Source organism: Physeter macrocephalus, chromosome 21 (genome assembly GCF_002837175.3).
Source record: "Physeter macrocephalus isolate SW-GA chromosome 21, ASM283717v5, whole genome shotgun sequence".
Classification (NCBI taxonomy): Eukaryota; Metazoa; Chordata; class Mammalia; order Artiodactyla; family Physeteridae; genus Physeter; species Physeter macrocephalus.
The window spans coordinates 76,545,616-76,598,797 of NC_041234.1; the positions used below are offsets into that span (position 1 = coordinate 76,545,616).

Here is a 53,182-nt window from a genome sequence, read left to right on the forward strand (position 1 = left end):
TTGCAGATGACATGATACTATACATAGAGAATCCTAAGGAGGCTACCAGAAAACTACTAGAGCTAATCAATGAATTTGGTAAAGTAGCAGGGCACAAAATTAATGCACAGAAATCTCTTTCATTCCTAGACACTAATGATGAAAAATCTGAAAGTGAAATTAAGAAAACGTTCCCATTTACCATTGCAACAAAAAGAATAAAATATCTAAGAGTAAACCTACCTAAGGAGACAAAAGACCTGTATGCAGAAAATTATAAGACACTGATGAAAGAAATTAAAGATGATACAAATAGATGGAGAGATATACCATGTTCTTGGATTGGAAGAATCAACATTGTGAAAATGACTCTACTACCCAACGAATTGTACAGTTTTAAATGGTGCATTTTTATGGTACATGAATTGTATCTCAATAAAATCCAATTTTTTAAAAAACAATAGAATTGGACAAGAGATATTAACAAGCTATCTACAGAAGAAATACTAACAGGACTACAATTAAAATGAGAGGTAATATTTTCAGCCTAAATCCAATGACTGCCATCCTTATTAGGAAAAGGAGATTTGGAGATATGCGGATCCACACACAGAAGGAAGAAGGTCATGTGAGGACAGAGGTAGAGATTGTAGTGATGTAGCCGCAAGCCAAGGAATGCCAAGGATTGCCCAGAGCCATGAGAAGCCAGGAAAAGACTTGTGACAGAATAAATTTTTGTTGTTTTAAGCCACCAAGTTTGTGGTTATTTACAGCAGCCCTAGGAAACTAAAACACCCTACTAAGAATCTATCCCACAGAAGTGCTTGTAGAAGTGGGCAAAGATATTTATAATGTACTAGTGGGCTTACTGCAGCATTCTTAATAATCTCAAAAAGCTAGAAGTAACCTAAATGTCCCTCAATAGGTAACCATTAAATAAATTACAGTACATTTCATTGTATATGGAATATTATTCAGCTATTAATAGAGTTCTTGTATTGACAAGAAGGATATCTGTGATATATTTCTAAGTGGCAAAATCAAGTAGCAGACAAACATGAATGTTTTTGTAAGATGATATATTTTTACAATTATTAATACTGTATACATACACACATACATGTATATGTGAGTGTGAATTTTCACTTGAAGAGTAAGGGATACAAAATAATGCTCATTAAAGTGTTCGTGGTTAATTCTGAGGACTTGCAGAGGTGGAGAAAAACTTTGATTTTTTTACTTCCTACTTTTGATAGATTATTTGCCAGTGAGGATGTACTTCTATGTAATGGGAAAAAAATTTAAACACTCCTTCCACACGAAAATTCTTTCAGTTGCTCAAACATTCCATTCTCTTTCACATTTTCAAGGTTTTGTCCATGATTTCCCTCTGCCTGGAACACTGTCTCTGTCAACATCTTCGCCTGGCCATTCATCTGGCAAGTCTTGATTTCTTTGTCACTTTATCCTGGAAGCCTGCCCTGAGTACCCTTCCCCTTCCTGTAACCTTGCAAAGCTGGGTTATACACCTATATGACTTTGCTCATGTTATTCTTGCAGCCCAAGATGCTCTTCCCCACTCTGCCCACTCACCCAAACCCTATTTTTAACAGCTTTTTGACCTTGCAGAGGCTTTTGCCAGAGTTCACCACTGCCATCTTTGTTAAACCTACAGTTCACTTGGCTTTTCTGATACCTCAGTGTCCTCCTCCATCATTTAACTTCTAATACTGGAATTTCTACAATGAAATCCATCCAGATAAAGGATGAATGGAAGAGACCATGGTGAAAAGACCAGTGTAACCCACAATGCCAATAGACAATGGAGCAATATCGACAAACTCCTGAGGGAACAAAAGTGTGCAAGAATTTTCTGTCCTATCTGTTTGCCCTTCAACAGACAGATATTCTCAAACATGCCAAAATTCAAGAAATGCAACACTCATGAGGGCTGCTTTAACAAAAAAAGAACTAGTAGCTGATAAAATCTAGACAACCAAGAGATATCAAAACAAAGAACTCAGGAATAAAGTAGCTGTGATAAAAGGAGTAGTGGTAAGCACTGAATCCATTTAAACACAGAAGCAAGACAAAACAACTTAGAGAATTCTAGGTGGAGAACAGAATGCAAATGTTATAAACTATGAGAAGGTAAAAATAATAATATAGCTAACAAAAATCATGAGTTGGGAGGGGAAGTGCATTTCATCATATTTCATAATGATAACTCATTTCCTCATATTTATAATAATAGTTTATTATGTATCAGGCACTGTGCCAAGTATTTTATATGTATTAACTCTTTTATTCCTCACAACCCAATGAAGTAGGCACTTTTTAATCCCCATTCTAAAAATGAGAAATATGAGGCACATAGAGATTAAATAATTTGCCCATCTTATAGCTAGTAAGTGGCAGAACTGATCTTAATCCAAGCAGGCTGTCTTCAGAACCCATGTTCTTAACCAACTACCCATGGAATCAGTCGAACACTATCAAAAATTGAAACATGGATATAAAAATATAATAATTATAACCTCTTTATATTTTCCGAATCTTTGATTTTAACTTTAAAATAACCTTTCAGAGACTACTATTTCTTGAGGGGGGGAGAAGCATTTATCTGAAGTTTACCAATTTCTTTACTTTCACTTTGATTTATTTTTCTTTTGTTCAATTTCATACTTCTTAAAAGAGCATGTATATTATTTCTATTAAAATTTCATATCTATCCATTTCTCAGTCCTTTATAATAAAAGTGATGTCCAGAATAATGTTCATTAATCTTAGTAATTAATGTTTATGAACTGTTAATATCTGCAAGATTGCAAAGTAAGCACTTTAAATGGATTATCTCAGTAAGTTATCACAGCAATCTTATAGTTACTATTTTTATCCTCCTTTATTCAGATAAGGAAATTAAGGCAAAATAATGGTTATTTCTGGTTAGTGCAGGTTTGGAGGTATTTTCTCCCTCTTTTTTGCACTTCTCTATATTGCTTGCTTATTTTATAATGAGTATGTATTTTTTTAATAAAAATGTGAAAAGCATTCTAAAAGTATATTTTTAAATAAATAACTCTTGAAGATTCCCCAGTGGTCAGTCTTGAGATTTTTTTTCCTCCTTCTATTCTGCACTCATTCTCTAGACCATGTCATCAACTCCCATAGCTTTGAATACCATCCACAGGCAAATGGCTCCCAAATCTCTATATCCACTCCAGGGCCTGTCTTCTGAGTTCCAGACACATATGTTCAACTGCCAACAAGATCTCCTCTTGCATGCTTCATAAACAGCTCAAATTCAACATGCCCATACTCATCACCCCAAACTGGTCTTCCATGTTTCCTAATCCCAGTGAACAGCACCACTCTCCACCCAAATGCACAAACCAGAAATACATGAATCATTTTTTTATTCCTCCCTTTCTCTCACCCTGTGTATCCAATTTATCACCAAGTACATGCTACCTCTAAAGTATACCTCCCAAATCTGTCTACTTCACTCCATCTCCACTACCACTTCCTTAATCCAAGCCACCATATCTCTTGCAATTACCTTCTAACTGGTCAGCCTTTAAAAATTCTTGCCCCCTTACAATTCACCCTTCTCACAACAGCCAGAGAGATGCTAATAAACATAAAAGGAACTGTGTATCTCCCCTGCTTAAAAACCCTTAAATGAATTCCCTCTGTTCTTAGAATAAACTAAGAAACCCCTCACCCTTTGTGGCAGAAACTGCAAACTGCCTACCCAATATGTTTCCCCTTCTATAATAAAACCAGGGTTCTTTTAGGAGTAGTAATAGGCTGAGTTGAAAATAAAACCTCCTCATACTACATTATAGCTAGGGGCAGCCATCCAACCCAGTTCTAACTAATAGATAAGTGGAAATCTGCAGGATAGGGCTTCCAGGAAAACTGTTACTTTCCTGATGGAAAGAGACAGACTTAGCTGTCACATGTCTTTTGCCCTTTTCATTCTCTCCTTTTGCTGCCTGGAGGTAAAACAGCCATCTTGGAAGCATGAAGATGGAAGCCATGCTCAAAGGATCATAGAACAAAACGATGGATGTTTGGGTCCTGAAACTTGTATGAGTCCTGAACTGCTGACACTGAGGCTCCTTTATGTCAGAAAAATAAACCTCTTATTTTGTTAAACCACCGTAACTTGTTTTCTGTTACATGCAGCCCAAAACAGTCCTAATAGATACAATCTTGTATGATATGGTCCCCGCCTACCTCTTCAGCCTTATCTCAAGCAACTCTCCTCCTCATTCACTATATTATCACCACACTGACTTCCCTTTTACTCTCCAAACATAACCTCTTTTCTGCTTCAGGGTATTTGCACATGCTGGTCCCTCTGCCTGGAATAATCTTTTCCCACTCTACACCGGCTAACTTCTACTCATTATTTAGGTCTGAGCTTAAGGGACATCTTAGCATGGACTGCCCTGACCACTCAACCCCCAATCCAATTTAGGTGCTTTCATAACACCTTAAATATTTCCTTCTTACCATGTTTCATAATTTATATATTTTTATTTATTTACAGGATTTTTTCCTTTTAGTTTAACTTCTGTCTCCCCAACTAGCCTCTGAGCTCTATAATATCAGGGACTGTGTTGGTCTTGTCCACTACTAAATATATATCTAGCCCCTATAAAAGTGCTTGCCACATAGATTGCTAATAAACGAACAATCTACTGAAATTTTGAGTTCTTGCTGCCATTTCTATGCTCTCCTGAAACAGATTTAATCACTCCTCCTTCTATGCTTCCATGGCATATTGATTTGACCTCTATTTTAATTCAATCTTTTAAACAAATGAGGCATGTTTTAAAGGATCTCAAAGTCTTCTCAGAAGAAAAACACGGCAGAGATGAGATCAGGGAAGTCTTTCAGGAGTTGGTAACATCTAGGCAGCATGTTGAAGGCTAAATGAGAATTTTCAGGTAGACAAGGGGAGGAAGGGAAACCCAAGCAAAGAATATAGCATGTGAAAATGCCCTGTAGAGTAAAATAGCAGAGGGTGCTCAGAATCACTAAAGCATAAGGTGTAAGGAAGGCATTGGAAGCATAGTGTGAGTAACATTGTTGAGGAAGTACCATCTAACACAATAAACATGGGTTTCTTCATAAGACTGCTCTCACAGCTTTCTTTTTCTTTTTTTAAGGTTGGCCAAAGAATTGTAGAACAAATAGAGCAATGACTTATATTTCATAACTTCTATAATCAATTTCATGCATGAACATGTCAGCAACAGTTAGAAAATTATTTTTCTTCAAGATATTAGGATGCGGATGAAGTCCCACATACATGCTCCATGGCTCTGCCCAGCTAAAACACCCAGTTGGCTCCATCTCTATGGAGGAAATTGTCCAAAATCAAGGCTTGGAGGGATTAGGCAGAGTCAAGACCATGAAGTACCTATGAGGTCACCATAAGTAGCTTTGATTTAATAGACAATGAATAGACACAGAAGGATTTTAATCAGGGGAGAGATTATCCTCAGATTTGAGTCCTAGAAAAGATCATCTTGAAGGAAGTGGATTGGAGGCAAGAAAACCTGTTAGGACTCTGTTGCAACACTAAAAGTAACTATGAGAACCTCAACTAAGACAGTGGAACTTGAGGATAGAGAGAATAAGATTGGGAAGATAATTCAGAGGCAAAATTGACTGGATTTAATAATTGATTAGGCATGGAGGCCTAAATAGGCAAGAGAGGAAGAAATCAAGGATCATTTGGAGGTTTCTATTCTAGAAACTGATCATCATGCCATTTAGTGAGAGAGATAATGTAGAAAGAAGAGTGTATATATATATATATATATATATATTTTTTTTTTTTTTTTTTTTTTTTGCGGTACGCGGGCCTCTCACTGCTGTGGCCTCTCCCGTTGCATTGCACAGGCTCCGGACGCGCAGGCTCAGCGGCCATGGCTCACGGGCCCAGCCGCTTTGCGGCATGTGGGATCCTCCCAGACCGGGGCACGAACCCGTATCCCCTGCATCGGCAGGCGGACTCTCAAGCACCGCGCCACCAGGGAAGCCCAGAAGAGTATATTTGGAAGGAGAAATAATTAATTCTATTTGGAACATGTGGTGTTTGAGGTATCTCTAGGATATCCAAATGGGGATGTCTAGCAGGTTAGATAGACCCATGGGTCTGGAGCCCTAAGAGCAGCCTGGGTTAGAGATATGGACTTGAGACTCATCAGAGAAGATGACAACCTAAACTAAGGCTTTAAAAGTCAATATAGGGAGAAAAGAATGGCTTTGATAGGTGTAAGAATTTAGAATAAAAAATACCTGGTCACTGATTGGATAAGGGAATGTGACAAAGAGAGGAGAGTCTAGGACAAACCACAGGTTTCTGGTTTTGGAGGCTGGGTAAGTAATGGTTCCTCTGTTACGGACTGAATTGTGCCCCACCCACCCACCCAAATTCATATGTTGAAGTCCTAATGCCCATTATTTTTTAATGTGACTGTATTTGGAGATAGGGCCATTAGAGGGGTAATTAAGGAAAAATAAAGTCGTACAGATAGGCCCTAATCCAATATGACTGGTGCCCTTATAAGAAGAAGAGATTAGGGCATATACATGCATAGAAGGGGAATACCATGTGAACATGAGGAAAGCCATCTACAAGGCAAGGAGAGAGGCGTCAGAAGAAACCAACCCTGATCTTGGACTTCTAGCCTCCAGGGCTGTGAGAATATAAATTTCTGTTGTGTTATGGCAGCCCTAGCAAACTAATTCAGCCACCAAGCAAGATTAAGAATATGGGAAAGAAAGTAGGTTGGGGGAAGGGGTTGTGAAAAGAAGAAGAGTTTGATGTGGGACATTTTGAGTTTTGAGATTCCTGAGGTCCATCGAGGTAGAGATATTCAAATGGCTTTGAAATTCAAAAGACAGGGGAGTTATAGATACAGATTGGGAAATCATTGATATATAGGTGATATTTTAAACTGTGGGAGTAGATGAGATCATCCAAGAAGTGTATATATAGAATGAGAAGATCATCAAAGATAGAACCATAAGGAATATCAACATTAAGGAACAGATTGAGAACGAGAGCCTAGGAAAGGAAAATAATCAGAGAGAGAGAATGAAGAGAGAAAGAAAACATATGATTAACATTTTAAATCTTGTTTCTGATTGTAATTAGTTGACTACCTATTGATTTCAGTTCTCAAAGAGCTTTAACATAGTGAGGAGGGCACTACCTTGTTCATTCCTGAATCTCCTACACCAAGCACAGTGCCTGCAATAAATATTTGTTAGAGCAAATGGAATTGAAATTAGAACTTCATTCCTTTGTTTTGTTTGCTTATTTCTGGAGTGTGCAGTGTGTGTTGCCACTGATATTTTAAGTTCATAGTGAAAAATCATTTCAATGTGTCCTAGGCTTGGTCCCCTTCCAAACCAATCCCCAGGACAACAGTTTTCATTATAACCTTCTGTCTTTGCCATTCTGGATGGAATTCTGTGCACAGAAGTTATATACATATATGGGTATATCTATGTAACAAATTGCAGTACAGGAGCCCCCTGGGCTCCCTCAGGCTCTGGTATGACATATTTGAGCCATATAAATTCAGCTTCTCCTCTGGCATCTGTTAGCCGACTCACTTGCAACTCCACCTCAGCAGTGGTCTCTTAGTCCTCTCAAAGCAGGGAAAGAGTGCTGTGTGCTGAGAGACCATGGCAAAGAATCCTCCAGAGAACTGTGAGGACTGTCACATTCTAAATGTAAGTTGATTCATATTTTTTATTCCCTTTTGAGCAGAAGCGTGGCTTCACAGATTTATCATATTGCAATATGAACATTAAAAAGTGAAATCAAGTGACTTTGAATTATGGCTTGCAATTTTAAGGGCTATTGTGTATTGTTTTATTCTCTCTGTTCTTTGCTTAGGCAGAAGCTTCTAAATCCAAGAAGATATGTAAATCACTTAAGGTTTGTGGACTGGTGTTTGGTATCCTCACCCTAACTCTAATTGTCCTGTTTTGCGGGGGCAAGCACTTCTGGCCTGAGACACCCAAAAAAGTGAGTAAATGCACATTATTATCCAGTGTTTCTGTTTTGAGTTTGATTGAATTTAATTAGTGATTGACATGTATATTACTCTGAAAATGAAAGTCATTAAGTTATTTTTGCGTATATTTTTTGGTGGTATGAAAAACTCAGTCAAGGTTTGCTCTCTCTTTTTTGCCTAATTATTTTGGTAAAGGAAAAATATGTTTTCTGCATTTTTGTTAATAACGATAAGATGTAGAATTACCCATTCTTTTATAATGTTTTATAAGGAGTTAAGATTCCTCGCAGAAGCAAAATTTTTACTGTAAGAAAAAATACTTTCAATCTTTCTTTCAATTATCTGGGCAGAAGCTGATGGAAAAGTAATTATACTACCACATAAGAAGAAACCACAAGAAATGGCAGCAAAGGATTTTCAGGGATTATGTTTCTGACTTAATGCATCTGCTGTGAGGACAGGCAGCAAACTCCTTTTCAGAAGGAGCAATTCTCATACCTGAATTCATGTTTATTTGTGCCTCAAAAAAGAAAACCGAAAAACCTAGAGCTTTTCAGCTTCTCACGAGCCACAGTCATTGGTGTCCCACCGAAATAGTAATGCTACAAGGTAGCAAAGTGACACCAAGTCATTAATCACAGATATCTCACAATGCTTCTGATACTACGGTTATTTGGTGAAGCTTGGCTGGCCATTGTAGTTGATATTAGTGTACCTTAGTGTTATTGTTACTCCTGGGCTCACACACAGTGGCTAAGTTTAGATGTGACCCAAAGAAAATCATAATCCCTTCATGCCAACAATTTCCATTTGAAAGAGAATTAATAAATGTACAAGCTATAAACTGTGAAGATGGTTTTCTGGCTTTGCCACATTTTTCTCTCTGCATGTGGGATGTTGTTGTTGCTACCATTATTATTAATTTGTTGTCATGGGATGCTCATTTCTATTTGATAACCGACATAGGAAGGGAAAGGAAAAATCCAGGAGGGAGGATAAAATATAAGAAGATAATGGATTGGTATGAACCATTAGGAGCCAAAGGAGTGATAGGAGCAGAGAGGAAAAAATATGGATCAATGAGGAAGGAGAGGCAGGGGGTGAGGAAGTATAGAAAATAGAAAACCAAGTGGACAAGTGTCCAAAAGAAAACAGAGAAGTGAGGCATAGTCACCTTTGGATTCTTCCCCTCTGCTACCATACTCACTTTCATTTAGTACTAGAGGCTACCTTATCAAGTTTAAGTCAGCGGGAGAATGAATAGCAAGCTTTGTTTACTTGCTTTTTTATTTATACCTTGTTCCAGAAAGGATTTCACGCATCATCCATTGCCTATAGTTAGTCCTTTCTCTTATCTCTCTCACTGCTCTCTGCTTCTGAACTGCTCACTGTTCACATGTCTTTCTAGAGAAGCCACCTATATTCAGACTAGCAAGGTGGGCAAAGCAATTGAAATCAGGAAAGAAACAGCAAATGAATAAGAGTGCCAAGATGCATACCAATCCAATTCTGCTATTACTTAGCTAATTCCCAAGGTAACATGCTATCCCACGAATTGAATCTTGGATCCTCTTGACAATTACAGATGGGTTAGAAGAGAATAAACCCTTTCATCCTCCATGGCCATAATGTTCTTAGCTGGGTGTAGTAGGTAGCTAGTCCTTCTGACCACCCAAACATGTCTGCCTAAACATGGGGCCAGATGGTTTTTCTAGTTTTATTTTAGCCATTGGAATTGTAAATTCTATTTTGAAAAATTTTATGTGTTTTTCTAAACTTACAATGCTATTTGTCTCGGTGCAACTATAAATGACTAGATGGGGACCTTGCTTTTATCTAGCAAGGTGCCAAGCTCACTAACAGAGCCCACGGTCACCTCTGCTTCTGTATTATATCGTCTTTGATTCTCACTCCAGTTCACTTTTTTTTTAAATATTTGACATGCATTAATTTTTATTAATTAATTTATTTATTTTTGCTGTGTTGGGTCTTTGTTTCTGTGTGAGGGCTTTCGCTAGTTGTGGCAAGCGGGGGCCACTCTTCATCGCGGTGCGCGGGCCTCTCACTGTCTCGGCCTCTCTTGTTGCGGAGCACAGGCTCCAGACTTGCAGGCTCAGTAGTTGTGGCTCACGGGCCCAGTTGCTCCGCGGCATGTGGGATCCTCCCAGACCAGGGCTCGAACCCATGTCCCCTGCATTAGCAGGCAGATTCTCAACCACTGCGCCACCAGGGAAGCCCTCCAGTTCACTTTTTAATGCATTATAAGGAGCAATCCTGTGATTCCTCAAAGCAAATGTAAAACCTAGTCACTGCATGCACAGAAGAGGTGAGGTATGCTACCAAGTAAAGTTTATCAAGAATCAAATCTCTCAAGAAGTAATCTGTTTCAGGATGTGATGTTTAGCAAAGGGAGTCTCAGAAATGAACAAAATCATTACAAAGTAATCTGGTAAAAGATGATAAACAGGTGTCTCCTGGGGCAAGTTTTTCCACCATGAACAAAGGTTGTTCGTTCTCTGTTCCAATGGGGAGTTACAATTTATTGCCTTTGATAGTTAAGCCCTGACCTTCCCCACAAGACCAGGCTGGGTCCATTGCAAACTGAGGAACCAGCTGGAGATGTGGATGCTCCACTAAGCCCACTACCTTCAGTTCCCAGACAAAAAGCCCCAGGGAACATCTGTTGTTTCCAATGGCTAGGGCTGCCAATAAGCCTGCCTCGGAGCTGACTTATGATTGTTGGGAAGTGAAGAGTAGTCAGACTGGTCTTGGAAGAAAATTTGCAGAGGAAAAGGATCCAGGCATCTTGCACAAATTAAAGAGGGTCCCCTAAAGAGTATGGCCTGGCAAGAAACAGCAGTTAGCAGATTAAAACCCAGGCTCTTCTGGACTTTCCTTTACAAGCCTGTGGGATCTGTGGGGACTCTTGGGGCCCTTGGTGCAGAGAACCGGTGATACTGCTGTGCTTATGGATGACAGTGATGTGTTTGGCATCCCGGGACTTTCTCCAAGTTCTTAGCATTTGCTCCTCTAGCCTCCGCCACACATCCTTTTTATTTTGCTTTTTGACATCTGTTTATAATTAAGTGTTTATTTAACATTCCACATCTGATGTTGACATTTCCATGCCAGTAATTTTCCCCCTCCTCCTTCTATTACCTCCCACCTTGGTGTGGACAAAATATCCAGATTCTTGATCTAAAACGGGGAGTAAGCCGTGATGGACTCCCTCTCCTCACACATCTCAGGCATGAGCACATACACACACGAGAGAGAGAGAGAGAGAGAGAGAGAGAGAGAGAGAGAGAGAGAGAGAGAGAGAGAGAAAGGGGTGAAAATAAAATGAAACAAGGAAAACTAGCTTTGGGAGAGCTGTTGCACTCCCTTACAGGCTACAGATCCCCAATCCACAGCCACATATAGAAGCCACTTGAGCTGAATGAAAGCCAGTCCATCGAGTTCTGTATTCAGCTTTCTCAACCAAGCAGAGGACCTATTCAGTCCCAGAGATTTTGAGAGAGCATCACAAGGCTTCACTTTCAGGCAGTGACTGCCCAGACATCTTTGAAGCAGATTCCCAAGAGAAACATTCTTGCTTAAAGCTCCCTGTATTACACATTGAACCTGAAACAATCCGGAAATCAACTCCCCAGCTAACTCATCCAACATAGAGAAAACAAGTCAGAAAAATTCCAGCCTTTAAACCAACAGTTGATAGATATAACACAGACCTTGTAGCTGATCCCTTCCAATCCTTTGTAGAATGAGGCAGAAGAATAATAAATTAAATTAATGAAATGCTGCCCTTCCTGCCATATATAGGAACCGCCTGGTGACTTTAGGGTATTTGGAAAGGCTAAGTCCTAAAGCCCACACAGCAATCCACAGATTCCTGGGGATGTCTCCTCAATTTCTGCATACTACCAGGATGAGATGAGAAGGGGTAGGATAGGTGGGCATCCATCTGGCCTCCCCCTCACCTCAACTGCAGATGACCATTAAAAGAGTTTTACTCAAGACTGCAAGCCCAACAGCACTCTAGGCTGAAAATCTTCTGCTCAGAAAAAGCACTTTCCTGCTAAGTCTGGATCGGGCTTTCCTGTGCCTATTTCTTTAAGTTGGCCAGAGACCAACTTTCTTCACTCCCCCTCTAGGCACATGGGGGATACAACTTTCTTCCCCGAGTTCCCTGGGCTTTCCTACACAGCAGTTTGATGAGTGAAATGTGGGTCTGGAGAAGCATTTCATCCCCTCAAGGGAAGACATGGAGATGGAGCTGAAATCTCTTAGCAGGGGGACTGAGCTTCACCAGATGGTGCCACGTCAGCGTTTTAAAAAAGACTTCATTTTCTTTTCCTCTCAAACCATTTAAAGAGCAAAGTCCACCCTTGTCCAGCCACTGTCACGGGCTAGCTCTTGGTCTCGGAGGCCAAGGGGCAGCATCGATTATGTAGAGTAGGACTCTGGCTACTAGGGGCACATTCTTATTCAGTCTCTTCATTCTCCTAAGGCATTTGCTGGGCAACTTACTTGGTACCAGCCGGAAAAAACCTAGGTCTTCAAAGGGAGCTGTCCTTCAGTGGCTGAGAGAGGGATTGGGGTTACTGTAGGGAAAGCAGCCCAGGAAATCAACAGGTAGTAGCAGTCCAACGGTTCAACCTGACAGGTGTTAGCCAAATCTGAACAGAATTGATTTTGTCAAACTACGATATATAAAATAAATAAACAACAAGGACCTACTGTATAGCACAGGGAACTATATTCAATATCTTATAATAACTTATAAGGGAAAAGAATCTGAAAAAGAATATATATATTATTATATATTTTTATATATATGGATAACTGAATCACTTTGCTGTACACCAGAAACTAACACAGCATTGTAAATCAACTACAATTCAATTTTTTAAAAAATTGATTTTGTCAACTATTCAACATTGCATTCGGCAATGGGTGAGAAATAAAGATGGGAACTGAGCCTCCAGAGACACTTGGTGACTTGTCCAAAGTCACACAGCTTGTAAGTGGCAGAGTTGAGGCTAAGACTAGAACCTGGTCTAGAGCGTCTTTTCACTATTCTTCAGCTGCATTTAAGAATAAGGAGTGGTGAGGGTAGTAGGTAGGGAGAAACTTCCAAGCCAGCTTGAGGATCTAGATCAGGGCTCCCCAACCCCCAGCAGGTACTGGTCTTCGGCCTGTTAGGAGCCCGGCGGCACAGGGCAGGCGCGCCAGCGAAGCTTCCTCTGTGGCTCCCCATCGCCCGAATTACCGCCTGGACCATCCTCCCCCCACCCCCGGTCCGTGGAAAAATTGTCTTCCACGAAACCGGTCCCTGGTGCCAAAAAGGTTGGGGACCGCTGTTCGACATGAAATAAATGGGGTTTTTTTCTATTTGAAAAAGAGGAATGTCTGTGCTGCCTATGCCAGTTTTTTTCAGGACTGAGAACTGGTGATTGAAGATGCAGGAGTCCAACTTTGCATAAGAAACAATGTGTCTGCTTTGTGTTGGTTAAAGAAATACCCAGAGGCCCTTTAATTCCCACAGGCTAGGTTGGTAATAATATAGTACAATGCATTCCCTTCCTTTCCTTCCAGCCTAACACCTGCTAGCCAGCTATTCTGAGCATGTATTTCACCTTTGGAGAGTGTACCTCATAAACAGTAAGAAATGAAGGTAGAGAGAAGAACAGCTAGATTAATCATAGGCTTCAAAAAACAAACCTAAGCCAAATGTCCTCAAATCCCTTTCAGGACAAGCTAAAGCTACCTGCCCCGAAACAGATCCATCACGCTGAGGTCTGAGGCAGCTTTACTTTTTATAAAAATCTTTCTTTTCTGATCTCAGAGATTGTCACAAATTGAGGCCACAAAACACAGCAAACTGTGAAAGGAGGATGTTAGGGCTCATTTGCTGCCTGAGTGGAGAATTTAACTGGACTGAGGAAAGAATTCCTGAGCAGGGAAGAGACATGAGTTTGTGTTCTCTCCACGTTTTGTCAGTGTGGTCTTCTTACATCCCTCACTCCTTGGGGTTCACCACGTATCTATCTCGTTTCACTTCTGAGTCATATTCCACCCATTGGTTTACCTGTCCAACGCCAGTGTTCTGGTCCTTCATAGTTGAGACCAGCCTTCTGTGTGGATGGAGTGGGAACCCATTTGAGTGCTGCTGGAAAGATGCCCTTGCCCTTAATATACCTCTTATTCCTGGTGCCACTGTGCTTAAAAACCACCATTAGTAATTCATTCCTTTGAGTTAAGTATTGCACTCATTTTTTTAAACAAACACCCATCACTAATACCTTAGTGTGAGATCAGTTGTCAGATTGATTTCTTCTTTGATATAAGGTACCTGAAGCACCATGAGATTCCTAGATATCTAGACAGGAGTCAGAGGAATAGAGGGAGATGGGAAGAGGAGGAAGGGCTAGGAAGGTACAAAGAGGGCAGGATATTAAAAGAACAGAAAAGGGAAGCTAGAAGCACCAAAGAGTAACTTGCCCTAATGTGCCGGTTTGGTGGAAGTGTACTTCTCATCATACTCTGTCCCTGCTCTGTCCTTCCTGGAATAAAGCTGAGTTGGAGGCAGTCTGATATGAACTACTGGGAGCCCACTCACACTTCCCTCAGACCAGTCATCCTTCTCTGCTTTAGTTTGCATCTGGAGTGGACAAAACCATTTATTCCCTCATCTCCAGAAAGACCCTCAGCCCCTGAGCCAGTGAGCTTAGTAGACAGAAAAGTACTTCTGAAGCCAAAGGCATGAGCTCAGTCTTCATATGGGCCAGTGAAGCTTGCATAGCCATTACCCAGGCAATGTGCTCCACAGGGACCCGGACGAGACAGTATGTCTGGATTTGCTCAAACCTATCCCTAAGCAGTCCAAAGTGGGCCACCGGCATAATCTTCCTAGACAAAGGACAGTCTGTTCCAAAAGGGCACCTTTGATAGTGGAATTCCATCTGAGTGAATATATAGCTCCCTACCCCCCACCCAGATTTTACATATAAATGAAGTCATTCTGATCCCACTACCATTACTAACAAAAAGGCAACATGCTAGTGAATAAATACAATCAGAATGAACCCCTCCTCCCCTACCAAAAAAAAAAAAACCTCTTTGAAAGAATGCTGAAAATAATCAAGATCTGCTGAGCTTGGCAGTTTCCAATAGTTTTCATCTAGCAAGGTGTCCAAGTGAAGTGCATTGCCAACAGTGCAGGAAAACTCATTCCACAGAAGTACACTGAAATCCTAAATGTCACCAGTATGGTTCCATAGTCTTCTACCAATGATTGAAAATACAGCCTGTATTTTCTCTTTTGCCCAGGTAGGCAGTGTTCCAACATCCCCTAGTCTCTAACCTCATTTTTCCGTGCAATAATCCATCAGTTGTGCTACTGATGAAACAAACACCCCACCCCACCCCCAATGACTAGTGGTGTCGACATTTGTCTCAACAATGGATAGTATTTCTAAAGAAACTCCCCCCCTGTCGGGAGATCTGACAAGACTGGATCTGAGGTGGATGCCTCTCTCCTCTACTTAGGTCAGGCCCACTGAGAGCTCAATTTGTTGCCATAGGTAGAAGTTTCTCAAGCTGGCTGCAGAGCTGGAACTGAGGACAAATTTATAACTAGAAGCAAATAGCAAGTCTAAAGGAATTTTCTACCTGTCACAAAGCAGGCCAGACTTGCTGTGTTAACTCTGCAGTTGCTGGAAAGTTCTAAATACTGTTTTCCTTCCCCTTTTAAAATATGGTCTCTTAAAAGACCTTTCCAATGCTCAAAATCTCTCTTTAGGAAGATGAGAATTTGCCATTGGTGGGGAAAAGGTATTCAACATATACTTCAGCTCTAACCATGTCCAAGGCACTATAGGGCAGCAAAGAGGTAAATGACATTGTCTCTTGTTTTCCTACTCAGCGACTACATCAACTTTGCACACTTGAAGTAATATTGCTTCTACAAACCCTTCCAATTTGTTTTTCTGCTTGAGGTGGGGAAGTTTTGACCAGGTTATACTAACATTCAGTCACAGATACCGGCAGACATTAAAAAACAACCCAACCCAGCACAAGCAATACAAGACTACCACTGGGAACAGTATCATTAGAAAGCAACAATGGCCCTGTAGATGACTTGCTTTTTCAGGCTTTTAGTTTACCAAATGTTTTTCATAAGGAAAAATGAGAATGAAGAAACTCGATAGCCAAAGGCCTCCTAACAACAGGGATAAGATAGACTTCCACATGGCACCATCAGGTCTGGCCTGGTCTGTGACAGGTAACAAATTCCTTTAGGTTACTTATTTGCTTCTAGCTATAAACATGTCCTCGGCTATAAGTATGGGACTGGTCCTTTTGGTCCTTAGAAAAATTATCTCTTTTAGAGGGTATGAGAGAGTCTGGGGTTTTGTTTCAACCACTCAAGAGCAACCTGACATGCAGCTTTGCCAAGGCGATCTTCTTGGGAGACTCCCTATTACATAGTGCATATTACAATTCACAGCTGTTGAATTCTATATGCAGGAGAATCTGGAGAACTTGAAGTCAGCTGAATCGGGTTTGGAAAAGAAAAATCAGGAATCAACTGAATGAATTTGGTTAGGCCATAACAGAAAAGGTTAGGGGAAGGCAGTAAATGTTTCCTGGAGCTTAGAGGACAAAAGGAAGCAGTTGAGGTCAGGGTAAGACGATTACCTAATGTTCACCAAAGAGAATGGTCTTCAGAGTTTTCAGAGTCTAAAAAGTACAGATCCAAGACTGTTGAGACAATATTAAATCCCTGGATGGATAAGATAAAGAGCAATGCCTAAGCATTCTAAATCTGTTCAAATCTCTTTCTCAGCCCTAGTGAATTTCCCAGGGAGTAAGTGGGTGACTACTTAGAAAGGGAAGTGGTAGCTTAAAGAAGCAGTATAGGTTTTTGGTGATTCCTCTGCTTACCACAAGTGGAAAACACCTTACAGGCTGCTTTGCAAAATATCATTTGCTATTTAGTCAAGGCTGCCAAGAAAACTGTTGGAATTCTTAGTAATTAGTTCAGCAACTTGGCTTGAATACAAAACACTGGCTCTGAAGGGATCCCCATATCAGCTCCAGTGCCAAAAAACAGCTTACTCGAGTCTCAGAGAATTCCCAACAGCAAGCTGCTGAGATGGCACCTCTCTACAAAGGCTCTGGAAAAAGAAGGTGCCCCAGATATTACCCAATTAAAGTGTCTTATGAAGGGACATACTGAGTATCTTAGCGTTTGTGTTCCTTTGTTCTCCCAGACATATGACATGGAGCACACTTTCTACAGCAACGGAGAGAAGAAGAAGATTTACATGGAAATTGATCCCGTGACCAGAACTGAAATATTCAGAAGTGGAAATGGCACTGATGAAACATTGGAAGTACATGACTTTAAAAATGTAAGTTGGATATTTTCCCCCTAAAGCTTCCCACTTAAAACATTAGAACATTTGAGTCAAGTTAAAAATAGCCTGTAGCCTCCATTTAATTTATAAGACAGAGTTTTCCCTTTCAATTCAAATTTTGCCAGCCTGGGGCCCTGACAAACCATGAAACTCATTAATTGTGGCTATTTCAGGAAGTTTTGTTATTTTTTGTCTGTTTTATAGGGATACACTGGCATTTACTTTGTAGGTCTTCAAAAATGCTTCATCAAAACTCAGATTAAAGTGATTCCTGAATTTTCAGAACCAGAGGAAGAAATAGATGAGGTATGTAAGAAAAATAATAGTAATAGTAAAAGCCATAATTTATTGGGGGCTAACTCTGTGTCAGACATTGTACTAAATGCTTTACCCTCATTTGATTCTCACAACAACCCTATAGATAGGTACTATTATCATCCCCATTTTCAGATGCAGACCAAAAAGTGACTTGTCCAAGGTTACACAGCTAGCGCAGAGCAGATTGGGATCTTGAACTCAGGCCTTTCAACAAACCTAAAGTTCATGCTTTTAAGTCCAACGCTGTACTTTTATACCCGGGTAACCATTATGTACATTTGCTTCCAAACCAAAGATTTCTGGTAAGAGGGGTGAGCGGGAGGAACAAAACCAATCCTGCCAAAGATAAAGTCCTGAAAAAAAGCCCCAAGGCCACCTGGATCCTTGCCACTTTTGTCACACTGTGACATTCACCTATTCTGAAGATTTTAGTTCAACACTACGATATATAAAATAGATGACCAACAAGGACCTACTGTATAGCACAGGGAACTCTACTCAATATCTTGTAATAACCTATAGGGAAAAAGAACCTGAAAAAGAATATATATATATATATATATAAAATATAACTGAATCACTTTGCTGTATACCTGAAACGAACACAACATTGTAAATCAACTATACATCAATAAAAAATTAAAAATTAAACAAAAAAAGATTTCAGTTCATTCACCTTACCATTTTATGCTGGGCTGCTAATGGAATCATCCACCTTTAACATATCACTAGGAAAGACAAAAGTAAAGAAGGTGAGAACTACAGTATAATACAAATTCTCTGAAAGCACACTCCCAGGCCATGGTGAGGTAACCTAGGGCAGCGGTCCCCAACCTTTTTGGCACCAGGGACCGGTTTCGTGGAAGACAATTTTTCCACGGACCGGGGACAGGGCATGGTTCAGGTGGTAATGCGAGCCATGGGGAGACATGGGGAGCGGCAGGTGAAGCTTCACTCGCTTGCCCACCGCTCACCTCCTGCTGTGCAGCCGGGTTCCTAACAGGCCCGGGAGTTTGGGACCCCTGACCTAGGGCACCAGTGCAATTGCTTAATGGCCACTATAGGCCTAGTGGGAGATGGAGGATTATTGCCTAAAATACAGCCATCGGTAAAGCCCAGGAGACTTAATTTTTCCCTGATATCCTGACTGTAATTATGGTATGCTGCTATCTATGACAGCATACCTCCACTGTAGCCAGAAGAAACAAATATTGGGTTGGGTTGGTTTGTTTTAGTGTTTAACTGGCAAATCTAAACTGAGATTATGCCAATGGCACAGTGGCCACTCTATATACTGTAAATACCTCTTTCATTTTCTTCTGTCTCTCCCAGGTTCTTTTTCACTTTTCTCCTGCCCAACTCTCTCCATGTTAATTCTCATCTACCCATTTATCTTTTTCTTTTACTTTTCTTATTTTGGGGGGTGAGGTGGTGTGGGGATCACTTTTTTCTTTCCATTACCCAAGTCTCAGGGTTGTCACTGGCTCCCACAGACATGATATTAGTCTCCTCATGTCCAGAGAAGTTACAGACCCTGGATCCTAGAATTTCTAAGAAAAAGAAGATTTCCTCCAAAGACAGTGCTCTGCTCCCAAGGTCTATGGCAAGTGAAAAGTTTTGGAGATTTTTTTAAAAAATAAGCCTAATTTGGATGCATCTGAGGAAGAGAACAACTTCCAGGATATTAGGGATTACTATAGGGGGCAAAAGTAAGATGAAAGGAGAATCAAGAAGATAAAAATCTATTATATCCAATATCATATGCTGCTTTTTACAGAAAATAATGTAAGCATTTGAGCAGGGCCAGCCAGCAATGACTTCCCAAACTGACACAACAAGATTTATTTTTCTGAAAAAGTTAAAGGCTGGGACTTCCATGGCAGCCCAGTGGTTAAGACTCCATGCTTCCACTGCAGGGGAACTAAGATCCCACATGTGGCATGGCAAAAAAAAAAAAAAAAAAAAAGTTAAAGGCAAAGGCCCATAATGTCTCATTTTGGCCCTAATTTATTCTTCAGTTAATATTGTCAGATTGTCTAAATAACACAAGTATTCATCTCATGATAGTGAAATTGCTTTATCTTCAAGAAAATTCTATTTTTTTTATTCAGGCTACAGATTTTTTTTATGAGACAAATTTGTGGTCCTGAATGACAAAAACCCTCTTATTCTGCACTTCCCTCACCACTGTATCCATACTTTGTACATGTTAAACATGCAGAGCAGGTATATAAATAGCCCTGATTTTGCTAACAAAGCTAGTCAACGTACCAACTTCATTTTATACAGTCCCTTTCAATGCATCCCAAGTCTTTACTGACTCAAGGGCAAAGGAGCTAAGATGAGAGTTTTAAGTGACTAGGAGAAAAATTATACAAAGCCATATTTCAAAGAATAAAAACACTGAAATCATAAAGCTAGAAAGAAATAAAAGAGAAAAGGAAAAGCCTTATTAAGAGTAGGGGAAAAAATGTCAAAGCCCAGGAGACAAATGATTAAGAGCTAGGTATACAAGACAACTACTTCCAACACTAGAAACAGAAGAGAAGGGGGCATTCTTGACAATATAAGGGAGGCTACCTAAACAAAAAACATTCTGTGAGACAAATTCTAAGCATCTAGAATGAAAGGAGTAAAATAGTAGTAAGGCCAGTGAAGTCACAAGTTAGACCTGACTTTGAAACAAAGTATCTTTGGTACTACAACTATACCATTAACACACAATCTTGTAAAACCAAAATATTAGGTTCTGGTGCTACTTAAGTGATTTCACCAATTTGGATTATAGGACTGTTTTTCAGCTTGAGATCAAATTCAGCTTGCAATCCTAGTCGTAAACCTAAAACAAGGCAGGCACTCACAACATCCATTTAAAAGAAAGAAAACAAATGTAAATCATTCAGGGTTCCAGAAGCCCAAATTAAAACATACATGGCCCAGTGGGAGGCCCAGAAAATGATGGAAAGCCTTCCTGACTTTAAGGGAAATGGTAGCAGAGAAGGCTCCTGTTTCAGTGAGCAGCCCTACTGTTAGACGGGAGAGGGAGGGACCAGTTGTTAACTCTCCCAAGGGCATCTACTTCACTGGGAGCTCTGGGACTGGAATTATTATTCAGACTCAAAATATGGTATTTTCCAGGATCCCATAATGTCTCACTCATTTTATGAATTTCTCTGCCTATCCCCACCCTGAACTACTTTCTTCTCTCAGAATGAAGAAATTACCACAACTTTCTTTGAACAGTCAGTGATTTGGGTCCCAGCAGAAAAGCCTATTGAAAACCGAGACTTTCTTAAAAATTCCAAAATTCTGGAGATTTGTGATAATGTGACCATGTATTGGATCAATCCCACTCTAATAGCAGGTATGGCCTCCTCCTCCTCCTCCTCCTCCTCTGTTTTCCAAAGTCAGTAACAGGTTAAAGTTCCCAGCATTCAGAGACTACACTTCTAGGAAAACAAATGATCAGCTTATATCTTCTTACATGAAACTGTATATGCTGACTGCCAGTGAGGAGGGAATTTTTCACAGCCAAGTTATAAATCAGATAAATTAATGCTGACAGGCTTTTAAATATCCCAGCAAAGGTAACGCCACCCTAATGTGAGTAGTGATAACGAAAAGCTAATCTGTCTCTCTTTGCACATCTATATTCATTGCAGTCGGGCTACCAGACTATGGCTCAAACCACTGTGTGCCCAACCCAAGAACAGAGGAGAGAAGAGCCAAAACAATGCTCTGTTGTCTCAAGAAGGATTTTCTGTGTCAAATGGTGGCATCCTCCCCGGATGATAGGACAGTCACTGCAATACAAATTTCTTTGTGGCTATTTTAGGAATCAGTATAAAAGTAATTGGGTGCTAAAGGTCCAGAGTAAAAGACTCCAGCTCTCAACTTCCAGTCAGCCCATAGAGATGGCAAAGTCCCTGGACATCTTATTCTGCCCACCTAGTATAGAATTTGGCCTCCCCCATTCTGGACAGCATAGATTACTACATTTCCCAAGAGAGAATGCTCTAACCAATGTGGGCATCTATTGGTACTCTTTGGCCTTAAAAAAAGGCAACTAGGGACTTCACTGGTGGTGCAGTGGTTAAGAATCCACCTGACAATGCAGGGGACATGGGTTCGATCCCTGGTCCGGGAAGATCCCACCTGCCACGGAGCAAGTAAACCTGCGAGCCTCAACTACTGAGCCCGAGCGCTGCAACTACTGAAGCCCATGTGCCTAGAGCCCGTGCTCCTCAACAAGAGAAGCCACAGCAATGAGAAGCCCCCGCACCGCAATGAAGAATAGCCCCCGCTCCCCACAACTAGAGAAAGCCCACTCGCAGCAACAAAGACCCAACCAGCAAAAAAAAAGCAACTAAGTGCAATTACTACAACTTCTGCTTCAGCATTCTTCTCCTAAAGGACGTTAGTGGAAATCATGATGAAATCTGAATAAAGTCTGTAGTTTAGTTAATGGTATTGTACCAATGCTAATTTCTTAGTTTTGATCATTGTGCCGTGGTTATGTAAGATGCTAACATTAGGGGAAATTGGGTGAAAGGTATACAGAAACTCTGTACTATCTTTGCAACTCTTCTGTAAATCTAAGATAATTTCTAAATACCAAGTTAAAAATTTTTTAAGACAGGAAAGAGAAGGGATGAGGAAGGAGGACAGAGGGCACTGAATCAAACCAGGCAACCAAAAAAATATTTACTGAGCACCTGCCGCGAGTAAACTCATTGTGGGAGACACCAAAGTCCCCTGCCCTCAGTTTTTAATTTAATATGCTAATAAGGCAAAGCAGTAAGTGATGCCAAACGAGCAAAGAAGTCTATGTACATGGGAATGTTCAAATTTCTTTTGTTAGATCTCCATAAGATATCACCTGCCAGAGCTTGGAAAAGTGCTTCATTCATGCCTAAATGATGGCAGTGAGAAGACACAATGAAAATCTCTATCCCCAAATGCTAGTTCCCCAAGCAAAGCAGTTGTATCACAACTTTGTGTTTATTACCTTAGTTTCAGAGTTACAAGACTTTGAGGAGGATGGTGAAGACCTTCATTTTCTTACCAATGAAAAAAAAGGCATTGAACAAAATGAGCAGTGGGTGGTCCCTCAAGTGAAGGTGAAGACCCGCCACGCCAGACAAGCAGCAAGTGAGGAAGAACTCCCAATCAGTGACTATGTGAGTTCTGTTCACGTTTTTCTTGTTAGAGGAAAAACAAAGAGCCTTCACAAAACTCACTACCCCTCAGATCAAAGTCACTGAAAGGATAATGATCATTGCTTTAAGAAAAAAGTATTTAAGAAGCTTGGAATCCCTAGAAGACTCGTTCAAAATCAATCTTGTTAATATCCTGTAATATACAATAATGGAAAGGAATATGAAAAAGAATATATGTATAACTGAATCACTTTGCTGTACAGCAAAAATTAACACAACATTGTAAATCAACTATACCTCAATAAAGTTGTTCTAAACTTTTTTTAATTAAAAAAAATAAAATCAATCGTGATCTAATCCATTGATGTATCTCCAAGATCAGGCTCAGGAACTTAATTGCTCACCAGTCCCTAACTCCTATAGTCTTATACTCCTCCCCTGCTTGGTAGACCTCTTCCTAGTGAACCTGCCCCCTCCAACACTGGCTTCTTCTTCTTTCAGACTGAAAATGGAATAGAATTCGACCCCATGCTGGATGAGAGAGGTTATTGTTGTATTTACTGCCGTCGAGGCAACCGCTACTGCCGCCGCGTCTGTGAACCTTTACTAGGTTACTACCCGTATCCATACTGCTACCAAGGAGGGCGGGTTATCTGTCGTGTCATCATGCCTTGCAACTGGTGGGTGGCCCGCATGCTGGGGAGGGTTTAATAGCAAGTCTGAGCTCGAGTGCTGAAACTTCTGGCAGCCAACATATAATAAATGCATGCTATTCAATGAATTTCTGCCTATGAGGCTTTTGGCTCCTGGTAGCCAGTACTCCAGAATTACTTGTAGGTAATTCTTCTCTTCATGTTCTAATAAACTTCTACATCATCATCAATGGCCTGATTGCTGCTGAACACACTGTGTAAGTGTTTGTTAAGAATATTCCCTGCAACTGAAATGGAGCAGATCCGTCTCACGTGGAAGACAACAATGAAAACTTGCATTTCATCAGGTTTGGGAAGTAGGAAAGGGCAAAGCATAAGGATTCTCAAATACTGTATTTTACTAGGCGGTACTGAGAAAGTGGAAATAAGGGCTGATGATAAAATGACCCCATAACTGATGCCTAAAAAAAATGTATCCTTTTGTGCATACCCCAGTGTTTAGTTATGTGAGAGACATATAGTGGACTTGCTTAAGCATCTCTTAAGCCACTGGACAGGCAGTGAGTCACAGCAGGCCAACACTAAAATATTCTAAGTGCTCAGACTCAGCAAAGGAGAAAGCTAACCTAGCAAAAAGGGTCCCAGGCTCTCCTCCTGTGAACAAGAACTCAACTTTGGACAAATTCAATACTTCATAAACTTCAGGTATGACTTCTCTTTTAGATCAGTGTCTGGTTACATAACTTTCCAAGGCAATAACCTGGAAAATGGGGACCCATAAATATCATTCACAGAAACAGGCATTATAGGACATTACTGAAGTGAGGAGTCAAACGGGATTTTGTTTTTCCTCCAAAACCACAAGAAACTAGCAGTATGGCACTTTCTTAAAAGAAGGGTAAGGCCTAGTTTTTGATCACCTGATACTTTGCTTGGGGATAGGAAAAGGGGCAAAGCAGAGAGGAGAAGAAGCAGTTAGAGGGTAATGTTAAACTTGGAGTCCCAGCCAGTTCTAGTTTCAAAATTCTTGCTATACCCATCTGTCACCCCTTCTAGTTTCATTGGAAGGTAGCCCCTTCATTGCTCAACTTCAAAGTTATTGTGTCATGAAAATATCTGTCTGGCACTCTCCATTTTCGAAGAGCAAAATCTTCAAGATGCCTGTGGGCCAGGAGTCATTTTCCCCCACTGAACAGTTGAGGAAGCAAATAGAAGCAGATTTGCCCAAGGCTGAGTTAAGATTAGCCAGTCATTAATTCATAATTAACATACATGCCATACTTAGATTACCAATTTTCACAGGACGAGAGCACAATAAAATATATCTAACAATGCAACGTCACTGAAAATATTTTCTTTCTTTATTCATGATTTAAAAGACATCTGAAAATTTTGGAATACTTCATTTATCATAATGGGCATTAATTTGTAGTTGAAATAGAAAAATGTAAAAGATAGGAGATTAATTTGAGGTTGTATGACTTTACAATGTTCTCTATCATTTTTAAATAAATTTTTCATTTTTAACATTGGTTTTTAAGATTGACCAATAATTTTAAGTTCCTGAGACACTCAATTTGATGCAGTCTACACTGTACTATATATACTACCCTCTGTAGGGGATACAAATGAAGTAGAAGGCATTGTCCTTATTGCCCAAGAAAAATAAGATGCCCAAGTATACAAGCCCATATACAGAAACTTATACACAACTAACTACAGTTGTATATGGCATGCTATATACATGTGTGTGCACGCACACACACACACACACACACACACAAGAATTATAGAAGTTTTCATATCACATGTGAAGGCTAAAGGTTCCTACTCACATTAATTCAGGAAGCATTTCTTGTTCAAATGCGATACCTTGACCTCCACATAATCTCACACTGGGAAAATGTGGATCCCCTTAGACCATGAATTTCAAAAGAAAACACAAGGACATGCTAAAAACAAAATTCAAATCATCTCACACTTAGGGAAAAAGAAACCAAAACAGCAAACAAACAAACCCAAACACATGAGTCTGTCACTTCATATAGGCCTAGGCCAGGTTGGACAAGAAGAAAGTATGGTATCGCTCTCCCATCATAGACTTTTGCCCCTTATTCAAGGCATGCGCAGATAGACTCCTTATATCATGCCTTATACTTCTCTCAGACCAACCCCACTGATGCTAGAGTTTCCTCTGCTCCTTCCACCACCCTTCCCTAAGGCCAGACTCTCATCACAAGGAATGATGCCAAAGGAGCTCCGACCTCCCAGGCCAGAGACCTTGCAGTAGTTTTTTTTTTTTTTTTTCTCTGATCTTTTTTTTTAAACATCTTTATTGGAGTATAATTGCTTTACAATGGTGTGTTAGTTTCTGCTTTACAACAAAGTGAATCAGTTATACATATACATATGTTCCCATATCTCTTCCCTCTTGCGTCTCCCTCCCGCCCAGTTTTAATGTATCCCTGTCCTCCACTCCAGTCGCTCACCAAATAGTTCCAGCTTGTCCTCTTAAACCACCCCTCAATTTATGCTCTGGTCCAGGCCACAGGTTATTTCTTCGCACAGCTGTTACAACCTCCTCCCTGCTGAAGTTCCCAGGCTACAGACTGAAGCGAAAATAAATGCTTTTACACAAGTTGATTTTTCACTTATAGATTTTATGAATGCCATTTCCTTCCCTGAAAGTCCATAATAGGTACTTACTACATTAAAGATCGGGCCTCACCTGCAATCAAATAGTCCTTCCTCAAACCACCCTTAACCACCATCCCACATCCCTTTTATCTTCCCACTACCCTACCCTCCCCCTTTGCTTATCTCAGGTACATTAGCTTCATGCTCTATTTGTGCAGTCATCCCACCTCCTTTACAGACTTTTCTCTCACCAATTGGAAGAGATTGAAAAAATCCCATTTTTCTTTTACCTAGACGTGAAAACTCAGTCTTCGCTACTTTATTCTATGCCTGTATAAGTTAATATATCACTCAACGCACATACCATTTACATATGAGTTTAACCTGCAAGTTCTTTTCTAAAAAGGGCTCATACTCTCCCCCATTTTGCTCTGTCCAGAACCCAGCACAGTATCAAAAGCATGTAAGTGGTCTTTAATTTTTTAGTTGAAAGCAAGAAATGATAAAGAAGAGAGGGAAGAAGGTAGAAGAAAAAGAGAGCACAGCTACAAGACTCTTCAGAATGTCATTACAAAAACTTGGCCTTGAGTTCTGTTGAAATTTAGGATGAAAGTTCTTATCTTACTTAAATCCATTTTTGTACTTCTTATCTTTTGACAGTCTGTTTCTACAAGTTTGAAGAATTCCTCTAATCCCAGAATGATCAAAAGCATCAATGATGGCCCACAGCTCAATTATCTATTTCCTTTATACAAATGCAGGCTTTTTGCATTTTCTTCTCAATTTTCAATGACTCCATGTATAAAAAAGAAAAAAAAGGCAAAAAAACACATCTGCTGTGAAATCACAGGAACTATCATATCACCTTTTAGATTCTTTGGGAATCTAAATTCCAATCAAGATAAGTCAGGTGAGGTGAAGTTATCCATTGTTCCCACTCAGCAGAAGGGCACTATGCATTAGTGTGCTCAGTGCCATCCTGCACACCTAAAATGGCTCTTTGGCAGGACTAGGGGCAAAGGAAATCTATTTTGAGTCTTTATATATAAGGCTCACTGTCTGGCTGAGCCCAAAACTGTCACTTTGGCTCCTAAAGTCTAACGCTGAAAGCTTACTGAGATAAATATGGACCTTCTCATTCAGGCTGTCAGGAAATGCGTGGATCTATTTTATTTATACACTTAAAAAACGATTTCATTTTGGCTTTCCTTTTTTGAAGAAGTTTCATTCCATGGCTTAATTTTGCTGACACCATGCTGTTCCCTAACAAGAAAGAAAAGTGGTTCCATATTAAAAACCATGTAGGAATGTACACACAAAAATTATCTGTGGCTCATTCAAAAATCCTGCTTCTAAGTCTCCTCTGGTATCTTTAATTAATTTGCCTGAAAGCTACTTACCCAAGTACTGCAATTCAGATCAATAATCAACTCTGGCATTTGTAGCCTAATGAGTGAATAGTCACTTGAATACTTACTGCTTTGATATTTGGGTCCCATTTGCCTATTTTTTCTTCCATGCACTTATTTGACACTTGAACCTATTGTCCTTGCTAAAGAGGCTCAGAAAGATAGAGGCACATTGCACCACGGGAAACCAACCAAGCCACAATAAATCCCTCAACCAAAACAAACAAATAAACACCAGTGAGTCCATAGTGCTGAGATGAACTCTAACAGTTACATGAATATATTGTTTATATTTATCCTTCCCTGCTGGTGCTATCATTTGCCATTCTGAACTTTCCACTGACAGCAGTGTTTCTGCTGGTCTTACAGAGATGTTGGCTACTAAAACACAATTCAAGCTCATACCCATATCAATCATCAGTGAGCCAAGAATAAGACATTTGCCAAAGGTAGGGGATTTAGAGTCCAGGCCCTAGTTATGGTTGAGTTGCTGAAACAGAGAGTAAAAAGCAGCAATGTGACTAGCTACAAATAGAACACAGGGACTTGAGCCTGTTTATTTTGCAAAGGGGCCCAAGTGGCATGTTGACCCACAAATTCACTGTGTCCACTGAAATCCATCCCTTGGGGTAGGGGTTGCCTCTTCACAGCAATGTTGTTCTAGCCCTGTGTATCTGTCTGGTGTACCACCGTGATGTAAATCCCCCATGTTCCCAATAATAGCTTTTGATGTTTTGGTTATACTAAATCATATCCTGTTCAAATCAGAATGGTTTGTGGTTGACCTTTTACATTTTCTGTTCCTCCAGACTACTTCTCTCTGTGAGAGTGTCTTTCTATCAGGGCCATGTCAATCTAGGGTAACTGTTACACTAATATGATCAACAAGATAGGCAGAACCCAGCATTTCACTCTGCTAGATACGGTGCCATGGCAGATAGGTTATCCTCTTTCTTGTCTATTCATTCACAATATATTTGGAATGAAAAAAATCTGTGCCCTCTAAACAATTAAGAAAGTATAAGACAGATTTTTTTTTCAGAAGGATTCAGGAGAGCAAGAATTCTCCATATGCTCTCAGAGACCGAGAACTTATCTCTTTCAAAAGCCAACAGTGACGGTTTTCTCAGAATTAACCTACCGATTTTGCTAAGAGACACCACAAAGCCCTGATTTCCAAAAGATGTTTGTCCCTTAAAATCAAGTTCAGCTGCATATAACAGAAAATCCCCAAATGACATAACTGAAACAAGGTAGAAGTAGGTAGTCCATGTACCATCCTCAGTATATGGTTTCCATCCTCAAGGACAACTCATGATCTGAGCTAACTCCAGTTCTAGTCATCATGTTTACATTCCAGATTGTCATCACAAAGAAGCTGGTCAGGACAAAAAGCCACCCTCTATCTTTTTAGGGAGATTTCAGCTTACCTGTTGTCAGCCTGAACTTAGCCACATGGCCAAATGTAGCTTCAAAGGAGACTGGTAATAGTCTTTGTTCTAGGCGCATTATCACACCAAATGAAATCATGTTTCTGTTACTGAGAAAGAAGTGAGAAGTCATGCTGGGGGAGGCAGTTGCCAATATTGGCCACACAAAGTAATTTGTTACAGGATCTAGAATCCCTATTATTAAAGTCTTCCTTTTTGCATTAAGTTGCTGTCTCTCAAAATCTCTGTTAAATGCAAATATTACTTAGAAAGTGGTAAAACATTAACAAATGAAGACCCATTCCCATATGATCACAAACAAGTCTATGAGACTTGTTTCTCTGAAGAATGTGGCCATAAGTAAAGGGAAAAAAATATATTACTGGGGAAACCAAAGAACATGTTAAGAAAAAGCATCCACAGGACACTACAGGTCAAAAGGCTGAGGGTAGGGAGAGAGCCAAAACCAGTTTTGCTTACTTCACAATTTTGCCGAGGACTAACCCCACACATCTAAGTTGATACAATGGAATGCACTTGCTGTAGCCTGTAGATTATAAACAAAGATAGTAGTATGTCACAAAGCCAATAATTCTATTTACCATTATCTCTTGCAAGATTTTTATTTGTTTTTCATTTTTACCAGAAAAAGGGTGGAGGAGACATACAAGGAGATTAAGAACTGGTTGGAAAGAGGACAGAAGAAAAATACTTTCAAACCACTATAGCTCTTATTTTGGAATCAAAATAGAGCACCGTTTTGAAGAAAAGCACGGGAACAGGCTTTTCTTTTCAAAACTCCTCATCAGTTTTTGGAGGAAGAACTTTATAAAATGAATATTTTTCATCAAAGAAGTTTTGTTTTGACAGACAAACTGACTAGAGAAAGTTCATTTCTGCATTCTGGGGAATTAAAACGTATCTAGTAGAGCAGAGTAAATTTCATGCCACATCATATACAGAGCAGATGTGAGAGTCTAAAGCCAGAAAAAAACAAGTTATATTTTACTGTCACCCAGGGAAATTTCCCTTTGCTTTCAAGTAGCCGATAATCCACACTTATTTTTCTGAATCTTCATTTTTTACCCCATCAATGGATCCTATCCATCATCCCAATGAATATGGCTTTGGAGATATAAAAGGCTGTAACCAATTTATAGACCAATCCCAGGAGCATAAGCCTTTATATTCAGAGAAACTACGATGACTATTTAGGCCACCAGAGAAAAAATAAAGAAAAAAATTTATTAGTTTGAAACTTATTCACAGTGTTCAGGCCAACCAACACAAACTGATTCCTTACAGCACATTCATTGTGGGCATTCAATAAATATTAACCAACATTCCCCAGTGTTTTGACACACTGTCATGTTTAGCCACCTCAAGAATGAAGCCCACTTCAAGTCTTGAGAGATTTTTTTCACAGAAATTCTACTTGTCTTGATTTTCAGTCCAATTTTTTTCTAAAACTTGTTTTCCTAATGTCTACATTTTATTAATGAATAAATCCTTCCCTTTGAGTTTATGAGAAGTTGTACAGAAAACAATGAGAAAGGTTTTCATTTGAGGGTTTTGCTCTCATGGTCGCAGATATTTTGACTTTGGGGGATTGGGAGGAGGGGAGGGAAAACTGATCTGTGTTTTAGCTTTTTCCCAAAGCCCCAAACCCTTGTCATTACAGTTTCTTTTTAGTGATAATTAAATGGTCTGTAGGAGCTGAGAAAAAAACACCTCGAACCACAGAAAATTGAAATTTATCTTTCATCAAGCTTTCAAATATTTCCCTCCAGGTGTCTAATTCTACATGCCAAAGCACGTTGTTTTCAAAAATAGAAGACTTCAACATCTCATAATTTTTCTTACACATTTCTCTACATTTCACACCCTATTCCAAAGTGCTCAATTGGAAGGCAAGTTTCTCATGAAAGAAGGGCTCTATTTCATTTTATAGAGTGGCATGTCTAGGAGACCACATTTTTCAGATATAAAACTTTTCATTTTAAAAGTTTCATTCTGTGTCATCTTTGAAAAATGAACAATTGCACCCAGAGGGTCACATTCCTACCCCACACAGAAATGGCCCTTTTCTCTTATTATCCAACCCCCAGGAAAAGATTTCCATACTAAAATAGAGAAGAGGCCATCTCAGACTTCCTTTTTATACCAAGCCTAAGATCAATAGACTGACTGTGCTCCCTACTGGTAAAATGGAGAGCCACAGCCAGCAGTCAAACTTTTATTTGACAGAAGCCTTATAGAACTAGGAATTAAAAATTTGTTTATCATGTCCAGAAACAGGATATCTTGCCACCTGAGTTCCAAAATTACATAAAAGATTAGCCTGAGAGCAGAAGCAAATGAAGTCAGAGCAGCTCCTGGGTCAAGCTCAATATGAATTCAAATATTACTACCATTTGACATTATTGTCAGTGTTACTAGCTGCTTACTGTGTTCTGACCAAACCATATCTAAACATAGCCTGATCCAGTGGTCCTCAAACTTTACCCTGCATCAGAAGTTTCTGGGGTATCTGTTTAAAATGTATAGTCTTGGTTCCAAGGACCAGAAATTCTGATTCTGTAGGTTTGGGATTAAGCTCCGGAATCTGCATTTTATCAGTTCTTCCCTCCCTTAGTGATTCTGATGCAAGTGGTTCAAGGAACACATTTTGAATAACATTGACATATCCCTGATAGTATGAATAATTCCTGACTTGTATGTCAGCAACACCATCATCAGAACCGTGACCTCCCTAGTGGGATTGTAGGAATGCCTCTGGTTTTGTTGCTCCCATACATACCAGCTCTCTGCCTCTACTTGCCTTCCTGGCTCTTGTTAGATGCCTGGGCAAAGGAGAGAATTTTATTGTTATAATAACAATAATAGCTAATATTTACTGAGTGTTTCCTATCTGCCCAGGACTAAGTGCTTTTCTTATATTAAGTAATTTAATCCTCACATTAAGCCTGTGTATGAAGTAGGAACTATTATTATTTTTCTTTTACAAATGAAGAAACTGAGACACTGCCCAAGGTCACAGACTCTGTAAGTGACAGAGCCAGGATATGAAGGCAGGCAGTCTGGCTCCAAAGCCCATGCACCAAACCACTATGTTATATTAACTATCTACATTTAAAAGGGAAAGTACTAGCTTTTTGTTTCTTTGTGATTATATGATTTTTATTTTACTCACTAAGGCACAAAATTACAGAATTATTGTGAGAAGAAAAAAATATTTAAAGTATAGCCCTTTATCAGAGGCTTAATTGATCAAGTTCAATTTCCCTGAAGAGTATGTGATCATAGTAAAACCCACCATAATGCTTTTATAATGCTTCCATATTCCATGCTACTTCCTTGCCTCACTCAAGAGATTTGAAAACTGAGACAGTAAGCAAATTTTTCAAGTTCACCACAGAGTTAATGGTGGTAGCATAGTGAGGGCTGCTCATCTTCCCCTCCACCCCTAATTCCTGCATGCTCCCAACTCAGTTCCTCTACGTACTGGCCTGATTTTGTAGCACAATATCCATAGTCTGGGAATGGCCATATATGGAAGATGTAAAAGAATAAGCTATGTATTAACCAAACTTGGCATGGCTTTTGGAAACCATGCTAATGCCCAAAAGACAATAAATGTAATTGAAGACATCAGCCTAGACAAGGGAGATGTTTTCTTTACAGTTGTCATAATAAATCTCTCTGAACTTTACCTGGCATTTAGGTATATCAGGCCCTCCATTGTAGACCTTTGATTTTTTTTTCCCTGTCTTTGTAACCTCACTTTAAACATCACTCTTTCCTTCTCTATACTTTTCTCATACAATACTTTTGAATAATAGTATTCTTTTCATATCCTCTACAAAACATTTGTGAGCCCAAAGCATGTGCAGTTCTTTCTAGTTGCAGCTGTGGAAGAAAAAGGTCACCAGTAGCTAGCTTAAATGTACACAAGCAGCTATAAGTTCTAGTCAGAGCTTACCAGTGCCTCATAGCAATTTACAAGAGGGAGCTGCGTTCACCATCCTGAGTCATTCTGCCAAATTCCAGGGTGTAGAACTTCAGTTTTTCCAACAATCACAATGCGTTTTAATGGTGTAAAGTTATCCAAATCCATGAAACAATGGCAAAAGCAGGTTTTGATTCATGGCTTTATCCCCAGACAGCTTCTGCAAACCACTGGAAAAGCCACCTTGGTAATAAGGCATATTCTATGATGCTCCCACATCTACAACATTTTTTTCCTCTCCTCTTGCTCATTATAACAAAGCTTCAATCCAAAGGACCTTTCAAACCATGTGTATGAGGTAAGCAGAGAGTCAGCCTTATACTAAGCTGCTTAATCATATATATAGCATTAAAACCAATTTAAAAATAAATAAGTGGGGCTTCCGTGGTGGCGCAGCGGTTGAGAATCCGCCTGCCGATGCAGGGGACACAGGTTCGTGCCCCGGTCCGGGAAGATCCCACATGCCGCGGAGCGGCTGGGCCCGTGAGCCATGGCCGCTGAGCCTGCGCGTCCGGAGCCTGTGCTCCGCAACGGGAGAGGCCACAACAGTGAAAGGCCCGCGTACCACAAAATAAATAAATAAATAGTGAATTAATGAAATGAGGCACCATTTTCTGAACTATTGAATTAGCAAAAATTAGGAATCTCAGTGTTGGCACATATATGTGAAAAAGGCACTTTGATATAGTAGTAGAGATAGTGTAATTAGTGTAGCTATTTTGAGGGCAATTTGGCAATATCAATCAAAATTAGAACTGCACATCCTCTTTGACTAGCTATTCCTCAGTTGGGAATTTAACCTAAAGACATATACTTGCAATATATATAAAAGATAATTCAAAAGAGTATTTGTGGCATTGATTGTACTGGGGAAAAAAAGTAAATGGTCCAGTGATAGGGCCTCGTTAAATAAATATGTCTCATCCCTACTCTTGAACAATACAGAAGGTCTGTATGACCTGATATAGAAAAATCAAGAGGCATCATTAAATGGGAAAAAAAGTAAGCTAAGGAGAAGCTTGAATAATAAAGTAATAGCTAACCATGTGGGACTTCTAGAATGTCCAAGTGAGGGCTTCTATAAATCCACTCTAGCATAAAAGCAACACAAATACTGGCAAAATTATAAAATCAACTTTTTCAGAAATCTGGAAATTACCCAAAGGGATGAAGTAATCTGAGGGTCATTTAATCAAGAAAAACTGTTTAACCTCTATAAGAACACTTTATGGCATTTTTACCTTGACCTACTCCCATGTCCCTCTCCCCAGTTCCACAGTAGCCTTGAAAAACAGCAAACTCACAGCATAGTAGCTGTAAAGAAAACAGCGACAGCATTACAGCCACCAGAGAGAGCAAACTGAGTCGGACGCTCTTCAGAAGTTCCCATCCCCAGAACATTGTCATTATTTAACCTGTCTCACAGCTCCCTGGAAAGTCCCATTCATAGAGTGTTTTCATTATATGACCTGACTCAGAGCTTGCTCCACAGGACAAGCCCCATCTGCAGAGCATTTGTTGAATGCAGTCAGCAGCAATTGGTTAATCACAGCTGCCTGAGATAACTATAATAGTTTGGGCAACCAAGAGCCTAGCCAAAAACATAAAAATAAAAATAAAAATGATCTAGGTGAAAGTCAGTCCTTGTCACAACGGTTTGTAAAAAAAAAATATTCTTTTAATTAAAAAAAATGATCTAGAGAAGGATATGACCAACAGTGGCCTTTAAAGAGCTCTGACATAATCCTGGGGATCTGGAAGTCTATGTGTATGTGCAGCACGGTGTATATGCCTTGGAAAGACCTGAGAGGACACCAAACTCCCATCTCTGGTTGACCTTAAGGCTCTATGCAAGCCAGAAGTACAGACTAAGGCAGAGTTGTAAACTGCCTGCCTGAGTGTTGAAGGCATGCCCCAGTCAGTACAGATCCCCACCCCCAACATGCCCTGCTAGGAAAAGGATGGACAAATTATTGATTCAAGACACTTAAGGAAATATTTGATGAATCATCATCTAATTGCTAAACGGAGTAGAGAATTGCATGGCCATGCACTAGAAGCAATACAATAGAAGTAGTCCAGAAAAGTCACTAAACAAAAGAACAGCAAAAACAAACTAACGAAACAGCGACAACCAAAAAAATCCTGGGATGGGAGAGAATGTGATCTAGAGTTGCCAAATTATATTATCTAAAATGTCCAGTTTTTAACAAAAATTATGACTCACAAAGAAACAGGAAAATATGGCCCATATACAGGGGGAAAAAGCAGTCAATAGAAACTCTCCTTAAGGAATCTCAGACATTGGACTTACTAGACAAAGTCTTCAAATAAGCTGTTATAAATATGTTCAAAGAACTAAGGGAAACCATGTCTAAAGAATTAAAGACAAGTAAGACCATGATGCCTCATCAAATATAGAATATCAATGAAAAGAGAGATATTTTTAAACCCAAATAGAAATTCTGGAGTTGAAAAGTAAAATAACTGAAAGAAAAATTCACTAGAAGTGTTCATCAGTAGATTTGAGCTGACAGGAGAAAGAATCAGAGAACCCAAGATAGGTCAATTAAGATTATCCAGTCTGAGTAAGAGAAAATAAAAGGAATGAAGAAAAATGAACAGAGCCTCACCGACCTGTGAGACACTATCAAGCACACCAACATACACATAATGGGAGTTCCAGGAGAAGAGGGGTCAGAGAAGAAGGTAGAAAGAATATTTAAAGAAATAATGGTCACAAACTCCCCAAATTTCATGAAAATCTTTAATCTACACATCCAGTAATCTCAACAAAGTCTAAGTAAGATAAACCCAAGAAGATATACACCCAGACACATCATAGTCAAACTGTTGAAAGACAAAGAGAAAGATTTTTGAAAGCAGCAAGAGGGAAGTGACTCATCATGTACAAGGGATCCTCAGTAAGATTAACAATGGACTTCTCATCAGAAACCATGGAAGCCAGAATGCAGAGGGATGACATAGCCAAAGAACTGAAAGGAAAATACTGTCAACCAAAAACTCTATATTTGACAAAGCTATTCTTCAAAAATGAAGGAAAAATTAAGACATTTCCAGATGAACAAAAACTGAAAGAATTTTTACCAGCAGACATGACATGCAGTAAATAATAAAGGGAATCCTTCAGTCTGAAATGAAAGGACTAGGCAGTGACTCAAATCCACACAAATAAATAAAGACCACGAAAAAAGGTAACTATGTAGGTAAATATAAAAGATAGTATAAATGTACTTTTTGGTAAATTTTGTCCTCTCCTACCCTATTTAAAATACAATTGCATAAAGAAGTAATTATAAAACTGTGTTGGTGGACTAAAAATGTGTAAAGAGGTAATTTCTATGACAATAATAGCTCAAAAGGAATGGAATTATATTGGACAAAGTTCCTGAATAATTTTGAAATTAGGTTAGTATTAATCTAAACTACATTGTTTTAAGATATTAATTGTAATCCTTAGAGCTACCACTAAGAAAATAACTTGAAAGATGTATAGTAAAAGAAACAACAAAGTAATTTAAATGGTACCCTAGAAAATATCCTTTTATTACAAAAGAAGGAAGTCACAGAAGAGCAGAGGTACAAAAAGATATGACATACAGAAAACAAATAGCAAAATGGCAGAAGTTAGCCCCTCCTTATCGGCAATTAAATTAAACATAAATGAAGTAAACGTTCCAGTTAAAAGACAGAGATTGACAGGATGGATAAAAACAAACATAATTCAACTATATACTGTCTACAAGTATATTTAAAGACCCAAATAGTTTAAATGTAAAAAGATGGAAAAAATATATACAAATAGTAATGCAAAAAGATATGCAAACCGTAAACAAAAGAAGACTGGAATAGCTATATTAATAGCAGACAAAAGAGCTTTTAAGACAAAAATTGTAATTAGAATCAAAGAGAAATATTTTATAATGATAAAAGGGTCTATTCAGCAGGAAGAGATAACATGCACTTAACAAAAGAGCCTCAAAATACATGACACTAAAACTAATATAACTGAAGGGAGAAATAGATAATGCAACAATAATAGTTGGACACTTTAATATCCCACATTCGATAATGGGTAGAAAAACTAGTCAGAAGATCAACGGGGATATAGAAGACATTAACAACACTATCAACCAAATCAGCCTAACAGAAATCTATAGAACACTGTACTTAACAGCAGTGGAATACATATTTTTTCAAGTGCGCATGGAACATTGTTCAAGATAGACTTATGCTAGGCCACAAAACAAGTATTAACAAACTTAAAAAGAGTTAAATCATACAAAGGCTGTTCTGTGACCAAAATAGAGTTAAATTAGAAATCAACAAAAGAAGGAAATTAGGGAAATCAACACTATTTGGTAATTAAACAACACATTTCGAAAAACCTCATGGGTCAAAGAAGAAATTCCAAGGGAACTAGAAAGTACTTTGATCTAAATTAAAATAAAAACACAAGCATCAAAATTTAGGGGATGCAGCTAAAGTAGTGCTTACAGGGAAATTTATATCTTTAAATGCCTATAATTTAAAAAGAAGAAAGATCTTGCATCAATAACCTAAACTTTCACCTTAACAAGCTAGAAAATGAAGAGCAGACTAAACCCAAAGCAAGCCAAAGAATGATATAACACTGCAAAGATAAAAATGACTATACTACCCAAAGCAATCTACAGATTCAATGCAATCCCTATCAAATTACCAATGGCATTTTTCACAGAATTAGAACAAAAAATTTTACAATTTGTATGCAAACACAAAAGATCCAAAACAGCCAAAGCAATCTTGAGAAAGAAAAATGGAGCTGGAGGCATCAGATTCCCTGTCTTCAGACTATACTACAAAGCTACAATCATCAAAACAGTATGGTACTGGCACAAAAAGAGACACATAGATCAATGAAACAAGATAGAAAGTCGAGAGATAAACCCATGCACCTATAGTCAACTAATCTATGACAAAGGAGGCAGGACTATACAATGGAGAAAAGACAGCCTGTTCAATAAGTGGTGCTGGGAAAACTGGACAGCTACATGTAAAAGAATGAAATTAGAACACTCCCTAGCACCATACACAAAAATAAACTCAAAATGGATTAAAGACCTAAATGTAAGGCCAGATACCATCAAACTCTTAGAGGAAAACATAGGCAGAACACTCTGACATAAATCAGCAAGATCTTTTTAGACCCACCTCCTAGAGTAATGAAAATTATAAACAAAAATAAACAAATGGGACTGAATTAAACTTAAAAGCTTTGGTGCAGCAAAGGAAACCATAAACAGAATGGGAGAAAATATTTGCAAATGAAGTGACCGACAAGGAATTAATCTGCAAAATATACAAACAGCTCACGCAGCTCAATTTAAAAAAAAATCAGAAAATGGGCAGAAGGACTTCCCTGGTGGTGCAGTGGTTGAGAGTCCGCCTGCCGGTGCAGGTGACACGGGTTCGTGCCCCGGTCAGGGAAGATCCCACATGCCGCGGAGCAGCTGGGCCCGTGAGCCATGGCTGCTGAGCCTGTGCGTCCGGAGCCTGTGCTCCACAACAGGAGAGGCCACAACAGTGAGAGGCCCACGTACTGAAAAAAAAAAAAAAAAAGAATCCACCTGACAATGCAGGGGACACGGGTTCGATCCTGGTCTGGGAAGATCCAACATGCTGCAGAATAACTAAGCCTGTGTGCCACAACTACTGAGCCTGAGCTCTAGAGCCCACGAGCTACAACTACTGAGCCCGTGTGCCACAACTACTAAAGCCCATGTGCCTACAGCCCATGCTCCGCAAAAAGAGAAGCCACCACAATGAGAAGCTCACACAACGCAAACGAAGAGTAGCTCCTGCTCGATGCAACTAGAGAAAGCCCACACACAGCAATGAAGACCCAACACAGCCAAAAATAAATTTAAACTTTTTTTAAATGGGTGGAAGATCGAAAGAGACATTTCTCCAAAGAAGACATACAGATAGCCAAAAAGCACATGAAAAGATGCTCAATATCACTAATTATTAGAGAAGTGCAAATCGAAGCTACAATGAGTTATCACCTCACACTGGTCAGAATGGCCATCCTCAAAAAGTCTACGAATAAATGCTGGAGACAGTGTGGATCAAAGAGAACCTTCCTACACTGTTGGTGGGAACGTAAATTGGTGCAGCCACTATGCAAAACAATATGGAGGTTCCTCAGAAAATTAAAAATAGAGTTACCATATGATCCAGCAATCCCACTCCTGGGCATATATCTGGAGAAAAACATGGTCCAAAAGGATACATGCACCCCAATGTTCATTGCAGCACTACTCACAATAGCCAGGACATGGAAGCAACCTAAATGTCCATCAACAGAGGAATGGATAAAGAATATATCCAGTATATACAATGAATATTACTTAGCCATAAAAAAGAATGAAATAATGCCATTTGCATCAACATGGATGGACCTAGAGATTGTCATACTGAGTGAAGTAAGTCAGAGAGAGAAAGACAAATATCATATGATATCACTTATATGTGGAATCTAAAAAAATGGTACAAATGAACTTATTTACAAAACAGAAATAGAGTTACAGATATAGAAAACAATTTTATGGTTACCAGGGGGGAAAAGTGGGGAGCGATAAATTGGGAGATTGGGATTAACATATGCATGCTACTATATATAAAATAGATAACTAATAAGGACCTACTGTATAGCACAGGGAACTCTACTCAATACTATGTAATGACCCATATGGGAAAAGAATCTAAAAAAGAGTGGATATTTGTATATGTATAACTGATTCACTTTGCTGTGCACCTGAAACTAACACAACATTGTAAACAATTATATGCCAATAAAAATTTTTTAAAAAGAAAAAATGATTAGTGTGGAACTAATTGCCTTAGATAATAGAAAAACAATAGAGAAAATCAGTAAAACCAAAGTTGGGTTTTTGGAAAGATCAACAAATTAACAAACATTTAGCTAGACTGACCAAGGAAAAAAGAGAGAAGACTCAAATGACTAAAATCAGGAATGAAAGACCACACATACTATCAACTTTAGAGGAAAAAAAGTATGGTAAATAAGGGAATACCATAAACAATTGTATGACATCAAATTAGATAACCTACATGAAATAGACAAATTCCTGAAAGACACAAACTACCAAAACTGACTTTAAAAGAAATAGAAAATCTAAAGAGATTTATAAAAAGTAGAGTCTGAAGTAGTAATCAATAAACTTTCCACAAAGAAAAACCCAGGTTCAGATGGCTTCACTGGTTAGTTCTATCAAACATTTGAAGAAGAATTAATACCAATCTTTCACAAACTTATAGGAGAAAACACCTAAAAACTAATTCTGAGACGAGTATTACCCAAATCAGACAAAGACTTCACAATAAAACCACAGACCAATATCCCTTATGAATATAGCACAAAAATCCTCAACAAAATACCAGCAAACTGAATCCAGCAATATATAGAAAGGTTTATACACCGTGACTAAGTGGGATTTAACCTAGTAATGTAATGTTGGTTCAACATATGAAAATCAATCAATGTAAGATATCACCTCAGTTGAAAAAAAAGACAAAAACCACATGATCATCTGAGTAGATGCAGAAAAGGCATTTGACAGCATACAACACCCTTTCATGATAAAAACATTCAACAAACTAGGAATAGACGGGAATTTTCTTAACCTGATAAAGGGCATTACATCATACTTAACTGTAAAAGCCTGAAAGTTCTCCCTAAGATCAGGAAAGATACAAGAATACCTGTTCTCATCACTTTTGTTCAACACTGTACTGGATGTTCTAGGAAATTAGGCAAGAAAGAAGTACAGCTATCTCTATTTGCATATGACATAATCTTGTATATAGAAATCCTAAGGAATACACAAAACAAAGCAGAAGTACAGTAAGGCCACAGAATACAAGATCAGTAAAGAAAATTAACTGCATTTCTGTGCACAGGCAGCAAACAATCCAAAACTCAAATTAAGAATGTAATTTTATTTACAGTAGCAACAAATGAATAAAATTCTTAGAAATAACTTTACCAAACAAAGCACAAGACTTGTATACTAGTAATTACAAAACATTACTGAGGGAAGTTAAAGAGGATTTAAATAAATGGACAGGCATTCCATGTTCTTGAATTGGAAGACTCAATATTGTTAAGACAGTAATTCTCCCCAAATTGATTTATGTATTCAATATAGTCCCTGACAAAATTACAGCAGAATTTTGCAGAAATTGACAAGGAGAGCTCAAAGTTCATATGGAAATGTAAGGAATCGAGAATATCTAAAATAATCTTGAGAAAAAGAAAAAAGTTGGAGGACCCTCACTTTCCAATTTCAAAAGTTAACATAAAGCTATAGTTATCAAGAAAGATAGTGTGGTACTGGCATAAGGATAAACATAATGATCAATGGAATATTATTAAGGGTTCAGAAACAAATCCTAATACTTAAAGTAAACTGACTTTTGACAGAGGTATCAAGGCAATTCACTGGGGGAAAGAATGTTCAACAAATGGTTCTGGGATGACTGGACATGCACATGTAAAAAGATTATCTTAGTGTCTTATCTCAGGCCATACACAAAAATTTACTCTAAACTTGTCAGACTTAAATGTAAGAGCTAAAAACATATGACAGTTTTAGAAGAAAATATAAGAGGGTCTATGGGACCTCAGGTTAAGCAAAGATTTCTTAGACATGACACCAAAACTATGGTCCGTAAAAGAAAAAAAATATGATAAATTGGACCTCATCAAAATTCAAATATTTTGTACTTCAAAAGACACCATTAAGAAAATGAAAAAGCAAACAAATCTAGGGGAAAATATTTATGAAACACATATCTGATAAAGGACTTGTATCCAGAATACACAAAGAACTCTTACAAGTTAATAAGAAGACAGATAACCCAGTTTTTTAAATGGACAAAAGAAATGAGCAGACTTTTCACCAAAGAAGATTTATGAATGGCTAATAAGCACATGAAAAGATACTTAACATCAACAGTCATTAGGAAAATGCAAATTAAAACCACAGTGAATTGCCATTTTGTGCTCACCAGAATGATTGTAAGACAGACGATACCAAATGTTGGCGAGAATATGGAGAAGTGGGAACCGTCCGTCGCCGGATGTTGATGGGGATGTAAAATGGCACAGCCACTTAGGAAACAGTTTGGCAGTTTGTCAAAATGTTAGACATAAAACCACCATACAACCCCGCAATTCCACTCCTAGGTATCTATTCAAGAGAAATGGAAACATATGTCCACACAGAGGCTTGTATGGAAATGTTTCCTGCAGCATTTTTCATAATAGTCAAAAATTGGAAGCAATCTAAATGTCCACCAACTGGCAAATGGATAGACAAATATGGTATATCCATACAATGGAATACAATTCTGCCATAAAAAGGAATATACTACATCCATGTTAAATCATGGGTGAACCTCAAAAACATTTTGTGAAGTGAAAGAAGTCAGAAACAATAGACCATATATTGTATGATTCCACTAACATGAAATGTCTAGGAAAGGCAAATCTATGGAGACAAAGTAGATTCACAGTTGCCTAGGGTTAGGGGAGGGAAGAGGGATTAACTATAAATGAACATGAAGGATCTCATTGTGGGGATAAAATGTTCTGTGATTGATTAAATCACTGGATACACCTGAAATGGATGAATTTTATGATTCATAAAATACATCTCAATGAAATTTTAAAAAATTGAAACTAACATTTATATAGCACTTACTATGTACCAGACACTGTGTTAAGTGCTTAGCATCTAGCACCTCATTTAATTCTCATAACAGCCCTATGCAGTAAGTAATATTATTTATCCCTCTTTCATAAATTAGGAAACTGAGGCACGAGAGATTAGGTGACTTGCCAAAGAGCACACAGCCAGTAATTAGTAGAGTTGGGGATCCAAACCGTCATTCTGACTCCACAGTCTGTGGTCTTAACCATGGCTTCCATTTGTGGGAGGGAAAAAAAAAAAGAATATACAGATACACTTGTATACAGCAGGCAATATGTGGAAGGAATCACCAGGAAATTTCTTTTTTCTGTTTTTAACAACTTCATTGGAGTATAATTGCTTTACAATGGTGTGTGAGTTTCTGCTTTATAAAAAAGTGAGTCAGCTATACATATACATATATCCCCATATCTCCTCCCTCTTGCGTCTCCCTCCCACCCTCCCTTTCCCACCCCTCTAGGTGGTCACAAAGTGCCCAGCTGATCTCCCTGTGCTATGCGGCTGCTTCCCACTAGCTATCGATTTTACATTTGGTAGTGTATATAAGTCCATGCCACTCTATCACTTTGTCCCAGCTTACCCTTCCCCCTCCCTGTGTCCTGAAGTCCATTCTCTACATCTGCATCTTTATTCCTGTCTTGCGCCTAGGTTCTTCGTAACCATTTTTTTCTTAGATTCCATATATATGTATTAGCATATGGTATTTGTTTTTGACTTACTCTACTCTTTCTGACTTACTTCACTCTGTATGACTGACTCTAGGTCCATCCACCTCACTACAAATAACTCAATTTCGTTTCTTTTTATGGCTGAGTAATATTCCATTGTATATACGTGCCACATCTTCTTTATCCATTCATCTGTTTATGGACACATGGTTGCTTCCATATCCTGGCTATTGTAAATAGAGCTGCAATGGACATTGTGGTACATGACAGTGTTTGAATTATGGTTTCCTCAGGGTATATGCCCAGAAGTGAGATTCCTGGGTCATATGGTAGTTCTATTTTTAGTTTTTTAAGGAACCTCCATACTGTTCTCCATAGTGGCTGGATCAATATACATTCCATCAACAGTGCAAGAGGGTTCCCTTTCCTCCACACTCTCTCCAGCATTTATTGTTTGTAAATTTTTGACAATGGCCATTCTGACTGATAAGAGGTGATACCTCATTGTAGTTTTGATTTGCATTTCTCTAATGATTAGTGATGTTGAGCATTCTATCATGTGTTTGTTGGCTATCTGTATATCTTCTTTGGAGAAATATCTATTCAGGTCTTCTGCCCATTTCTGGATTGGATTGTTTGTTTTCTGGATATTGAGCTGCTTGTAAATTTTGGAGATTAATCCTTTGTCAGTTGCTTCATTTGCAAATATTTTCTCCCATTCTGAGGGTTGTCTTTCTGTCTTGTTTATGGTTTCCTTTGCTGTGCAAAAGCTTTTAAGTTTCATTAGGTCCCATTTGTTTATTTTTCTTTTTATTTCCATTTCTCTAGGAGGTGGGTCAAAAAGGATCTTGCTGTGATTTATGTCATAGAGTGTTCTGCCTATGTTTTCCTCTAAGAGTTTGATAGTGTCTGGCCTTACATTTAGGTCTTTAACCCATTTTGAGTTTATTCTTGTGTGTGGTGTTAGGGAGTGTTCTAATTTCATACTTTTACATGTAGCTGTCCAGTTTTCCCAGCACCACTTATTGAAGAGGCTGTCTTTTCTCCACTGTATATCCTTCCCTCCTTTATCAAAGAAAAGGTGACCATATGTGTGTGGGTTTATCTCTGGGCTTTCTATCCTGTTCCACTGATCTATATTTCTGTTTTTATGTCAGTACCATACTGTCTTGATTACTGTAGCCTGTGCCTTAATTTTTTATCCTGCTACTTTACCAAATTCATTGATTAGCTCTAGTAGTTTTCTGGTAGAGTCTTTAGGATTTTCTATGTATTGAATCATGTCATCTGCAAACAGTGACAGTTTTACTTCTTTTCCGATTTGTGTTCCTTTTATTTCTTTATCTTCTCTGATTGCTGCGGCTAAAACTTCCAAAACTATGTTGAAAAATAGTGGTGAGAGTGGGCAACCTTGTCTTGTTCCTGATCTTAGAGGAAATGGTATCAGTTTTTCACCATTGAGAATGATGTTGGCTGGGGGTTTCTCATATATGGCCTTTATTATGTTGAGGTAAGTTCCCTCAATGCCTACTTTCTGGAGGGTTTTTATCATAACTGAGTGTTGAATTTTCTCAAAAGTTTTCTCTGCATCTGTTGAGATGATCAAATGGTTTTTATCCTTCAATTTGTTAATATGGTATATCACATTGATTGATTTGCGTATATTGAAGAATCCTTGCATTCCTGGAATAAACCCCTCTTGATCATGGTGTATGATCCTTTTAAACTGCTGTTGGATTCTGTTTGCTAGTATTTTGTTGAGGATTTTTGCATCTATGTTCATCAGTGATATTGGCCTGTAGTTTTCCTTCCTTGTGACATCTTTGTCTGGTTTTGGTATCAGGGTGATAGTGGCCTTGAAGAATGAGTTTGGGAGTGTTCATCCCTCTGCTATCTTTTGGAAGAGTTTGAGAAGGATAGGTGTTAGCTCTTCTCTAAATGTTTGATAGACTTCATCTGTGAAGCCATCTGGTCCTGGGCTTTTGTCAGTTGGAAGATTTTTAATCATAGTCTCAATTTCAGTGCTTGTGTTTGTTCTGTTTATATTTTCTATTTCTTCCTGGTTCAGTCCTGGAAGGTTGTGCTTTTCTAAGAATGTGCCCATTTCTTCCAGGTTATCCATTTTATTGGCGTATAGTTGCTTGTAGTAATCTCTCATGATCCTTTGTATTTCTGCAGTGTCAGTTGTTACTGTTCCCTTTGCATTTCTAATTCTATTGATTTGAGTATTCTCCCTTTTTGTCTTGATGAGTCGGGCTAATGGTTTATCAATTTTCTTTATCTTCTCAAAGAACCAGCTTTTAGTTTTATTGATCTTTGCTATCATCTGTGAAGCCATCTGGTCCTGGGCTTTTGTCAGTTGGAAGATTTTTAATCATAGTCTCAATTTCAGTGCTTGTGTTTGTTCTGTTTATATTTTCTATTTCTTCCTGGTTCAGTCCTGGAAGGTTGTGCTTTTCTAAGAATGTGCCCATTTCTTCCAGGTTATCCATTTTATTGGCGTATAGTTGCTTGTAGTAATCTCTCATGATCCTTTGTATTTCTGCAGTGTCAGTTGTTACTGTTCCCTTTGCATTTCTAATTCTATTGATTTGAGTATTCTCCCTTTTTGTCTTGATGAGTCGGGCTAATGGTTTATCAATTTTCTTTATCTTCTCAAAGAACCAGCTTTTAGTTTTATTGATCTTTGCTATCGTTTCCGTCATCTCTTTATCATTTATTTCTGATCTGATCTTTATGCTTTCTTTCCTTCTGCCAACTTAGGGGTTTTTTGGTTCTTCTTTCTCCAATTTTTTTAGTTGTAAGGTTAGGTTGTTTATTTGAGATTTTTCTTGTTTCTTAAGGTAGGATTGTATTGCTATAAACTTCCCTCTTAGAACTGCTTTTGCTGCATCCCATAGATTTTTGGTCGTCGTGTTTTCATTGTCATTTGTTTCTAGGTATTTCCTGATTTCCTCTTTGATTTCTTCAGTGATCTCTTGGTTATTAAGGAGTGTATTGTTTAGCCTCTGTGTGTTTGTATTCTTTACAGATTTTTTCCTGCAATTGACATCTAATCTCATCGCGTTGTTGTCAGAAAAGGTACGTGATACGACTTCAGTTTTCTTAAATTTACCAAGGCTTGATTTGTGACCCAAGATATGACCTATTCTGGAGATTGATCCATGGCCACTTGAGAAGAAAGTGTATTCTGTTGTTTTTGGATGGAATGTCCTATAAATATCAATTAACTCCATCTTGTTTAATGTATAATTTAAAGCTTGTGTTCCCTTATTTATTTCCATTTTGGATGATCTGTCCACTAGTGAAAGCGGGGTGTTAAAGTCCCCCACCATGATTGTGTTACTGGCGCTTTCCCCTTTTATGGCTGTTAACATTTGCCCTATGTATTGAGGTGCTCCTATGTTGGGTACATAAATATTTACAATTGTTAAATCTTCTTGGATTGATCCCTTGATCATTATGTAGCCTCCTTCTTTGTCTCTTGTAATAGTCTTTATTTTAAAGTCTATTTTGTGTGATATGAGAATTGCTACTCCAGCTTTCTTTTGATTTCCATTTGCATGGAATATCTCTTTCCAACCCCTCACTTTCAGTCTGTATGTGTCCCTAGGTCTGAAGTGGGTCTCTTGTAGACAGCATATATATGGGTCTTGTTTTTGTATCCATTCAGCCAGTCTATGTCTTTTGGTTGGAGCATTTAATCCGTTTACATTTAAGGTAATTATCGGTACATATGTTCCTATTACCATTTTCTTAATTGTTTTGAGTCTGTTATTGTAGGTCTTTTCCTTCCCTTGTGTGTCCTGCCTAGAGAAGTTCCTTTAGCATTTGTTGTAAAGCTGGTTTGGTGGTGCTGAATTCTCTTAGCTTTTGCTTGTCTCTAAAGGTTTTAATTTCTCCATCGAATCTGAATGAGATCCTTGCTGGGTAGAGTAATCTTGGCTGTAGGTCTTTCCCTTTCATCACTTTAAATATGTCCTGCCACTCCCTTCTGGCTTGCAGAATTTCTGCTGAAAGATCAGCTGTTAACCTTATGGGGATTCCCTTGCATGTTATTTGTTGGTTTCCCTTGCTGCTTTTAATATTTTTTCTTTGTATTGAATTTTTGGTAGTTTAATTAATATGTGTCTTGGCATGTTTCTCCTTGGATTTATCCTGTATGGGACTCTCTGTATTTCCTGGACTTGATTAACTATTTCCTTTCCCACATTAGGGAAGTTTTCAACTATAATGTTTTCAGATATTTTCTCAGTAACTTTCTTTTTCTCTCCTTCTTCTGGGACCCCTATAATTCGAATGTTGGTGCATTTAATATTGTCCCAGTGGTCTCTGAGACTGTCCTCAGTTCTTCTCATTCTTTTTTCTTTATTCTGCTCTGCAGTAGTTATTTCCACTATTTTATCTTCCAGGTCAGTCCTTGTTAAACGTTTCTTGTATTTTCTCCATTCTATTTCCAAGATTTTGGATCATCTTTACTATCATGACTCTGAGTTCTTTTTCAGGTAGCCTGCCTATTTCCTCTTCATTAGTTTGGTCTGGTGGGTTTTTACCTTGCTCCTTCATCTGCTGTGTGTTTCTCGGTCTTCTCATTTTGCTTAACTTACTATGTTTGGGGTCTCCTTTTCACAGGCTGCAGGTTCGTAGTTCTTCTTGTTTTTGGAGGCTGCCCCCAGTGGCTAAGTTTGGTTCAGTGGGGTTTGTAGGCTTCCTGGTGGAGGAGACTAGTGCCTGTGTTCTGGTTGATGCAGCTGGATCTTGTCTTTGTGGTGGGCAGGATCATGCTTGCTGGTGTGTTTTGGGGTGTCTCTGGCCTTATTATGATTTTAGGCAGCCTCTCTGCTAATGGATGGGGTTGTGTTCCTGTCTTTCTGGTTGTTTGACATATGGTATCCAGCACTGTAGCTTGCCGGTCATTGAGCGGAGGTGGGTGTTAGCGTTGAGACAGAGATCTCTGGGAGAGCTTTTGCCATTTGATATTACGTGGAGCTGGGAGGTCTCTGGTGGACCAATGTCCTGCACTTGGCTCTCCCACCTCAGAGGCACAGGCCTGACACCCGGTCGGAGCACCAAATCCCTGTCAGCCACACGGCTCAGCAAAAAGGGAGAAAAAAAGAAAGAAAGAAATGAAAAATAAAATAAAGTTATTAAAATAAAAATAATTATTTAAAATTTAAAAAATTAAAAAGTAATAAAAAAGAAAGAAAGAAGAGAGCAACAAAACCAAAAAACAAATCCACCAATGATAACAAGTGCTAAACAGTATCCAAAAAACAAAAAAAACAAGCAAATGGACAGACAGAACCCTAGGACGAATGGTAAAAGAGAAGCTATACAGACAAAATCACACAAAGACACATACACATACACACTCAGAAAAAGAGAAAAAGGAAAAAATATATATATATATATATATATCGTTGCTCCCAAAGTCCACCACCTCAATTTTGGGATGATTCCTTGTCTGTTCAGGTATTCCACAGATGCAGGGTACATCAAGTTGATTGTGGAGATTTAATCTGCTGCTCCTGAGGCTGTTGGGAAAAATTTCCCTTTCTCTTCTTTTTTCGCACAGCTCCTGGGGTTCAGCTTTGGATTTGGCCCTGCCTCTGCATGTAGGTCGCCTGAGGGCATCTGTTCTTCACTCAGACAGGAGTGGGTTAAAGGAGCAGCTGATTCGGGGGCTCTGGCTCACTCAGGCCAGAGGTGGGGAGGGGGAGGGGTACAGAATGTGAGGCGAGCCTGCATCGGCAGAGGCCTACGTGCCGTTGCACCAGCCTGAGGCGCACCGTGCGTTCGCCCAGGGAAGTTGTCCCTGGGTCACGGGACCCTGGCAGTGGCGGGCTGCACAGGCTCCCCGGAGGGGAGGTGTGGATAGTGACCTGTGCTTGCACACAGGCTTCTTGGTGGCTGCAGCAGCAGCCTTAGCATCTCATGCTCGTCTCTGGGGTCCACTCTGATAGCCGCGGCTCGCACCCGTCTCTGGAGCTCCTTTAGGCGGTGCTCTGAATCCCCTCTCCTCGTGCCCCCCAAAACAATGGTCTCTTGCCTCTTCGGCAGCTCCAGACTTTTTCCCAGACTCCCTCCCGTCTAGCTGTGGCACACTAGCCCCCTTCAGGCTGTGTTCATGCAGCCAACCCCAGTCCTCTCCCTGGGATCTGACCTCGGAAGCCGAAGCCTCAGCTCCCAGGCCCCGCCCGCCCCGGCGGGTGAGCAGACAAGCCTCCGGGCTTGTGAGTGCTGGTCAGCACCGATCCTCCGTGTGGGAATCTGTCCTCTTTGCCCTCTGCACCCTTATTGCTGCTCGCTCCTCCGCGGCTCCCAAGCTGCCCCCGACCTATGCCACCCGCCCCAACCCTGTCTCCGCCAGTGAAGGTAGTGTGTGGAAACTGTTCCTCCTTCACAGCTCCCTCCCAGAGGTGCAGGTCCCATCCCTATTCTTTTGTCTCTGTTTTTTCCTTTTTCTTTTGCCCTATCCAGGTACATGGGGAGTTTCTTGCCTTTTGGGAAGTCTGAGGTCTTCTGCCAGTGTTCAATAGGTGTTCTGTAGGAGTTGTTCCACATGTAGATGTATTTCTGATGTATTTGTGAGGAGGAAGGTGATCTCCACATCTTACTCCTCCGCCATCTTGAAGGTCCCCTTCCCACAAGGAACTTTTATCAGTAATTCCCACTCTGGGGAGTGGGAATGAGGGTGGGCAGGAAAGGGAGACAAATTTATTACTTTATTACTTTATACCACTTGAACTCTGAATTTTTTATACATTTTATAATTCATGCATTCGTTTGGTAGATAAGAAACATCTATTTTTAAATCAAAACATTGGTTATCTTTGATCTGTCAAATTTTTACATTTTTAATTTTCCCTAAACTTTTTGATATTTTCTGAATTCTTCTGGGTATGTCTTCAGGCCTTCAGGCCAAGTTCTCAAATAATTACCATGGCATGCTCTCTGTTAGGTTTCCTTCTGCCGGTGTCAGAGGCCCAGCATGGGCTCAAGGCCAAGAAAGGTCGGGGTTGGGGCTGAGGAAGACGATGAAAGAAGGGCCTGTGTTGCTTGTTCCCCTGCTTGGGTCAGACTGCGATTGGGCTGAATTCAAGGCTGCAGTGAGCTGTGGTGTGCAGCTTTGAACTCTCCTAGACTCCCTGGGGCGCACCATGAGGCCTGCCCGTCTTGGAAATTGCTGCTGTCCAGTAGGGGGATAGATTATCCACGTGCATGTGCGCATGTTCAAACAAACCTATTTGCCAAAAGCAAGGTTCGGATTTCTGCCTGCAGAGTTGAGAGTGAGTCTGCCTCCAGCGTGTGTGTGTCTGTGTAGCGGAGGTTTGGGGGAGGGGTTCCATTTAATGTTTAAAGATAGTTGCAAGAGAATATGTTATGAAAGCAGCTGAGTGCTGTGGAGTATCTTTACTAAAGTGGGAAATATTAGCTTATGAACTTTAGGAAGGCTCTGGCAGTATGAAAAGATGCTTAAAAGACAATGGGAGGGGTTAATGTTTAGACTGTGATTAACTCTTTGTAGTCATTTCTTTGGTTCAATAACGTTGTGGAGACAGGGAGTAACTACAGATGTGTTTGTTTTTAATATGTACTTATTGTATGCTAACACCCTACAAGAGCATGTTGTGAGAAAATAGGATACTCTTTTTCATGAAGTTTTCCTTTCCTTTCATATTCAGTAAAGACTGATTAAATGATACTTGGAGGAGAATTGCTTTTTCTTACTCCTGTTCTCTGGCCATGGACCAGCATCACATAATCCCTAGAGTCTTTTTGTTATTAAGGTGCAGCATAATTCAATGAAAGAAGCATGGGCTTCAGAGTCAGATCCTAGATCTGCCACTTACTAGCTGTGTGACCTTGGACAAGCTATTTAACCTAATCTTCAGCTTTTTGGTGGTTTTTCTGAAAAATGGGGATAGCTCTACCTCCCTGCACAGGGTAGTTTACTGAAGCACCTTACAAGGTGTTGGGCAATTAGTAAGTACTCAGTAAACATTAGTTCTCTTACCTTCCGGAGGCTGGGGATGGGGGGAGTAAGAAACTGAGTAGGAAAAATAACTCTTTGGAAAGGGTGTACCTTCTCTTAGATGCCATTTTCCTTCTAAGGAAGGTCAAGACGTGAACTTAGAGTGAAAATCTCTCAAGTCCCTCACCTCTCAAAATCTTAATCTGTACCCCAGGTGTGTTGCCCTGTGTCCATACCTTTCCAACGATGATTCTGAGTATTTGTATTACCTACTTACACACTGTGTGCACCCATTCATGAATTGATTGTCTATATCCAGGCAAGCACCATGCCAGTTTGATTTGCTTTGAGGATGTGGCTACTGAGATTGTCTTTTCGCAGCAAAGTTAGTGAAAAACTTGTTGGAAGAGAGAAATATTTACAAGTCACTACTTCAATTTTTTTTTAATAAAAACTTTGAGGACGTGGTAATGAGAGCACCACCAGATCAAGTATAACAGTCTTACCCAAAGAACTCATGTTCATCTGATGAATGCATGTAGCAGAGCCAATGATAAACTCCCAGAGCAACTGGCCCATTTTCCTTGATTGCCATAAACTGTGTTATTCCTGGTGAAGGAACCAGTTCAGTCAACATCAAATGTGTCTACTCTCCATGCACTACATGTTTGTTATAGGAGGGGTTTTTGAATTTTTAAGTGTTCAGAATGCTAAGCTTTGGGGTGTTGCAGGGAGAGGGGGATACAAGCAAGTCACAATTACCAACACACAACTGAAGTGCTATCTACATTCAGTTCCTCCAAGGTCAGCATAACCTAAGAGCAGAAAGCCAAATGCAAGACTTTGGGGGGCAGCCACACTTGAAAAGTAGGAGGAAATTAAAACAGCAAAGTAAACCAGAAACAGCAGTAAAAGGGAAGAAAAGCAGGATATTACAAGGTCAAAACAAAAACCAAGAATCTTCGGTGGCCTCGCATGTAACAAGGACTTCAAAAAAGAAAAGCATCAAAAAGTGATTTGACGGGGAGGAAGTCAGCAGTGGTTTCCGAGGTTAAGTGGTTTCTGACTGGGCAGGTGGTTTCTATTATATAAACAGTGGCTTGTATAGAATGAGATATTTAGATCAACAACTTATTTCACACAGAACATTAAGAGGCCATTGTAATTAGATTCACTCCCTCAATCATTTCATTAGCATTTGCTGTGCTCTTATAAGTGCCGAAGTCTACTAAGCTCTACAGGGCAGGGGTACCTAATAGAAAAGCCATAATTAAATCATAATGACTTTTCTCTCATGAGGAATCTGGGCGAAGCTTTAGACCCATGGCTTAAAAATGAAAGTCTCATTTCCCTGGAAGTGTTTAAGTTTATGTATTCTTTTCTGATATATTCGCCTTTTGTTTTCCTTTTTGAATGAAAAAAGATTGGTTTGCCACATCACAGGCAAGGTGTCAACCTTGAAGGGCAGCAAGTTGTAAAAATATCAAATCTCAATGTATCTTATGTATGCGTGAGGAATGGTAGTTACAGCTTGTGTTAGATTTTTTCCTACAAATACAAACAAAAGCCATACAGAATAGTCCAAAGGGGCTTCCCTGGTGGCGCAGTGGTTGAGAGTCCGCCTGCCGATGCAGGGGACACGGGTTCGTGCCCCGGTCCGGGAGGATCC

The 53,182-nt window shown here is 39.3% G+C and overlaps 1 protein-coding gene across 1 annotated transcript; it reads left to right on the forward strand.

The window, feature by feature from the left end:
* The first annotated feature begins 7,653 nt into the window (after positions 1 to 7,653).
* On the forward strand, positions 7,654 to 23,815 carry TNMD (tenomodulin). The gene is made up of 7 exons (XM_007109676.2): positions 7,654 to 7,743; positions 7,910 to 8,041; positions 17,309 to 17,449; positions 17,660 to 17,761; positions 20,984 to 21,137; positions 22,787 to 22,953; positions 23,434 to 23,815. Exons 1-7 carry the CDS (start codon positions 7,696 to 7,698, stop codon positions 23,641 to 23,643), a joined length of 954 nt encoding a protein of 317 aa, XP_007109738.1. The 5' UTR covers positions 7,654 to 7,695; the 3' UTR covers positions 23,644 to 23,815.
* Positions 23,816 to 53,182: the final 29,367 nt, after the last annotated feature.

Excerpts from the sequence above, each read along its gene's own strand:
- TNMD (XM_007109676.2), top strand. The coding sequence starts at position 7,696 with ATGGCAAAGAATCCTCCAGAGAACTGTGAGGACTGTCACATTCTAAAT. Across the intron at positions 21,138-22,786 it reads CAATCCCACTCTAATAGCAG|TTTCAGAGTTACAAGACTTT; the intron begins GTATGGCCTCCT and ends TTATTACCTTAG. Across the intron at positions 22,954-23,433 it reads AACTCCCAATCAGTGACTAT|ACTGAAAATGGAATAGAATT; the intron begins GTGAGTTCTGTT and ends TTCTTCTTTCAG.